The following is a 72,089-nucleotide window of genomic DNA, read 5'->3' as shown; positions in this document are numbered from 1 at the left end:
AGCTGTCTCTACACCATAGTATTACTATACTACAGCTGTCTCTACACCATAGTATTACTATACTACAGCTGTCTCCATACCATAGTATTACTATACTACAGCTGTCTCCATACCATAGTATTACTATACTACAGCTGTCTTCATACCATAGTATTACTATACTACAGCTGTCTCCATTCCATAGTATTACTATACTACAGCTGTCTCTACACCATAGTATTACTATACTACAGCTGTCTCCATACCATAGTATTACTATACTACAGCTGTCTTCATACCATAGTATTACTATACTACAGCTGTCTTCATACCATAGCATTACTATACTACAGCTGTCTCTACACCATAGTATTACTATACTACAGCTGTCTCTACACCATAGTATTACTATACTACAGCTGTCTCTACACCATAGTATTACTATACTACAGCTGTCTCCATACCATAGTATTACTATACTACAGCTGTCTCTACACCATAGTATTACTATACAACAGCTGTCTCCATACCATAGTATTACTATACTACAGCTTTCTCCATACCATAGTATTACTATACTACAGCTGTTAACAATGCTCTCTTTACTAGAGTGGCTTATTGCCTCTGCGTCAGTTTGTTGCTGTTGACAACTCATTGTGATTGGTTTGTTGTTTGATATGAGTTAGTATCTTCTCCTGAGTAAAGATAGCATGGATGTTATAACAACATTCACAGGATGAATAGTGACCCCCCTTGCCCAGACAAACAGACATTACACACACACATCTCCTGTCCGGGGAATAGGATTGTTTTTCCCTAGCAACGTGCCCTAGTTTCCAGCCGTGTCTCACGGGGTTAAGTCACTGAGCACTCCTAGTTTCCAGCCGTGTCTCACGGGGTTAAGTCACTGAGCACTCCTAGTCTCCAGCCGTGTCTCGCGGGGTTAAGTCACTGAGCACTCCTAGTCTCCAGCCGTGTCTCGCGGGGTTAAGTCACTGAGCACTCCTAGTTTCCAGCCGTGTCTCGCGGGGTTAAGTCACTGAGCACTCCTAGTTTCCAGCCGTGCCTCGCGGGGTTAAGTCACTGAGCACTCCTAGTCTCCAGCCGTGTCTCGCGGGGTTAAGTCACTGAGCACTCCTAGTTTCCAGCCGTGTCTCGCGGGGTTAAGTCACTGAGCACTCCTAGTTTCCAGCCGTGCCTCGCGGGGTTAAGTCACTGAGCACTCCTAGTCTCGTAGGTTTCCAGCCGTGTCTCGCGGGGTTAAGTCACTGAGCACTCCTAGTCTCCAGCCGTGTCTCGCGGGGTTAAGTCACTGAGCACTCCTAGTCTCCTAGACTACTCTGGTCACCCCCACTAGTACTCAGATATTTTGAGCTCACCTGTCCTATACACACACACCTCAGACAGGACAGGAGGAGACTCCACCTCTGGATCATTGAGCCTAAGGAGGTTTGAATTGGTCTTATCTGACCTGAAACAGCCCATCCAAGGGTGCATCTCAGTAGTCTATAGCGACACCCTCTTCTAGTCTCCTTACTCTTTGACTGGTGATTCTGGGGGTGCATCTCAGTAGTCTATTGCGACACCCTCTTCTAGTCTCCTTACTCTTTGACTGGTGATTCTGGGGGTGCATCTCAATAGTCTATAGTGACACCCTCTTCTAGTCTCCTTACTCTTTGACTGGTGATTCTGGGGGTGCATCTCAATAGTCTATAGTGACACCCTCTTCTAGTCTCCTTACTCTTTGACTGGTGATTCTGGGGGTGCATCTCAATAGTCTATAGTGGCAAAGTCTTCTAGTATCCTCATTATGCTGGTTCACCAATCAAAGGGTTACGAGTGGAGAAGAGGATATCACTATAGACTATTGAGATGCAGCCGCAGCTGGCCTGCTTCAGTGATCTGAGCAGCAGAAGAGATGAGAGAAGACAGAGCATGAGGAAGAGAGAGGAGAGAGGAGCAGCCTTCTGTTCTGTGTGTATCAGCAGCAGACTGGGAACAGCTGGGATCTCCTCTCCCCAGATAAGAGCTGGTCCGCTCTCTCTCACGGTCAGCCCACACTTGCTTTCTCTTTCCTTTTCACAATCCCTGCATTTATCTTGCTCACTCAGCTCACTCTCAGACATACACCACTCCCTATCTCAGATGAGTCACGAGACAAAGAGCGGGTGTGAGAGTGAGAGAGTGAGTGAGAGAGACAGAGAGAGAGAGAGAGTTTATTGTTCAGGAGCAGAGGAGGCAGCTTCTACCATGAACACTGTATTGTCCTCTGCCTGACTGAGTAAAGGGAGTCACCCTCAAGCAGAGAAACAACGGGTACAGACTGCAGCCATTGAGTCATCCACACAACTACAACCAAATGAACCTATTGACTTTATGGATGATAAACATATATTCTATTCTAGAAAACAACCCTCTTCCAAAACAGATTTTATCCCGGGCTTTAAAATATATCCTCTAAGAAATAGCACATCAAAGACACAAACTCATGTTCCTGTTAGAACGTGAGGCGGGGCAACGTTAATGAGGGTACAAGCCCACGCATAAATACTGCACATCCTCCCTGCCTGACGAGAACCAGTAAACACAGACGTAACATGACAGGATAGGTGAAAATAAGAGTTCCTCTACATTGTTTTCACCCATCCAGTAAGGTGTGGGATCTGTGATTAGACTACTAAGTGGGGGAGAAGGGAACAGTGCCTTAAGTATTGGTACAGGACCACTATCTCTTGTACATGGCGTATCATCATGGCATGTCTGCTGATAGTACACAGCCTGTTCTCACGGAGGAGAGGAGAGGATAGGAGGAGAGCACATATAGATAGACTGGTTACCTTGACAACACTCTCGTCTCGCCCACTCCTCTCCATCTACCTCCTGCGCTCTTCTCCCACACATCTCTCTCTACCTCCTGCCCTCTTCTCTATCTACCTCCTGACCTCTTCTCCCACACATCTCTCTCTCTCTACCTCCTGCCCTCTTCTCGCCCACTCCTCTCCATCTACCTCCTGACCTCTTCTCCCACACATCTCTCTCTCCATCTGCCTCCTGACCTCTTCTCCCACACATCTCTCTCTCACCCCATCTGCTTCCTCCCAGCTGACACTTTTGGTTGCTTGGAAGTTGCGGGAACAAAGCCATAAGTTTCCTGACGGTTAAAACAGATTACATTTTTTACCGTTCTAAGAACGGAAGTGAACATTTTGCCTCTTCTGGGAACATACATTTTTAGGTTACAGGGAGGTTCTGAGAACGTTTATCTACGGTTCCCTGAAAGCTTTCCTGGGAGGTTTTATTAACGATCTGAGAACGGAAATTCTAGGTTATTTTAAGACAATTAAATACCGTTCAAAGAACATGTTTCAATAAGACTTTTAATAACACTGCTAGCTTAGTTTAATGGTTTTGAACTCCCAGCATAGACAGGACACATGGAAATTCATGTGCTTAGGCATTAATCATGCAAACACATGCATTTTTTATTGTGGCATGGCGTTAGTGAGATTCAAACCTATGATCTTCTGCTTTCTATCCATGGAATTAGTTCACTGCGCCACCAGGATGCAGCTAGCATGCCATGTGTTTTTTACTCATATAAAGCTGTTCATTTTAGACTATTCAAACCTTATTTCAAAGGAAACACGCAATCATTAAAATCACTTTAGAGGACAGATTCAAATAGTTTTGTTGACGCTGAGATCGGAATGTAAATGTTTTTAAATAACATTCCTACAACGTGCTTTGAACGTTACTCATGTTTTCTTTATTTTTATGGAACTGTTTCTTAATATTCTGAGAACATGACTTTTAATACAACCATGAGGAAACCTGGAGAAAACATTATGTTGAAGTACTGAAATTACTTCTTAATATTCTCTGAACATTACTTTTAATAGAATCACGAGGAAACATTATGGGAATGTTTAATGCAAAATAACCATAGGCCAACCACGCTCTCACCAAGCTCTAAGAAACGTATGGTTCTCAGAACGTTATGTGCTAGCTGGGCTTCCTCTATTCTAAAGAAGACAACACTGTTGCTACAGTACAGAACCTCTCAGTCCAACTAAGGAGCATGGAATGAGCAACAAACTGGATTCATAAAACATATCTAGTAATGAGGGCAGTTGGGGGTCTACGACAGTTGGGGGTCTACAACAGATGGGGGTCTAGAATAGTTGGGGGTGTAGGATAGTTGGGGGTCTAAGACAGTTGGGGGTTTAAGAGAGTTGGGGGTCTTGTTTACTGAAACATCAAGTGGGAGAGGAATACAGATTCAGTAACCATTGATACTTGTAATTCCATACATGGTCATCCCCAACCAGAGGTCATTCTGGTTAGCAGAGTAATTCAAGTGGTATAATGCTATGCAAATAAAATGCTGAAAGAGGTCAGTCTGACTCCGCAGTCAGAGAGATCAAATCAATGACTGTTGAGGGCTTCCTCACCAACTATACTATAGTCCAATGTTTCCCATCTCCAGTACCTCCAACAGTACACATTTTTATTGGAGCCCCAGACCTTATTCAACTTATCAACTAATCATCAGGCCCTTAAAGAATTGAATCAGGTGTGCTTGTCTGGGGCTACAACAAAAATGTATGTTGTTGGGAGTAGAGGACTGGAGTTGGGAATCACTGGAGTAGAGGATCTCTGGTGAGTAAGTCCACAACAATCACTGATTAGATCTCTGACTGCAGCATCAGCCTGACCTCTCGGCATTCCATTTGGAACTTAAGCACTGCATGCCATTATACCACTGACCTAGTATAGTCTCTTCAGCGGGTTTTAATCAAGCCCTCTCCTCATGTTAACACACTCCTCTGTTCTCCACACTAGGCCCCGCTAGTGACCTCTTCTAATCCCTCCATTTGCCTGTTCATGGTCTGCTCAGTATACAGTATGTCCCTGTTCATCAGTGACCGATACTCTAAATCATGCTGCTAAATATTCAATACAATTTGGCACAGTCAAATTCATTTGTAATATCAAGATTTGAATGGAGTTAGATGGTGTCATTTGTCATTCGCCTGAGGCCTGAAACATTTAGGTATTTACTGTAGACTTGGATGAATGAAAAACATCTGGAAACCTTTATGCCTGGGTGAACTCTGACCCTGTAAGTGCCACTCATTGCTTTTGTATTTATTAAGGATCCCCGTTACTTCCTGCCAAGGCAGCAGCTACTCTTCCTGGGGACCAGTGAAATTAAGGCAGTTATATACAATTTTAAAAACATTACAATACATTTCATAACACATTACATGTGCGCCCTCAGGCCCCTACTCTACTACCACATATCTACAACACAAAATCCGTGTGTATTGTGCGTATGTTATCATGTGTGTGTGTGTGTGTGTGTGTGTGTGTGTGTCTCTTCACAGTCCAGCTGTTCTATAAGGTGTACAGCGTGGAATAGAGTTCCATGTAGTCATAGTTCTATGTAGTACTGTGAGCCTCCCATAGTCTGTTCTGGACTTGTTGACTGTGAAGAGACCTCTGGTGGCATGTCTTGTAGGGTATGCATGGTTGTCTGAGCTGTGTGCTAGTAGTTTAAACAGACCTCTGGTGGTATGTCTTGTGGGGGATGCATGGTTGTCTGAGCTGTGTGCTAGTAGTTTAAACAGACACCTCGGTGCATTCAACATGTCAATACTTCTCACAAATACAAGTAGTGATGAAAGTCCTTCCTGTCACCTGACCAAACAACTGGACAGTAGTCCAGGAATGACAAAACTAGGGCCTGTAGGACCTGCCTTGCTGATAGCGTTGTTAAGAAGGCAGAGTAATGCTTTATTATGCACTTTATCATACTGTAGATGACAGTTCAATCGTCCGCCCAGGAGCTCAGTGTTCTGTAATGTCCCCTCCCCAGGTAATGTACCTCTAACCTTATTTGAGTCTCTGTTCCAGCCCAGCCCCTCTCTCTCTCCCGCCACAGACAACCGTTTATATAGTGCTAAGCCGACAACATTCTTTTATTGATTACATTTAAGCTTTTAGAATTTTAAGACATTTTGCATTAAGACCTGTCTGCGTCTAATAAAATCAAAGTCCCACGATTAAGGCCGACTTCTGATCCAGTCGGATGTAATACTAGACTTCCTCTATTCTAGACATTTTAATAGTTAGTGCTGGGTCAGGTTTCAAGACGGGAGCGTATTTATAGTTAAAGGGAAAACATGGGAAGACAAAAATCAATGGAGAACCTTTTGCTATTAGACAAAGTGGCTGCCTCTTCTCTGTCGTCGTCACTTAGTGGACGCATCGACTTTCTCCCTGTTTCTCGCTGGCCACCCCTTCAAAAGATCAGTCACCGCTTCCTTTTGATAACCAAGGACTTCCTGTCACTGATCGGTAGCAGGAGGATACATTTAGCCTCATTCCCTAATGGTGAGTACGCTATTCCCAGAAGCCTTTTGTGAATTCATTGGCAGGGATTGTTTTGATATGGTTTATCTGAAGTAGTTCCCTGTGACCTTCCAAGTCAACCAGAATCATATTTCTAACCAGTTTCCAGTCCACAATCTCATTCCAAAAGTAATCAGTCAAACTCAATTAAGGTTACCCCAACCCACCAATTTGTGAACCACTGTTCTATGGGATATACAGTACCAGTCAAAAGTTTGGACACACATATTCATTCAGGGATTTTTCTTCATTTTTACAATTTATATAGAATAATAGTGAAGACGTCAAAACACATGAAATAACACATACGAACTCATGTTGTAAGCAAAAAAAGTGTTAAAAATATCCAAATATATTTGACATGTAGTAACCAAAAATCTGTCAAAAATAATAAATAAAAATATATTTTATATTTGAGATTCTTCAAATAGCCACCCTTTGCCTTGATGACAGCTTTGCACACTCTTGGCATTATCTCAACCAGCTTCATGAGGTAGTCACCTGGAATGCATTTCAATTAACAGGTGTGCCTCGTTAAGTCAATTTGTGGAATTTCTTTCCTTCTTAATTGTTTGAGCCAATCAGTTGTGTTGTGACAAGGTAGGGGTGGTATACAGAAGATAGCCCTATTTGGTAAAAGACCAAGTCCATATTATGGCAAGAACAGCTCAAATAAGCAAAGAGAAATGACAGTCCATCATTACTTTAAGACATGAAGGTCAGTCAATACGGAAAATTTCAAGAACTTTGAAAGTTTCTTCAAGTGCAGTCGCAAAAACCATCAAGCACTATGATGAAACTGGCTCTAATGAGGACCGCCACAGGAAAGGAAGACCCAGAGTTACCTCTGCTGCAGATGATAAGCTCATTAGAGTTACCAGCCTCAGAAATTGCAGCCCAAATAAATGCTTCACAGAGTTCAAGTAACAGACACATATCAACATCAACTGTTCAGAGGAGACTGTGTGAATCAGGCCTTCATGGTCGAATTGCTGAAAAGAAACCACTACTAAAAGGACACCAATAAGAAGAAGAGACTTGCTTTAGCCAAAAAACACGCGCAATGGACATTAGACCAGTGGAAATCTGTCCTTTGGTCTGATGAATCCAAATTTGAGGTTTTTGGTTCCAACTGCCGTGTCTTTGTGAGACGCAGAGTAGGTGAACGGATGATCTCCGCTTGTTTGGTTCCCACCATGAAGCAGGGAGAAGGAGGTGATGTAGTGCTGCATCAGATGACCTGGCCTCCACAATCACCTGACCTCAACCCAATTGAGATGGTTTGGGATGAGTTGGACCGTAGAGTGGAGGAAAAGCAGCCAACAAGTGCTCAGCATATGTGGGAACTCCTTCAAGACTGCTGGAAAAGCATTCCAGGTGAAGCTGGTTGAGAGAATGCCAAGTATGTGCAAAGCTGTCATCAAGGCAAAGGGTGGCTACTTTGAAGAATCTAAAATATATTTTGATTTGTTTAACACTTTTTTGGTTACTACTTTCATAGTTTTGATGTCTTCACTATTATTCTACAATATAGAAAATAGTACAAATAAAGAAAAACCCTTGAATGAGTAGGTGTGTCCAACCTTTTGACTGGTACTGTAAGTGTATGAATGTGTTTAGTGAATTACAGTTACTATATAGTAACAGTTACACTGGTGGAAACAGTGCTGTAATTGTCGTAAACAGGAAGTGCAGGATAACCCGTCCCCCACTGCTGGGACAATTCCTGGATTCTAATACACAGGCACTTAGATGTTGTAATGCCTCCTCAGTAGAGAGAGAGCGAGCGATATAAAGAAGGGAGATGCCGTGTTAATATTTGATGGGAAGCATCAATGAAGATACAGGCTGACTATCGACAGCAGCATTAAGGGGGAGAGGAGGGAGTGAGGGGGGAGTTGAACGGGGGAGTTGGGGTTGAACGGGGGAGATTACATTTCAGCCTCACTCACTCTTGGACATGACTGCCTGCTGGTCCATTTGCAGTCACACAGAGAGACCAGGGACCAGTCCAACAACCCTCACTGGGAGAGGAGCAGCACAGCAACACTCTGTTGTGGTTCGACGGGTTTCAGATAAAAACAGGCTGTTAAAGTGTGTTACTGTCCCCCACTACACAAGGTTGTGTGAAAGCGTGTGAAAGATAACGGTGTGTTTGTACAATACACCCACACTTCCGGCCATATAGCCACAGCAGAAACACTAGCTCGAGAACTGATAGAAACAGATACAACTGGTGATCTATTTATGTCACCATCACAGAGGGTGAAACACTAGGTAGCTAGGAACAATGGAACAGAGACTGTCATTTAATGTCAGTTCTGAGGTAGGGAGATAAGGAGAATCTCTACTGTCCAGTCCCCAGCTCTTCAATAGCTGACCGTCTAAAAGCTTGAAATATCAGGGAGGAAGACAGGCAGAGACAAGAGCTGGGTAAATAGCATTGTCACATGGGCAACAAGTCAAACGATATGTCGACACACAACACACAGCGTGTGTGTGTGCGTGCGTGTGCGTGACTGCATGAATGAGTGTGTGCATAAGTATGCGTATGTGTGTGTGCCCGTGTGCGTATGTGTGTGCGATTCTGGTCTCCCTGTTGCTCCAGAGATTAGGAGAGGAATGTGTTGGCAGGCAAGGGAAGCCAAGGAGAAAAGGATTTTCACCACAGCTTCCAAGGTACCTGTGTTCCTCTGTTGTCTCTGCTCTCTCTTTTCTCTCTGTCCGAGCCATTTAGAACTTACTGTAAATCACCAGATCTCCAGGGAGTCCTGCTCAAGATGACTAGAATCTTCACAACTCCTGAGAAAACCCGAACCTTTACGTTTTTCAGTCCAAGCTTTGGAAAAGTTCTGTGGTTCCAAAACAATCAAATTGTAGAGAGACCACTTAGAACGTTATTGTCATGGAACGTTCCGAGTCAAAATGGAGGATAGTTAGCTGAACTCTGTAGCTCTGCAGATGGGCCTTACTGTACTCTGTCTGTGGGTTGATTACACCCCACAGATTACAGCCCTGCTGTGCTCTCCATCTGTCAGTGTCTCGTACTGCCTGGAGATAAACAGCCCTACCAAACAAGCTCAGACTGATCCACAATACATCAACTGCCTTACTGCCACGGCCTCAGGGTCACTGTGTATAACAACATGATGCAAAACAACATGAAGGTAATATGCTGTCACTACTCTTTACCATGTGGCTCTTTCACATACTGTACCCATTGGAGTGATTTGCAAAGGGAAAAGGGATGCAAAACAGGCCTGATCTACCCTGGTGTTTCTGTCTACATCTTCCGCTCTCTAAGGGACCATAGGGGCCAGCCTCCTGGTCCTGGTAACACAGCTAATAGGCTTTACTGAGCCCAGCAGCATGGTAGGCCAGATGTGCAGGTTGTGTGTGTGTGTGTGTGTGTGTGTGTGTGTGTGTGTGTGTGTGTGTGAGGGAGAGAGAGAGGCCATGTAAAGTAGACGACATCAAACTATAATCACTTAAAACCCTGAGAGCAAAGCAGAGCAGTGGCAGGCAGGCAGCCAGGCAGGCCAGTCTATAAGACTCAATCTGGACGAGCGGCCAGGCTGACCGTGTGAGATCCCCCAGGGCTTTGTCGTCCCTCACTGACTGTTGCATTTTGAAAATGTGACCGTGCTGAGAGATCAGGCCTCCCCAGCCCCCCTGCACCTTCATATGGCTGTTCCTGCTATTATAGTCATCATCAGGCTCTGTCTGGAGGCCAGGCTGATTTTCAAAACTACCAACCAAGATGTTAGCGTGTCAGAATTGTGTTCCATGTACGGGGAGAACTGAGATGGTTGGTGTGACTCATTCTAGGCAACCGTGTGGTAATCTGAAATCAACACCCTCTCCACCGCTTAGAACAACAGTGCCCGCGCCAGTGTGTTTGGTTTGGCTCCACCAGTTGAGAGATCTCAGGCTGATTACGTGTTCAGCTCGTCCTGCACCTGTGTTGTGACCTCACCTGACCTCTGTAGAAACATAACATCAACTGGCTAGAGAGAGAGAGAGCTAGAGAGAGAGAGAGAACTAGAGAGAGAGAGAGAGAGAGCTAGAGAGAGCTAGAGAGAGAGCTAGAGAGAGAGCTAGAGAGAGAGCTAGAGAGAGAGCTAGAGAGAGAGCTAGAGAGAGAGCTAGAGAGAGAGCTAGAGAGAGAGCTAGAGAGAGAGCTAGAGAGAGAGCTAGAGAGAGAGAGAGAGAGCTAGAGAGAGAGAGAGAGAGCTAGAGAGAGAGAGCTAGAGAGAGAGAGAGAGCTAGAGAGAGAGCTAGAGAGAGAGCTAGAGAGAGAGCTAGAGAGAGAGCTAGAGAGAGCTAGAGAGAGAGAGAGAGAGAGAAGAAATGAATAACCACTCCCTTCTCCAGTGCCAGCCTGTACTGGAGAACTGTAGTAATTGATAAATGGAGAGGCAGGATGGTAATGATCAATGTGCAGACGTAATAGAAGGTAATATCATTTACTGTCATCCCCAGTACTCTCGAGCGGCTAGATGTTCTTTACCATTCGGCCATCAGATTTGCCACCAATGCTCCTTATAGGACACATCACTGCACTCTATACTCCTCTGTAAACTGGTCATCTCTGTATACCCGTCGCAACAACCACTGGTGGATGCTTATTTATAAAACCCTCTTAGGCCTCACTCCCCCCTATCTGAGATATCTACTGCAGCCCTCATCCTCCACATACAACACCCGTTCTGCCAGTCACATTCTGTTAAAGGTCCCCAAAGCGCACACATCCCTGGGTCGCTCCTCTTTTCAGTTCGCTGCAGCTAGCGACTGGAACGAGCTGCAACAAACACTCAAACTGGACAGTTTCATCTCAATCTCTTCATTCAAAGACTCAATCATGGACACTCTTACTGACAGTTGTGGCTGTTTAGCATGATGTATCGTTGTCTCTACCTTCTTGCCCTTTATGCTGATGTCTGTGCCCAATAATGTCTGTACCATGTTTTGTGCTGCTACCATGTTGTGCTGCTGCCATGCTGTGTTGCTAACTTGCCGTCTTAGGTCTCTCTTTATGTAGTGTTGTCTCTTGTCATGACGTGTGTTTTGTCTATATATATATATATATATATATATATATATATTTTTTTTTTTTAAATCGCAGCCCCCATCCTCGCAGGAGGCCTTTTGCCTCTAGGTAGGCCGCCATTGTAAATAAGAATTTGTTCTTAACTGACTTGCCTAGTTAAATAAAGGTTAAATAAAATGTTGACCTAGGAGCTACTACATGCAACAGCAGGTACACTCATCTCCTCTCCTCCCCTCCTCTACTCTACTCTCGTCCTCCCCTCCCCTCCCCTCCCTTCCCTTCATCCCCTCCCCGCTGTTACTGTGGGAGACAGAGCGCTGAGCCCAGAGAACTATAGTACTACCAGCTGAGTCACTCATTACACACAGACACACTTGAGTTTTCCAGTTGAATGGTATTGCATGACACTGCACTGTTTCCCAGCCATGAGCTAACAGTGAACTAAGGAGTTTAAACAGTCCATGAGAGATTGTCTTTGGAGAAAACATCTCGCTGTCCCAGTTGTTTCATATCACTGAAGAGGAAAGGAAAGGAGACAAGGAAAGGAAGCCAGGGTGTGGCTATTACGTGATACCTGCTCCAGGTTCCCATTAGTCTTTATGTCACACTGAACCAGCCCAACTCTGGAATGCCATAACTACACTGCTGACATATCATCAATACTCCTGCACAATGAAGGTGACTGTTGCATTAAAAAGCCAATAGAAAAAGGCTTATGACTCCGCGTTGCTATACAAACCACACATGTTCCCTACTCGTTTTTGTGGCTTAACGCTACACCATAAACTCTACATCAGCACCGTATTATTAACATGCTGATTATTCTCTGGGGACAGAGTTTCAGAGAAAGATACTCACCTACTTCTGTGTCTATCGGGGTCACCAGGGCAGAACACAGTAGCAGCTGCTCTTTATAAAAGCCCACCTGACAGAGGTAGAGGGATCTGTCTAAAGAGCCTTATGCTGAGGGAAGCTACAGTAACAGCCCACGTATCCACTCCTGTCCTATTCAATCAAAAGCAATGGTCACACTACATTTTTACATTATCATAGTTGCACATACAATAAGTATTTTAGTCAGCTACATATATGGAATTGTAATGTTGCAGTGAAATGACATTTGGGGCATGAGGAAACATAGGCCTGGGAACTACCTGCATTCACATGTGGTTCATAGAATGTGTAGCCTAGTGTTAATTAAACAATACATCACCCATGCATGGAGTCATACTCTGCTGTAAGGCTCAGTACAGGACAGCACCATGCATGGAGTCATTCAGTAGTCTGCTGTAAGGCTCAGTACAGGACAGCACCATGCATGGAGTCATACTCTGCTGTAAGGCTCAGTACAGGACAGCACCATGCATGGAGTCATTCAGTAGTCTGCTGTAAGGCTCAGTACAGGACAGCACCATGCATGGAGTCATTCAGTAGTCTGCTGTAAGGCTCAGTACAGGACAGCACCATGCATGGAGTCATTCAGTAGTCTGCTGTAAGGCTCAGTACAGGACAGCACCATGCATGGAGTCATTCAGTAGTCTGCTGCAAGGCTCAGTACAGGACAGCACCATGCATGGAGTCATACTCTGCTGTAAGGCTCAGTACAGGACAGCACCATGCATGGAGTCATACAGTAGTCTGCTGTAAGGCTCAGTACAGGACAGCAACATGCATGGAGTCATACAGTAGTCTGCTGTAAGGCTCGGTACAGGACAGCACCATGCATGGAGTCATATAGTCGTCTGCTGTAAGGCTCAGTACAGGACAGCACCATGCATGGAGTCATTCAGTAGTCTGCTGTAAGGCTCAGTACAGGACAGCACCATGCATGGAGTCATACTCTGCTGTAAGGCTCAGTACAGGACAGCACCATGCATGGAGTCATTCAGTAGTCTGCTGTAAGGCTCACTACAGGACAGCACCATGCATGGAGTCATACTCTGCTGTAAGGCTCAGTACAGGACAGCACCATGCATGGAGTCATTCAGTAGTCTGCTGTAAGGCTCAGTACAGGACAGCACCATGCATGGAGTCATACTCTGCTGTAAGGCTCAGTACAGGACAGCACCATGCATGGAGTCATTCAGTAGTCTGCTGTAAGGCTCAGTACAGGACAGCACCATGCATGGAGTCATACTCTGCTGTAAGGCTCAGTACAGGACAGCACCATGCATGGAGTCATTCAGTAGTCTGCTGTAAGGCTCAGTACAGGACAGCACCATGCATGGAGTCATTCAGTAGTCTGCTGTAAGGCTCAGTACAGGACAGCACCATGCATGGAGTCATACAGTAGTCTGCTGTAAGGCTCAGTACAGGACAGCACCATGCATGGAGTCATACTCTGCTGTAAGGCTCAGTACAGGACAGCACCATGCATGGAGTCATACTCTGCTGTAAGGCTCAGTACAGGACAGCAACATGCATGGAGTCATATAGTAGTCTGCTGTAAGGCTCAGTACAGGACAGCAACATGCATGGAGTCATACAGTAGTCTGCTGTAAGGCTCAGTACAGGACAGCACCATGCATGGAGTCATACTCTGCTGTAAGGCTCAGTACAGGACAGCACCATGCATGGAGTCATTCAGTAGTCTGCTGTAAGGCTCAGTACAGGACAGCACCATGCATGGAGTCATTCAGTAGTCTGCTGTAAGGCTCAGTACAGGACAGCACCATGCATGGAGTCATACTCTGCTGTAAGGCTCAGTACAGGACAGCAACATGCATGGAGTCATACAGTAGTCTGCTGTAAGGCTCAGTACAGGACAGCACCATGCATGGAGTCATACTCTGCTGTAAGGCTCAGTACAGGACAGCACCATGCATGGAGTCATTCAGTAGTCTGCTGTAAGGCTCAGTACAGGACAGCACCATGCATGGAGTCATTCAGTAGTCTGCTGTAAGGCTCAGTACAGGACAGCACCATGCATGGAGTCATTCAGTAGTCTGCTGTAAGGCTCAGTACAGGACAGCACCATGCATGGAGTCATACTCTGCTGTAAGGCTCAGTACAGGACAGCACCATGCATGGAGTCATACTCTGCTGTAAGGCTCAGTACAAGACAGCACCATGCATGGAGTCATTCAGTAGTCTGCTGTAAGGCTCAGTACAGGACAGCAACATGCATGGAGTCATACTCTGCTGTAAGGCTCAGTACAGGACAGCACCATGCATGGAGTCATACTCTGCTGTAAGGCTCAGTACAGGACAGCACCATGCATGGAGTCATTCAGTAGTCTGCTGTAAGGCTCAGTACAGGACAGCACCATGCATGGAGTCATACAGTAGTCTGCTGTAAGGCTCAGTACAGGACAGCACCATGCATGGAGTCATACTCTGCTGTAAGGCTCAGTACAGGACAGCACCATGCATGGAGTCATTCAGTAGTCTGCTGTAAGGCTCAGTACAGGACAGCACCATGCATGGAGTCATTCAGTAGTCTGCTGTAAGGCTCAGTACAGGACAGCACCATGCATGGAGTCATTCAGTAGTCTGCTGTAAGGCTCAGTACAGGACAGCACCATGCATGGAGTCATACTCTGCTGTAAGGCTCAGTACAGGACAGCACCATGCATGGAGTCATACTCTGCTGTAAGGCTCAGTACAAGACAGCACCATGCATGGAGTCATTCAGTAGTCTGCTGTAAGGCTCAGTACAGGACAGCAACATGCATGGAGTCATACTCTGCTGTAAGGCTCAGTACAGGACAGCACCATGCATGGAGTCATACTCTGCTGTAAGGCTCAGTACAGGACAGCACCATGCATGGAGTCATTCAGTAGTCTGCTGTAAGGCTCAGTACAGGACAGCACCATGCATGGAGTCATACAGTAGTCTGCTGTAAGGCTCAGTACAGGACAGCACCATGCATGGAGTCATTCAGTAGTCTGCTGTAAGGCTCAGTACAGGACAGCACCATGCATGGAGTCATTCAGTAGTCTGCTGTAAGGCTCAGTACAGGACAGCACCATGCATGGAGTCATACAGTAGTCTGCTGTAAGGCTCAGTACAGGACAGCACCATGCATGGAGTCATACAGTAGTCTGCTGTAAGGCTCAGTACAGGACAGCACCATGCACGGAGTCATATAGTAGTCTGCTGTAAGGCTCAGTACAGGACAGCAACATGCACGGAGTCATACAGTAGCCTGCTGTAAGGCTCAGTACAGGACAGCAACATGCATGGAGTCATACAGTAGTCTGCTGTAAGGCTCAGTACAGGACAGCACCATGCATGGAGTCATATAGTAGTCTGCTGTAAGGCTCAGTACAGGACAGCAACATGCATGGAGTCATACAGTAGTCTGCTGTAAGGCTCAGTACAGGACAGCACCATGCATGGAGTCATACAGTAGTCTGCTGTAAGGCTCAGTACAGGACTGCTGCTGAATCACTCTGTTAATAAACTCCTCCCTCCATGCTTCAGAGGGTAGGACAGAGGAAGAGGCTATGCTAAGCACTCTGTTAATAAACTCCTTCCTCCATGCTTCAGAGGGTAGAACAGAGAAAGAGGCTATGCTAAGCTATACTAGCCCAAACCTCCTGGGCCTTCGCTACACCATCTCCTCATAAATCATCTTCTCACTTCCTCCTTTTGTTCCAGGAGACACTACACACACAGACCATGGCACAAGATGATATCGTACCCATCTTGGAGGTATCACATGGGGAACCCACAGTGATAAGTGATAAACCATAGTGTTTGCAGGTCATAGTGTTTTCTGGGATCTGCTCAGCTCATTGGGGTTAGCAGTAAACAACTGATGTGTGGAAGGAACGTGTTCTACCTGTAACTCTCTAGCATAGTCAGAGATACTGTAGTCAGCAGGGAATGACAAGAGCACAGAGTGATAGGAAACAGCAACACCTAAGTCCCAGCGTCCCAGGCTCTTTGTTATTGTAGAGGCCGACTTGTCCCAGTCCCAGGGCTATAAGTCAGTCCACCCAGAGCTGAGTGTTCCCAAGGCTGTGTTTTGTCCCAGGCAGGACCAGACAGGCTCCAGGGGGTGTGAAGTGGTGGATATTAGGCTGTAGCAGGGTGGAACCAGACTAATTAGTCTATTTCCATGAATTGCCGACTGGTCGTCTGCTACATGGGGAGAAGACTGATCATATTATCCTACTGATTCATGGTACACTGTGACAGACGCTGTTTCACTGTCAATGCTTGGACGGGAAACAAAAATGCTGTTCCTCAAAGTAAATGAAGCAATCTGTATTATCACGGACGGAGAGGTTCACAAACTCAATACAAGCCTGATGAAACTTTAAAGGGGAGTTCCGAGTGGCGCAGTGGTCTAAGGCACTGCATCACAGTGCTAGCTGTGCCACTAGAGATCCTGGTTCGAGTCCAGGCTCTGTCGCAGCCGGGAGACCCATGGGGTGGCGCACAGTTGGCCCAGCGTCGCCCGGGGAGGGTTTGGCCGGCTGGAATGTACTTGTCCCATCGCACTCTAGCGACTCCTGTGGCGGGCCGGGCGCAATGCACGCTGACACAGTCGCCAGGTGTATGGTGTTTCCTCTGACAAATTGGTGCGGCTGGCTTCCGGATTAAGCGGGCATTGTGTCAAGAAGCAGTGCGGCTTGGTTGGCAGAAGAAGCAGTGCGGCTCTTGACCTTCACCTCTCCCGAGTCCGTACAGGGGTTGAAGCATTGGGACAAGACTGCAACTACCAATTGAATATCAAGAAATTGGGGATTTTTTAACATTTTTTTAAATATTGCTACACATGGTTGGTTCCCGCATGAGACTGACTGATACCAGACCAGGCTTCTTACCTTGAAACTGAGATACTCCTTTTGGAACCCAGAGCAATGTTCTGGCCATACTGCCAAATTGCTTAGTCAATCTGACACTCGCATGAATACAACCAAGACAGGTTATTACAAACATACGATTGGATACACACAGAACATTTCCATCACAATGCATTACTAACGTCAAGTGGAAAAGGTGCAGAGTAACAAAGGTGCAGGTTATCAGTGCGTTCATGTGGCTTCATAAGCACTATGACTCCCAGGAATGGCTGTGAGACGGCAGCTAGTCTGTTCGTCTATAGAGTGGTGCCAGGTTTGGTCCTCTCCTCCTGCTCGGTCTCCCCAGCTGTCGTCTCTGTCTCTGTGTGTGTGTGTGTGTGTGTGTGTGTGTGTGTGTGTGTGTGTGTGTGTTTCCCAGGCCTAAGAGGCAGTGTGTCTGAGAGAGCAACATTAATCCCAGGACGGCCACAGCAGCCAGTCATCCACTCACATGGTCTCTGTGTGACTTCCTCAAACAAACCCCCTTTGTCTAAAGCTACCACACACACACACACACACACACACACACACACGATGCACTGCATTCCAGAGATAGGAAAACATCCAACTCAACTCCATTCAAGTCAACCCGACAACACCAAGTGCACATAAAAAACTCTAGATGTTGTCGCCAAAAGATTTTAGCCTTTGGAATCCGTTGAACACAGATATGAATCCTAACAAAGCTCCCCATGACTGATCCTCTACATGGTCACACTAGTGTGCATGTTACACCATAGAGGCAGTTCTGTTCTGAGCTAAACAGTCACATGATCACACAGGCCTTAGTCATGTGATGGGGGACTGACTGTGTGGTGGGATCAGACCAGCTGACCCTTCAGCAGGGGTAAATCTGCTCAGCCCTACTGAACACAGGCACTGTGAGGAACACCTCAGAGCTCAGTGCTCAGCCAGGTTTGATTATACCTCCACTCCCATCAATTCAAACTTTATAAAACTACACAAGCTTCCAACATATAAATGAATGAGATACCAAACCCGTTCACAGGGTTGGTTAACTCTTCAGATTCCTCGGGTCTCCGTGGAATTAGGTAAATCCGCTTTTAGTTCTCACGCTCCACATTTTTGGAATCACTTACAAAACTCATTACATTTAGATTCCCTGGTGCCACTAGGGCCGTTTGAAACCCTGATGATAAATGAGTTCACAGAGGTGTGCAATACTTTTGACTGATTGATTTAGTAACTTGTTAATGAAGGCTGGGATGTTGGTGACGTTCTAATGTAATGTACTTGTTATTGGATGTTGTTATATTTCTTTAAATCTTTTGCTTTGTGGTCGCAGGCCACCATTGAAAATGAACCCTGGTCTCAACTGGACTCCACTGGTTAAATAAAAGTAGCTAAGAATGTATCAAATGACAATAGAACAGACGCCAAAACAGAAATGCCAAAAATAGACCTGCCAAGTCCAGGGCTGTGTTCAAAAACCTAGCGGAGGTGTAAGTGAGAGCGTCACAGTGAAAGTGTCTCTCTGGTCTCAGTGTAAAAGGTTACATCGCCGTGCACCGCCCACATGTTGTAACAATGTGGAGGGCGCCGTAAAGCTCCGCATTGACATGATTGGGACTTCCTGTATAAACACAAACACTTCTTTGGCAACTTCCTTCACAACAGCTCTGCTCCGCGAAGCGTAAGAAGTGTACACGCCCTGACTTCTGCAGAGGCCGTATCTCAGTAAATGCTGTACAGCCACTGCAGACGTCAGATTGACCATACAGAGCCTTTAAGGCTGTCTGTCTGTGGTGTTATCTAATCCTCCAGAGTAAAGCCAGGCATGTGTGTGTTGGCCCTGTGGCATCACTTCACTCTCACCTTAGCAGCACCTGTCAGCCAGCCAGCCAGCCAGCCAGCCAGCCAGCCAGCCAGCCAGTCAGTCAGTCAGTCAGTCAGTCAGTCAGTCAGTCAGTCAGTCAGTCAGTCAGTCAGTCAGTCAGTCAGTCAATCTCCTACTACCTATAAAACATTCAACAGCTAAAGCCAGGACCAAAAATAGCATAGACCTGTCAGGAACCTCTCTGTCATAGAGCTAGAAGCCAGCTAGGGGACAACACAGACCACAGTCACAGCTCTGACTCCTTTAACCCTTTATTTCATTAGTTTGAGTGAAAACATTGAAAATCGATACCAGTAAAAGTTTTGAACGGAGAGAGTTGAGGTTATTTTTTTCTGACGTGAAGCTGAATTGTTTTGACTAGCAGAAATCTCTCACACACTCAATGTGCAGCCAGGCATAACAACCCAATACCTCTCCGTCAGATCACTGACACCAGCCTGATAGCAGCCTCGCTCTTCTCTCCTAAACGCTTCAAATCGATCTGTGGGCACATTGTATCCACTCACCTCACCAGGCGTTTGATAGACAAAAGGCTGCCAGCAAGAGCCAGCTATCTTTAAATAGATCATTTAGCAGATTACAGGCCTAGACTGAGGAATTTCTAAGCACGCAGAGACAAAAGGACATGGTAGGGAAGTGATACTGAAACAAATGGAAATCTGTTCTGAAGTTCACTGAGCTCGCAAAGTAAGAGTTGAAAAAGAATGTCTTTGTGAGATCAGATTAGGCAATTAAGCGAATTGTAATACTTGTATCATTACCGTGCCTCAGCCCACTCACAATATGTGGACAACGAACACGATCATCTGTGATATTTCATCACAGGATATGACACAGATATACACACACATACATACACTGAGTGTACAAAACATTAAGGTCACCTGCTCTTTCCATGACAGACTGACCAGGTGAATCAAATCAAATTTTATTGGTCACATACACATGGTTAGCAGATGTTATTGCGAATGTGGCAAAATACTTTTAGTGCTTTTAGTTCCGACGGTGCAGCAATATCTAACAATTCCCCAACAACTACCTAATACACACAAATCTAAGTAAAGGAATGGAATAAGAATATAAATCCCTCAATCAGTGTAGATGAAGGTGAGGAGACAGGTTAAAGAAGGATTTTTAAGCACTGAGACATGGATTGTGTACACGTGCCATTCAGAGAGTGAATGGGCAAGACAAAAGATTTAAGCCTCTCTCTCATTCCCCAACCCTTCTCTCTCTCATTACCGGCTTCAGTTGACGAAACCTTTCCCCTTTTCCTGTGTGTGTGTGTGTGTGTGTGTGTGTGTGTAATGCTGCTGTCTCACCCTAGGCCTTCTGGCTGGTGGGTGGTCACATGATGATCCAATGACCCAGTACTCCAGGGAAACAAAATCCCTCTGTCTACGCTGAGGTCTTCCTCTATGAGACTGAGGTCTTCCTCTATGAGACTGAGGTCTTCCTCTATGAGACTGAGGTCTTCCTCTATGAGACTGAAGTCTTCCTCTATGAGACTGAAGTCTTCCTCTATGAGACTGAAGTCTTCCTCTATGAGACTGAAGTCTTCCTCTGATGATCAGAGACAACAGAGTTGTAGCAGGATCTTGTTAGAACATGGTACAATTCAGGAAAATAGAATTATCTTTGACGGAATTACACTTTTGACAGTTTTCTGCTGCAGAGAACACATCCTAAAGTGATGAAGACCAAAGTTAAAATTCAGACTGCCATGTCTTTGTTCTAGTTTTCAGACGACCTTTCTTGTACATTATGTATGACTGGCAAAAGATAGACAGTCAATCACGAGTGTTTAACATGTTTTCTATAACGACAACCAATGCTGAAAGGTCAGAGGTCACAGCCTAAACACATCAGCAGCGTGACGTCTATAGAACCAACCATTGACTTCTAATCGAACTAGTCTTTGTGCTCCATTATAACCCTGAAAAGGGGTTTTTAAGGGGATCACACCCTGATTTGTCTATAGAACCAACCATTGACTTCTAATCGAACTAGTCTTTGTGCTCCATTATAACCCTGAAAAGGGGTTTTTAAGGGGATCACACCCTGATTTTCCGCTCCGCTCGTCCGGACACGGGCCAGAGAGCTGGGTGCATGAATCCTGATGTCCTTGGTCGTCACTGTGGGAACAGGATCTATATTATGGTACGCTGCACCAGGGCTCTCACCTATGGTGTTGACACAGTGGATAAAATAGTACTATGTCTCAGTGTGTTTCATTAGCTCCCTATCAGCCGTGAAATAAAGCTGCCCCGTGCCCTCAGCCACTCCCCCCTCTCTTTCACTTCCTCTCTCCATCTCTTCCTCTTTTACTCAGTGACAGTCTGATCTAAGGAGGCTCAAGACACCCCCCCAACCTCTATCCGTCTTACACTCATTCACACCATTTATTCCAAGGACAGACAGTGTGTCTCCAAGTTGCCATGGCACGTTCTTCAAGAATTCTGACAATTATTTAACCATTAGCTCCTCATTTCCATCTCAGCAGGGGACCGTGAGGAGGGACTTCCTGTTGTAACTAGTCACTCGTCAATAATCTTGTCATGACTTCCGCCGAAGTCGGTCCCTCTCCTTGTTCGGGCGGCTTTCGGCGGTCGACGTCACCGGTCTTCTAGCCATCACCGATCCACCTTTCATTTTCCATTTGTTTTGTCTTTGTTTTCTACACACCTGGTTTCATTCCCCAATTACATGTATTTAACCCTCTGTTTCCCCCATGTTTTTGTGCGTGATTGTTTCTATGTTCATTCGGTACATTATGGCTGGTATTTCGACAGGTGCTGTTTTCACCCGTGCGTAATTGAATACCGTTTATTGTTGGTCAATTGTATTGTTACCTTGTGCCTTTATTTTGAGTAAAGTACGTTGCTCACTCATTCTGCTCTCCTGCGCCTGACTTCATGCACCAGCTACACCCACCTTCTGACAGGTCTGATTAATATCAGTCATAATAGATCAAAGGGAATGTCAAGCTCTCTCTCTCTCTCATAATGTATTTCCAGGCTGAGCGTGCAGTTCATCAAGTCTAGAAGTTGAGAATCTCTCCTATTCGAACAGCGAGGACTTTCACGCGTCACTTCACTAAGGTCCTATCAAACTGACAACCGCTCATCCACCATCCATTGCTATTACATCACCACTGTCTGCTGTGCTAGGCTGGCTCATTCTCCTCGGACACTGCTGTGGATAGGTAGAGGGGCTCTGTTCTCTAGGACAGAATGTCCTGAACGATCCATCCACATAGAAATGTATTGTGTAGAATGGACAACGTTCTATCACACCGTGTTCTATCACATTTCTATAAACATTCAGTTTTCTGAATGTGTCGTGCTGGGCTGCTTTCATCCTGACATCACTGTAGATTAGAACGGTTTCAGTTGGATCACATGGAACAGGTTTTGAGCAGCTCCCTCAGGGCTCTGGGACCAGTGACCTAATCACAATACACTGTTAAAAGGAAAGGAGTACTGTCATTGAGATTTGATTGAATTGAGCCCAAAGCCATCTCAGACTATTGAGATACACATGAGCAATGTTCCTGTCTCTGTATGATCTCTAAAGAATGAGTGTGTGCTGGGTAGTGAGATATGATTCTCTGAGGGGGGACGGCATTAAGGGTTATGCCCCCCTTTATGAGCACTCTTTAGTGTTCCTATCCAAGGGCCCAGAACCAACACGTGGAACATTACCAAGTCCAAACACTCACCGGCTCAATCTCTCCTGATGTGGCCTTTTCTGCTCCATTAAATCACTGTAATCCATCATCAGCCTCTTGGTCCACAGGGCCCCCCTGGTCCACAGGGCCCCCCTGGTTCACAGGGCCCCCCAGTAGGTTAATACTCAGCAGTACGGTTGGTAATACTGGAGCTGGAGCAGCTCCATAGTTATAGGCAGGGCCAAAGATATACAGAGTTTGGTGGTCAACTTGCTTTGAGATTCTAGAATTATGATGGGCACCATGTTGGAACCAAATGAATGGAAAGTAGAATGTTATTGTTATTGGATGGACAGGAATTAACCGGATACTTACAGGAGAGCAACAAGACAACATGGATTAAGGAGGAGCTCTGTGAATCCCTGTTCAAGAAGTAGTCCAGTCTGTCCGCACAGAGAGGCAGACAGACACACGTACAGTATGAGGTTGTTAAGTCACAGGTTATTTCCACCTGGCTGAAAGACCCTGGACCGAGAGACACAGAGGATGGGTGCAGGGAGGTGTGATAACACTGTGATTACACAGCTCACAGAGTCATAATACTGCTATTTAACCTGGCTACAGCCAGATCAATACGGGAAGCTTGAGTCGAAGCTCTATGAGTGAGGTCATCAGGAGAAATACGTACTCATGTCCATTGAGAGTTGCATAGTATTTTCATGCAGCAAGCCTACATCAAGGAAATATTTTCCCTTTATCTCAGAAAAATGGTTTTAAAGAGACCAAGCATATTACATCATATTGTAATGTACAGTACAGCTTTGAATTGATGTAATTTACACAACAACAAAAAATATTTTTGGGTCAGATGAAATGTTTGTGTGAACTTTAGAAACCCCTGATCCTAAGTCTAACTACTAACAACAAGTGGTGTCATGGCCCATTATCCGTTTAGCTCAGATCCAACTAATCCCAAACCGTCCCTCCAAACCGTCCCTCCTGTCCCATTCTGTCCCTAGAAACACAGCCAAACAGTCACAACACCACACACAGGCAGTAGACCCTGTGTATATATCCCACTGGTGGACACAGATGCTGTAGTACTGTATTACTGACTATCAGGAACAATTAAACACGCTACACAGTACATCTAATGTAACAGAGTGCAGGCTAAGTTACATAATGGTAACATTACATGCTCATGGGTTTCTCTTTCAAAGCAAATTAATTCAATATCTTCTTGTCCCAGTTGGAGAGATCCATTGTGCAGTCAGATATGATCATTTACATGTCTGTATATTCACCTCATAATCACCTCTCAACAGCATGACCCTATTATATCATGACATGGTTCTGGTGCTTCATTAAGGTCCCTCCCCCTGGTGAGTATAAATGAGATTATCTATCTATGTGGACAGCGTGAGAGAGAGAGAGAGAGCTCCCCCACTCCTAACCTAATCCCCAGGAGACAGGAAGTCAGCAGGAGAGAGACTTCCTGTCCAGCTGAGCAGATCAGTAGCCAAACAGCCACGGCCCGAGAGTTTCAGGCTCTGTCCCACCTTACTAGTATTGACCAGTGTGTTACTGTTCCTATGTGCTTGTGTCTGTCTGTCGGTCGCCCGATCTGCTTCATACATGTTTCATCGCTCACCTTTGTGTTAATGAATAATGCATTACTGTCTCTATGCTGTTGTTGTTTCTATGTATGTGCATGATTGTGTACTTGTGTTTTGAGTGAACCCTCAGGAATAGGGAAGAGTAGCTGCTGCGAGAACCAAATAATTGAATAGAGAACAGATGTCATTGGCTGCGAGTGATGACAGAATCATTGATAATGTCCTGATTCCTGTGTCCTGGCTGATTTCCCCTGAGGCAGAACACGTTCCCGAGGGAATGGGAATTACCCCGAAGGAATAATGCATTTATCAATAACAAGCCATTGTCAGGGGATGAGCCCAAAACATAGTGCTACACACAGAAGAAAAGTCTGTACAAGGAGCCTCATCACTGTAAGAAACAGCAATTTCACTCACGGCTTCAGCTCTATGGATGAATTAGTATTTGGGTTTCATAACCCACCAATACATCATAGACAGAGTGGGGGTGAAGAGGACATGTTGACAAGGAGGAGATGAAGGAAAAATGCATAAAAGACAACCAGGAGAGGAACAGTGGGCACCTTGTGCAAACTGACAGCTAAAGATTACAGTGCTGCCTTTGAACACTTTTGCGGGAAAGACAATTTGAAATTGTCAACCTAAAAAAGGTACACTTGCATAACTGTGTGTGTGTGTAGAAATCTTCTCCTCTTTTTCTCCTCCTCTCCTAATGCCAGACAGCATTACTACGCAGTAGATCAAAGTTCAGGGGGGCCCGAGCTTTTCGTTACACATTACCCTCTCGCTCTCTCCACAGTCCCCTCGTGACTACTAACCCAGCGCGTACTGCATCCAATGGCTTGCCTCCCTCTCTCCCTCTCCTCACTGTCACGGGACCGCTCTCTAATAGACACCATTGATGCCCATCAAAAGTTACAGTATGTTATTCAATAGTCATGTACGTAGTGAAGTCCTATGGGTGTAGGTTTGTAGCCAATCACCAAGACGACGTCACTATTTGCTATTCTTTAATTCACGCCCATCATCCCTCAACAGAGCAAGGCTGTGTGAATCAGAGTCTGTCTGTCTGTCAGCCCGTCTGTTTGCTGATAAACACACGTCTCAACACGCGGCTACAGTCAAGGCCTTCAGAGGTGACGCGCTGGACGATTCGCATGTGTACCCCGACTAGTCCACTGATGTTCTGTGTCGTTTTGTTGTTGAGCCAAAGATGCCATGTGATTGAGGCGTTCCAACGTGATGTGAAACATCACAAATAATCACTGAGGCACAAAATTGAATAAACTGAAGTTTCTCTCCGCCACAATTCAGATCTATAAGCAGTAAGCATATTAAACCCAGAGAGTCAGGTGGGAGCACTGGGCAGCTACCTTTTAATACCTGAGAGCACCACACTGTCTCCTTCATTCAGCTAATGGCTACAGTCAGTAATATGTCCATAAGCTTCTCCAAATGCCTCGGACCCCGTGGGCTCATGGGAGCAGCCCTCTGGATTAGCGCCAAACACGCATTACTGTACTGAACTGGATAACCCACAGCCCATAGGCTCCGCTGTAACCTATTGATTCCCCCAGCAGCACACATCAGCCCTAAAACCACTGGATTACGTAATTCTCCACACAACTACGCTAGACATATGGTCTAATGTGTGGTCAGAGGATGTGTTCCTGCCTGGTCATAAAGACAGAAGGAGTGTTTGTTTGCTTTAGGTAAACCAGAGGAGGCTGGTGGAAGCAGCTATAGGAGGATGGGTTCATTGTAATAGCTGGAATAGAACAAATGGAACGGTATCAAAACACAACCAACATATGGAAACCATTTTTGAATCCGTTCCATTTATTCCATTCATTACAATGAGCCCGTCCTCCTATAGCTCCTCCCACCAGCCTCCTCTGATGTAAATGTATGAACAGGTGGTTTATGGACATCTGAAATATTTTTTGCTTCATCTTTTAACATGCAACACGGAACAGAAATAAATTGGTAGAAGTGTATATTTGCACTCTTGGGGTGTTGTTGTTTTACAGAACTTCACCAGGGGTCTCTACCTCATGTGTTCAATTCCATTATTGTTATGATTACATTTCAGTCAATGATTCAGTGTTCAATCATTATTCTTCCTAGATTAAAAGATACTGAATTGATGGTTTGGCGTGTGCTGTCAATTACGTCTGTCATGGCGTGCATCAGTTTGACTTTGGCCTATCTGCCGACTAACGTGCGCTTATATCATAATCTATTTCATGAAAAAGACATGAGGTGACATTGATGCTGATCAGCAGTCAGTACAGGTTCCTGGTGATGACAGAAGAAAAATATATATCAACGAATGATTTTGTCAGCAACTAGGCTATAAATTAAATACACAATTCTAATAGGCTACAAGTGAATACTCTGCCAAGCTCGAGGAAACAATTGTTGAACCCTATAGAGTTATATTGTGGTTTAAATGCAACTGTGATGATTTGCTCTTTCCGTGTTCTAAGAGTGAGTCCATACTCCACCTTACAGAGTCAAGACGATAGTGACATTGTGCAATTCAAAATGTTTAAACCAACCAATTACAATCTCTTTGCTTAATTTATTTTAATGATGTAGCCCATTTAACCTTATACACATTGGCATATATGGATAGGGCTAAATTGAAATGTTTCTTACAGAAGAAATATTAAAAATGCATAACCATTGTAGCAATTGAAAGGGAACAGTTTGGAGAAGACTATGAGACGGGAGTACACAACAGCTCACCTGACAACAAAAAAATCCAACATTGCACTTGATTTTATGTGCATTTTACATTTACGCCACATTTGTTGATAACGAAATCTGAAAATACTCTGGACACATTCAGTAACCTGATAAGACTATTCCTGGAAAATGTGGGGTAGGTGCAACATAAAACAAAAACATGACAAGGGTTTGAGTGAGAGGACTAACTGGTGTCTCCAAGTCACCACACCTCTCCAAAGTGTGCACAGTTCCTAAGCAATCTCAATGCACTTTTAATGACACAAAGAAGTCTTCAACTAGAAGTAGTTTTTTTTGCTCTCCTAGCTGTGACGTTGAGGAACTAGAGCAAGCACACTTGTAATTATTTCATGTGGAACACAACGCTGAATCGCCGCCATCACACAATTACTGTTGTTGTTTACACAACCCAAAAACGGTCCGTTATAAATCACAATCTGGGTCAGGTGGGCATCATTTGAAAGCTTGTTCTATTGCCAACATGACTAACTAAGTTATAAAATACGATCTAACAACTTTCACAAGGCAATTCAGAGAAATAGATCGTAATTTGAGTACATAGAAAGGAGTTATTTGTGCATTCAGGTGCGTGTGCCAAGACAAATTTTCAAATTTTTCAAGTCTCATTCTGTTCAGAACAACAAAGAGTATGACGACATGTCATCTTGTAACTGTACATAAAACATAATGATCATAAACGTTGACACTGTATACGACATGAGTTTTATAATTTCGAAATGTGATGTTCACATTTGGACTCACTGTTTGGCTTGCTTGTATGACATCAAAGCGGTATTTACTATAATCAATGTCTCATCTTTCAAAATACATTAAATCATATTAATTTATTCAGACAACAAAACATTTGCAAATGTTTCCCAATTAGCGGGTGGGATAGGGGCAACTTTTTGTCGTGCGTGGTACTCACATTCAGAAAGGCTGTCAGTCAAAACCCACACACCTCTGTGAAGCGCAGAGCCAGAGCTCTGACGTCATGTATAGAGTTCCTGTACAGCCACTACGTTCCAATTTAGGAGCTTATTAGTGCGGAAATCTGCCATTTCAACCGCTATATGGGTACGAGTGTAAAGGGCTACATGGGAAATGGAAACCCACAATTGTTCATAGAAACGCAACAATGTTTCATTGAGAATAGACTTGTAAAGCCGCAACCACCTGACCAACAAGTTGGTAGCCTACTATGCAATAGTAGGCTAAACCCCATAGACTTTTGTTTTGGCACAACCAAATGGATTCCAAGAAAGTAATTCAGTGCAATAGGCTACTTACCCATCTGGTGATGAATTTGCGAATAGAGCTAAAATCCATTCTTTAACAGGTTCCAGCTGCTCCAAGCAATTTCTTTTTTGCCGTCTTCTTTAATCTTTTGACGCTAGCTAATTTTTATTTCTACTCTATACTCCATGACTTTCGGACGGTCCCCTTTTTCTGCCTAAGAACTATAATAGTCTGGGTGCGACTATTGTAATCCTATACGATCAGTCACCTATTGGTCTCTCTATGAAAGGTAAAGCTCAAATGCCCACGCGCTTTCATAGTTCTGCTTTCATTCATATGCTGACATGTTAGTCTATGATTCAGCAGCCAGAGCGGTATTCTTTTCCCCTAATGTTTCAGACGCAAAGTCCCCTACTTCTACTAGTCAGAAGTAGCGTCTTCTTTTCCCTCTCCTGCCTTTTCGCTCTCACCTTCCTCGCGCCGGTAATCTTCTTGGCTCTCCGCTGTGGGAAATAACCGTTTTTCTTCCATCATAGGCTACGTCACTGGGAGCCGTAAGCGCTTGCGCACTCTAGTGTCACACACTTGCCGACTGGAATGTATCAGTTTCGGTCAGGCATGCATGCTCATGTCTTTTCTCAGCAGAATCACTTAAAACTTCTTCAGGATTGGTGGGTCCCTGCGGATGGTTGAGCTAATGTAGACTTATGCGATCAGCATGAGGTTGTAAGTAACAAGAACATTTCCCAGGACATAGACATATCTGATATTGGCAGAAAGCTTATATTCGTGTTAATCTAACTGCACTGTCCAATTTACAGTAGCTATGACAGTGAAAGAATACCATGCTATTGTTTGAGGAGAGTGCACAGTTTTGAACATGAAAAGTTATTAATAAACAAATTAGGCCCATTTGGGCAGTCTTGATACTACATTTTGAACAGAAATACAATGGTTCCTTGGATCAGTCTAAAACTTTGCACATACACTGCTGCAATCTAGTGGGAAAAATCTAAATTGCACCTGGGCTGGAATAATACATTATGGCCTTTCTCTTGCATTTCAAATATGATGGTACAAAACCAAAAAAATACTAAACAGTTTTTTTTTCTTTGTATTATCTTTTACCAGATTTAATGTGTTATATTCTCTTACATTTCTTTCACATTTCCACAAACTTCAAGGTGTTTCCTTTCAAATGGTACCAAGCATATGCATATCCTTGCTTCAAGGCCTGAGCTATAGACAGTTAGATTTGGGCATGTCATTTTAAGCGAAAATTTGAAAAAAAGGGTCCAATCCTATAGAGGTTCTTAACCTCTACGGGCCACGGTGGCAGTATTGAGAATTTTGAAAAAAATACGTGCCCATTTTTAACTGCCTCCTACACCAACTCAGAAGCTAGGATATGCATATTATTAACACATTCGGATAGAAAACACTCTGAATTTTCTAAAACAGTTTGAATGGTGTCTGTAAGTATAACAAAACTCATATTGCAGGCAAAAACCTGATAAAAATAGATTTAAAAAAATGAGAATTTTGTGGCTGTACTATTTAGTGTCATTGTTTATTAGATACCATAGTGAGAAAGGATTCAGTTCGCAACTCCTACGGATTCCACTAGATGTCAGCGATCTTTATGAAGTTGTTTGAAGCTTCCATGATTAACAGGGAGCAAATAAGAATGCATTGAAGTTGACGTCCGTGGGATGTCGTCACTTCCATTATGGCCTGCACCTGCGCAATCATGAGACACGGGACATTTTTCAAAAACGTTTTTCTAGACACAGGTGAGGTCGGGTTGAAACATTACTGATGTTTCACGTTAAAAATGGCTCTAAAGATTGATGCTAAACAACGTTTGACATGTTTGAACAAACATAAATAGATTATTTTTGTAACTTTTTTAACTTTTTGCCGTGACTTCACACACCCCCCCGCGCTACTTTTTAGTAGCCACCGAAGCGCTAACAACATGGAACAACTTGGAGTTCTTTGGACATCAATTATGAACTTTGTCAAAAGAAACCACATTTGTTGTGGACCTGGAATTCCTGGAACTGCCAATGGATGAAGATAATCAAAGGTAATGGATTATTGACAATAGTATTATTGATATTACATGGTTACAAGATGATGCTAAGCTAATTAGGCTAGCTTATTCTTCTTAGCACAGCACCTGGTTTATTGCAACTTGTGATTTCCCAGTAAAGTTATTTTGAAATCTGGCAAGACAGTATCATTTACGAAATGTTAAACTATAATTATTTGAATGACAATATTATAATTTACCAATGTTTTCGAATAGTAATTTTGAAAATTGTAACGTTGTTCACCGGAAGCATTTCAGAGAAGAAAAAAATCAGAATTTCACAGCTACTGTAAAATGCGGTTTTTGGATATAAATATGAACTTGATGGAACAAAAAATGCATGTATTGTTTAACATAATGTCCTAGGAGTGTCATCTGATGGAGATTGTCAAAGGTTGGTGCATAATTTTAGCTGGTTTCTGCTTTTGGTGACGCCTGACCTTGAATTGAAAATGGATGTTTGTACTTTTGTGGCTATGTACTGTCCTAACATAATCTAACTTTATGCTTTTGCCGTAAAGCCTCTTTGAAAATCGGACAATGTGGTTAGATTAAGGAGATGTTTATCTTTTAAATGGTGTAAAATAGTTGATTGTTTGAGAAATTGAAATTATTAGATTTTTGATGTTTTGAATTTCCAGCCTTGCTAGCAATCCCGTCTCAGGGTTCATTGCTAACCCGTGATTAGCAAATTCACAAAACTGTTGCACTAAGAGTTAGAAACAAAATGGAATGGCAAATTCCCCATCAATGCATGGCAGCGCACCATGGTAAAGTTTTGGACCATAAAGCCTAATTCATTTTGGCACGTGCAGGCTACAATAAACTTAAATCAAAAAGTGTGTGTGTGTGTGTGTGTGTGTGTGTGTGTGTGTGTGTGAGAGAGGGAGAAAGAGAGAGTTCACAAACCTGCTCTACTAACACACTGAAGCCTCAGGACCAGAACATCCAATCAATCAGATCAATCCAAATTACAACAGTCAAAACAAAACATGGCACCCTGTAGAGGAAAAGCTGTGCAACCACAGCAGAACCCAAAACAGAGCTGTATTTCCTGACAAAATGTCACAAATATAAAACAATTAGAGTGTCATTTTCCCAAATTTGAAACCCTTATTCAAGGTTTCAAAGACCTCTGACGAGGATAGGCTGACCGCCCTGTTGCGGGAGGACGCAGAGAGGTGTGGGTTGGCAGCGCACTACATTGCTGCCTGCCATATAATGAGGGACAGTGTCATGCCAATAAAGCTAATTGAATTGAGAGAGAGCGACTTGAATCAGTTATAGAACCTATTGCCCTTTATGGTTGTGAGGTCTGGGGTCCGCTTTCCAAACAATAATTCACTAAATGGGACAAACACCAAATTGAGACTCTGCATGCAGAATTCTGTGCCATCTGTGCCATCAGAATTCTGTGCCTTCCCTGTAGCTCAGTTGGTAGAGCATGGTGTTTGCAACACCAGGGTTGTGGGTTCGATTCCCACGGGGGGCCAGCACAGAAAAAAAATGTATGAAATTGTATGAAATGTATGCATTCACTACTGTAAGTTGCTCTGGATAAGAGCGTCTGCTAAATGACTAAAATGTAAATGTAAATGTAATCTTCCAGCACCCCTGCTCCGGTGCCCATGTAGTTGGGAGGGGCTGAGCGTAGGGAGACTGGAGGAGGAGCCATCACGTGCACCATCTGTGGCCGCAGAGGGCACACTGCTGCTCGGTGCTGTGTCGATTCCTCTGGGAGTAGAGGTAACAGGCAGGGCACTCTGGCATCACCCCAGGTGAGTCTGCACCACACTCATCCAGAGTCCTCTGTTGACCACCTGTTTGTACCTGTTTGTTTCCCTGATTTTTTTCCCCCCCGCATTCCCAGCATAAGGCGCTCGTCGATTCAGGCGCAGCTGGGAATTTTATTGACAGAGCGTTAGCCCTTAGTTTAGGGATCCCCATTATTCCTGTAGTTACACCTTTCCCGATTCACGCTCTAGATAGTCAACCATTAGGGTCCGGGCTAATCAGGGAAGTCACCATCTCCTTGGGCATGGTGATGCAGGGGGGTCACAAGGAGAGAATCAGTCTCTTCCTCATTGACTCTCCTGCGTTTCCCGTGGTACTAGGCCTTCCCTGGTTAGCTCAGCATAACCCCACCAACTCCTGGCAACAGAGGGCTCTCACGGGGTGGTCGCGAGAGTGCTCGGGGAGGTGTGTAGGGGTTTCCGTTGGTGCTACCACGGTGGAAAGTCCAGAACAGGTCTCCACTGTGCGCATCCCCCCAGAATATGACGATTTGGCTCTCGCCTTCTGTAAAAAGAAGGCGACTCAATTACCACCCCATCGATGGGGGGATTGTGCGATAGATCTCCTGGTAGACGCTGCACTTCCCAGGAGTCACATGTATCCCCTCTCACAGGCGGAGACGGAGGCTATGAAGACATATGTCTCTGAATCCCTGCGTCAGGGGTACATTCGGTCATCCACTTCACCCGCATCCTCAAGTTTCTTTTTTGTGAAGAAGAAGGATGGAGGTCTATGCCCGTGCATTGATTATAGAGGTCTAAATCAAATCACAGTGAGGTACAGTTACCCGCTACCTCTTATCGCCACGGTGATCGAATCAATGCATGGGGCGCACTTCTTCACGAAACTGGGTCTCAGGAGTGCGTATAACCTGGTGCATATCCGGGAAGGGGACGAGTGGAAGACAGCGCAGCGTTTAGTACCACCTCAGGGCATTATGAGTACTTAGTCATGACGTACGGGTTGAAGAATGCTCCATCAGTTTTCCAATCATTTGTAGACAAGATTTTCAGGGACCTGCAGAGGCAGGGTGTAGTGGTGTATATCGATGACATTCTGATATACTCCGCTACACGCGCCGAGCTTGTGTCCTTGGTACGCAAGGTACTTGGACAACTGTTGGAGCATGACCTGTACGTCAAGGCCGAGAAATGCCTGTTCTTTCAGCAGGTCATCTCCTTCCTAGGGTATTGCATTTCCACATCAGGGATGGAGATGGAGAGTGACCGCATTGCAGCCGTGCGTAATTGGCCAACTCCCACCACGGTAAAGGAGGTGCAGTGATTTTTAGGGTTTACCAATTACTACCGGGTTTTGGCCAGGTGGCCGCTCCCATTACCTCACTGCAGAAAGGGGGCCCCGTACGGTTGCAGTGATCGGCTGAGGCGGACAGGGCTTTTGGGCAGCTAAGAGCTCTGTTTACTTCGGCTCCCGTGCTGGCCCATCCAGATCCCTGTTTGGCGTTCATAGTGGAGGTCGACGCGTCCGAGGCTGGGATAGAAGCCGTGCTCTCACAGCGCTCGGGTACGCCACCAAAACTCCGCCCCTGTGCTTTCTTCCCGAAGAAGCTCAGCCCAGCGGAGCGTCACTATGATGTGGGGGACCGGGAGCTGTTGGCTGTGGTTAAAGCATTGAAGGCGTGGAGACATTGGTTTGAGAGGGCTAAACACCCTTTTCTCATCTGGACTGACCACCGCAACCTGGAGTACATCCGGGCAGCGAGGAGACTGAATCCTCGTCAAGCAAGCTGGGCCATGTTCTTTACCCGTTTTGTGTTTACCCTGTCCTACAGACCAGGTTCCCAGAATACGAAGGCAGACGCACTGCCCCGGCTGTATGACACAGAGGAGCGGCCCATGGATCCCACTCCCATACTCCCCGCCTCCTGCCTGGTGGCGCCGGTAGTGTGGGAACTGGACGCGGACATTGAGCAGGCGTTACGTGCAGAGCCTGCTCCCCTCCAGTGTCCTGTCGGGCGTCGGTACGTTCTGTCTGCTGTCCATGACCAGTTGATCTGTTGGGCCCACACGTCACCCTCCTCTGGTCATCCGGGGATCGGCCAGACGGTGCGCTGTCTGACTGGGAAGTACTGGTGGCCCACCTTGGCTGAGGACATGAGGGTTTATGTTTCCTCCTGCTCGGTGTGTGCCCAGTGTAAGGCTCCGAGACACCTGCCCAGAGGTAAGCTACACCCCTTACCCGTTCCACAACGACCTTGGTCACACCTGTCTGTGGAATTTTTAACCGATCTACCTCTTTCACAGGGAAACACTACTATCTTGGTCGTTGTGGATCGTTTCTCAAAGTCCTGTCGTCTCCTCCCTCTGCTCGGTCTTCCTACAGCCCTACAGACTGCGGAAGCCCTGTTAACTCACGTCTTCCGGCACTACGGGGTGCCTGAGAATATAGTGTCTGATCAAGGTCCCCAATTCACATCGAGAGTCTGGAAGGCGTTCATGGAACGTCTGGGGGTCTCGGACAGCCTTACCTCAGGTTTTCACCCCGAGTGTAACGGGCAGGTAGAGTCAACCAAGATGTGAGCAGGTTTCTGTGGTCCTATTGCCAGGACCGGCCGGGTGGTGGGCGGCGTTCGTGCCCTGGGCCGAGATGGCACAGAACTCGCTTCGCCACTCCTCCACTAACCTCTCCCCCTTTCAGTGCGTACTGGGGTACCAGCCGGTTCTGGCGCCATGGCATCAGGGTCAGACCGAGGCTCCTGCGGTTGACGACTGGTTCAGGCGTGCGGAGGAGACATGGGAGGCCGCCCATGTTCACCTCCAGCGAGCCACGCTCCGCCAGAAGAACAGCGCGGACCGTCAACGCAGTGAGACCGGGTCCGTCACCGGACCGGGTCTGGCTCTCGACCCGAAACCTGCCCCTCCGCCTGCCCTGCCGGAAGCTGGGTCCGCGGTTTGTGGGGCCATTCAAAGTCCTGAGGAGGGTGAAGGAGGTATGTTACAGATTACAGCTTCCCTCTGATTACCGCATTAACCCCTCGTTCCATGTGTCTCTCCTCAGGCCGGTGGTGGCTAGTCCGCTCCAGGAATCTGAGGTGCGGGAGGTCCATCCGCCCCCTCTGGACATCGAGGGGGCCCCGGCGTACTCCGTTCGTTCCATCCTGGATTCGAGGCGTCGGGCAGGGGGCCTTCAGTACTTCGTGGAGTGGGAGGGGTACGGTCCGGAGGAGAGGTGTTGGGTTCCGGTTGCAGACGTTTTGGACCCCGAACTGCTGCGGGAGTTTCACCATCGCCGGCCGGATCGCCCTGCGCCTCGCCCTCCGGGTCGTCCCCGAGGCCGGTGTCAGCACGCCGCTGGAGCCGCGGGGGGGGGGGGGGGGGGGGGGGGGGGGGGGGGGGGGCACTGTCACGACTTCCACCGAAGTCGGCTCCTCTCCTTCTTCGGGCGGCGTTCGGCGATCAACGTCACCGGCTTTCTAGCCATCACCGCTCTATTTCTCATATTCCATTGGTTTTGTCTTGTTCCATTACACATCTGGTTTTCATTCCATAATTACTGCATGTATTTAGTCCACTGTTCCCCTCCATGTCTTTGTGTGTAATTGTTATGTGGATATTGTCAGGCGCTTTACTTTTGCTATGTTCCGTGTTTTTGGCACGTTATTGTTTTTATGTGCTGTTATTATTGGAACGGAATTAAAGTGCGCCTGTTCACTACACTCTGCTCTCCAGCACCTGACTTCGCCTCCCGTACACACCCTTGACATCTGTGTACAACATAAAACACCAAATAATGCATGCAGAGCAGAATTAGGCCAATACCCACTAATTATCCAAATCCAGAAAAGAGACGTTATTTCTACAACCACCTAAAAGGAAGCGATTCCCAAACCTTTTTCCCTTTTGTACTTTAACTATTTGCACATTGTTACAACACTGTATATTGACATAATATAACATTTGAAATGTCTTTATTCTTTTGGAACTTTTGTGAGTGTAATGTTTACTGTTAATTTGTATTGTTCATTTCACTTTTATTTAATATCTATTTCACTTGTTTTGGCAATGTTAACATATGTTTCCCATGCCAATAAAGCCCTTGAATTGAAATTGAATTGAGAGAGAGAGAGCTGTCCACTACTTGGGTCATGAAATTCTCCCCAAATCTGGGAACTGTCCACTCTCCTGGTTCTGAAATGCAAATATGCAAAATAACTGTCTTTCGATACGGCTGTACTTCATTGCAATTAATTCCAATAAAATAATTTTTAATTAACATTGAAAATGTATTTCAAAATTAACAGTCAACTAGCTATCTACTTAGCTTACAATTTGACCACCATAAGCATGGGGCGAAAGCTAGGATCAACTGAGATGGGAACCTTTAGCGCCATTGCCTTGTTTTGGAGGGTAATATTTTCATGTATTTTCCCCATCTCTTCTCGCTAGCAACGCCTGCAGTCAGGACGCTTTCGGCGGGTTCCGTTAAAATGGCTGTTACTGAGAGTGGAAACCCAAAGCAAGAACAATCGTAGTGGGTACAACTGCATCCAGTAGTATCGCTTAAAAGACTGCAACGCAATGGCTGGCCTAGATCAAAAGTCCCCCAACGTCCTCCTTCAAAGTCTCTGCTGCAGGATCACTGGGAAGAGCGAAGGTAGCTATGGTGCTAGCTAGTTAGAGTGCCCAGGCGCGGTTATGTGCAGCTAGGCTGGTCTGTTGCTAGCTAGCTAACATCAACAGTGATGCTGATATAACAGTTGTATGCCAGCGTTCAGCTCGCCATCTAGCTACAGTAGCTAACTAAGTTGGTAGTTAAGTCAAGTTTGTATGACAGCCAATGCTAGTTAGCTTAGGCTAGCTAGTAACTGTACACCTAGCTAGCCAAGTCAAAGATGGTAGGCTATGAATGGTCCCCAACTAGCTAGCCATCTAGCTAACGTTAGCTCGACCGTTATTTGTATTTAGGTGATGGCTACATCCAAGGCTTTAGCTAGCTAGCTAACTACCAAAAGTGTGTTATAACTAGATATAGGTAGCTGCAGATACGGTTGACAACAGTCCAACCACGCCTTGTTCAAGTAAGTTAACTAGTTAGGGATGGCTTGCCAGGCTGCCAGAAAGTTTTCCTAATAAATCTGACTTTGATACCAATTCTTGGTATACAGTCTGAAACAAAGCACTGCACAATCGTGAACATTTTCCTTACAGGCCAGAATGTTGAATACAATTACGTTTGAACTTACTTTACCGGTTGTCTGTGCAGTTAGTCTTTCAGCTGCTCGAAATATGAGACAAAATATTCACCGGAAAGTATTGTTTACCCGACTTTTTAGAGCGCAGGTACTGAAGTAGAATTTTCTATCACCTGGCACATGCTCAAAACCATGTAAACACCTGTTAGTATGCAGGTACTTACCGTCTTGTGCACGCCTTTTGATCATGAGCAAACACATCTTGATTGCAACACACACAGACCCGCGTTTTGAAGTCATTTAATAATACTTTCCTGTAGATATTTTGTCTCAAGTACCAACACCATAGACAATCGGCAGAGTAAGTTCAAATATATATATTTGAAACATTGGTGACAGACAAGGGACATTTCGTTTTTCTTTCTATGTAAATGTAGGTGGTATTGCCTGCACAATTGAAGGCATGTTTCGCCACGTTTCTTGACTACCAGAAAGTGTAAGATTGGGTGCTAGCTACTGATTGAGGGGAAACGTTCTGCATCTGTAAGATTTGAACCAGCCTGAAAGATTCATTCACAAAGTAGTGACATATGGTTTAGGAAAAGCCGATATTCCGTGCTCAATACTTCAACTCAACCCTATTTCACGTTTCAGCTGAAGTAGCCCACCAGTTCCAGTATGCTGTGAGAGTCGTCGGGAGTAACTATGCTCCCACCATTGAGAGGGATGAGTTCCTAGTGTCAGAGAAGATCAAAAAAGAACGTGAGTGACCTATGACCTATTATTAGAGACAATAATGTGAGTGACCTAAACTGGACAGGTTTGAGGGTCCATCTCGACAGTCGAAAGTGGCATCTGCACATCACTGGTTTGCGCTTTCTCTGTTACCTTTGCAGACATGCATCCTTTGTTAATGTGGTCTTTCTGTTGTTGTTTTCCCAGTAGAGCTTTTCTGTCTCGTGTTAAAGGCGACAGCATTGTACATTTGACAATAAATATGTTTAAGAGTCTCCATAATAGTAAATCTCAATAGATTTTGTTTGTAGTCACTAATGACCATCTTATCGATCACTAAGCATAGTAAAGTTTAAAAAACAGCACTTACCTTTGTTCGGAGTGGAGTTGAGTCCCTTTTAATCAACTTGTGTTTTTGGAATTGGTCTATGTCTGTTTATTTAGTGGTCTGATTCGGTTTGTCTTGTCGTTTGGTTCTCCAGTGCTGAAGCAGAGGAGAGAGGGTGACGCTGCCCTGTTCTCTGAGCTCCACAGAAAGCTGCAGACTCAGGTCAGTCTTCTGTTCCAAATACCCTGGTGCATATGCATACTTGTATTGGCTTTGAAAGGAGAACCAATTGAGAATCTGTGTGTTTTGCTTTCCATTAACAGGGGGTGCTGAAACACAGGTGGTCCGTCTTATACCTGCTGCTCAGTCTCTGTGAGGACCCCAGGAAACCGTCCAGGGTGGGTATACTTGTCATTACACCATAGTGCTCTCAACACACACACACTAACCATAGCTATATATACAGTTCCAGTCAAAAGTTTGGACACAGCTACTTATTCCAGGATTTTGTTTATTTTTACTATTTTCTACATTGTAGAATAATAGTGAAGACACCAGAACTATGAAATAACACATATGGCATCATGTAGTATCCAAAAAAGTGTTAAACAAATCAAAATATATTTTCGATTTTAGATTCTACAAAGTAGCCACCATTTGCTTTGATGACCGCTTGGTACTCTTGGCATTCTCTCAACCAGCTTCTCCTGGAATGCTTTTCCAACAGTCTTGAAGGAGTTCCCACATATGCTGAGTACTTGTTGGCTGCTTTTCCTTCACTCTGCGGTCCAACTCATCCAAAACCATCTCAATTGGGTAGAGATCGAGTGATCGTGGAGGCCAGCTCATCTAATGCAGCAGTCCATCACTCTCCTTCTTGTTCAAATAGCCCTTACACAGCATGGAGGTGTGTTGGGTCATTGTCCTGTTGAAAAACAAATGATAGTCCCACTAAGCGCAAACCAGATACGATCGCGTATCACTGCAGAATGCTGTGGTAGCCATGCTGGTTAAGTGTGCCTTGAATTGTAAATAAATCACCAACAGTGTCACCAGCAAAGCACCCCCACACCATCACACCACCTCCTCCATGCTTCACGGTGGGAACCACACATTCGGAGATCATCCGTTCACCTACTCTCACATAGAAACGGCGGTTGTAACCCAAAATTTCCAACTTGGACTCATCAGACCAAAGGACAGATTTCCACCAGTCTAATGTCCGTTGCTCGTGTTTCTTGGCCCAAGCAAGTGTCTTCTTCTTATTGGTGTCCTTTAGTAGTGGCTTCTTTGCAGCAATTCGACCATGAAGGCCTGATTCACGCAGTCTCCTCTGAACAGTTGATGTTGATATTTGTCTGTTACTTGAACTCTGTGAAGCATTTATTTGGGCTGCAATTTCTGAGGCTGGTAACTCTAATGAGCTTATCATCTGCAGCAGAGGTAACTCAGGGTCTTCCTTTCCTGTGGCGGTCCTCATGAGAGCCAGTTTCATCATAGCGCTTGATGGTTTTTGTGACTGCACTTGAAGGAACTTTCAAAGTTCTTGACATTTTTCGTTTTGACTGACCTTCATGTCTTCAAGTAATGATGGACTGTCGTTTCTCTTTGCTTATTTGAGCTGTTCTTGCCATAATATGGACTTGGTCTTTTACCAAGTAGGGCTATTTTCTACATACCACCCCTACCTTGTCACAACACAACTGATTGGCTCAAATGCATTAAGAAGGAAAGAAATTCCACAAATGAACTTTTAACAAGTCACACCTGTTGATTGAAATGCATTCCAGGTGACTACCTCATGAAGCTGGTTGGGAGATGCCAGGAGCGTGCAAAGCTGTCATCAAGGCAAAGGGTGGCTACTTTGAAGAATCTCAAATATAAAATATATTTTGATTTGTTTAACACATTTTTTGGTTACTACATGATTCCATATGTGTTTTTTCATAGTTTCGATGTCTTCACTATTATTCTACAATGTTGGAAATAGTAGAAATAAAGATAAACCTTTGTGTGTCCAAACTTTTGACTGGTACTGTAGATACAGAAAATGAAAGCATTTATTATCCTCCAGACTGCATTATCACAAACAGTAATTCCATCGCGGCCATGTTAGCTCTATAGAACTCCATTTATAGCAGAAATAGCTATTCTATTAAATGTTCCATATTATTCCACATTTGATTATTTAATTGATACATTATTAATTTATTGATAGCATGTGTCATTCCCAGGTTGGCAGCTATGGGGCGCTGTTTGCCCAGGCCCTCCCCCGGGACGCCCACTCCACCCCGTTCTACTGCACCCGGCCCGGGAGCCTGCCCCTCAGCTACACCGAGCGCTCGGGGCCCGGGGGTGCCCAGATCTCCACCAGCATGGGCACCAGTGGCATCAGCAGCCTGGGGGTGTACTCCCTCAACGGGCCCACACCCACCCCTCAGCCCCTGCTGGCCGGGTAAGACCAATTGATGGAACCCTGTTTGTCCGGTCAGGACCCAGGACGCCGTAGTCAGTCGTACATGACTCTAGACTTTCTTCAGTCTTGTTCCTGTGGACTCGCAGGGAGTGCATGCGTTTGTTGTAGCTCAGCACCGCACCTGCCTAACCAATGAACTTTCAGAATATGAAGGGGTCTTAAATTAGTAGGACATGTTTAAAAATATATTTTTCTTTGTAGCCATTTGTCGTAGAAGGGTATTTCCATTCTGTTGTGAGCATCAATTATGCATGTCCTTCTCCACAACCCCACCAGCACTTATGTATAATTACTCTGGCTATACTCGTCTAGTGCCAGGGTAAGTATCTGATTAGTGAGTGGTTGAGTGGATCATCATCAATGCTATAAAAATCATTTGGAGCTGAGGCATCGCTACAGTGGCGTGACTCTAAAGCCATTCTCTGCTGTTGAAAGGCAAGAGTCCCTCATTAACAGGCTATTAATGGTAATGGTCCTACAAGACAGTTTGCATTAGGAGAAGCAAAATGTATAGGGGAAGAGTGATGCATGTCGAGGGGGAGGAAAAATGTTTACGGATGTAAACATACAAAATGGCCCATTAAACATTTCTATGTGTGCTCTCTCCAGACACCCACCCCAGACAGCAGGGCAGCAGCTGGGCTCTCGGCTGGCGTGGGCCCTCCCCAACACCTCCGCCCTGGCACCTACCTCACGGGCCCCGCTCGGCCCCCCACCCCTGTCCACCCGGACCCCCAGGCCACGCCATGACGGTGACCTCACTGGTGAGTTGTGGGTGGGGACTGACATTGTTGGGATGTATAGGCCTACTTTTTGTGTATGAAACTACATGGCGTTGCTGGGACATGCTTCACGGTTGGGGGAGATTTTGTAACGTAGGCAGAAGGTGGGCAGGGGGCCTGTAATGGTAAAAGACACTTTGCTCTCTGCACAGTGAACTGAATACTCAATATTAAACAGAAAGAGATTAGTTCGGAGGGAAATTGACCAGGTCTGCAATGAAATGTTCCCGTTCTGCACTAAGCACCACCTCACATAATCGCCTCTTTTCATAAAGGTTTAGTTGCTCTCCCGGTATTTAATTTGTCTTGGTGCTCCACTGACAGGGTTGGGGGCTGACGTAAATAGATATATAGAGAGATACAACACCTACTCATTCCAGGGTTTTTCTTTATTTGTACTGTTTTCTACATTGTAGAATAATAGTGAAGACATCAAAAATATGAATAACACATATGGAATCATGTAGTAAGCAAAAAACTGTTAAACAAGTATAAAATATATTTTGATTTGTTTAACACTTTTGATTCCATATGATTCCATATGGGTTAATTCATAGTTTTGACATCTTCACTGTTATTCTACAATGTAGAAAATAGTAAAAATAAAGAAAAGCAATTGAATGAGTAGGTGTCCAAACTTTTGACTGGTTCTGTAACTTTTATGGCTTTCGTTAATGTTGTCCTACTTTTTGTTGTTTTTCTGAATCCTCGTTCTTCTTCTCCTCTCCAGCGGAGGTTGGTGAGGCTGCGCTGGTCCGAGACATCCTGTATGTCTTCCAGGGGATCGACGGCAAGTTCATTAAGATGAGCAACGCAGACAACTGCTACAAGATCGACTCAAAGGTGACTTGAACATTCGTTCATACGTGAACAATGTCCATGCCAAGGTGTCTTTGGTATTTCAGTTCGTGCCCCTTGTTCCTGAAATATTTCCCTGACGAATGCAAAAACTGATGACCAACTTCCTAAGCTATTTGACCTTTCACCGAGTGTACAAAACATTAGGAACACCTTCCTTTTGTTGAGTTGCACCCCCTTTTTGCCCTCATAATAGTCTCAATTCGTCAGGGCATGGACTACAAAGTGGCAAACGTGTTCCACAGGGATGCTGGGCCATGTTGACTCCAATACTTCCCACAGCTGTCAAGTTGGCTGGATGTCTTTTGAGTGGTGGACCATTCTTGATACAAATGGGAAACTATGTGAAAAACCCAGCAGCATTGCACTTCTTGACACACTCAAACCAGTGTGCCTGGCACCTACTACCGTACACCCCCCCCCATTCAAAGGAACTCAAGACTTTAGTCTCGCCCATTAAAAATCCTTCTTTAACCTGTCTCCTGCCCTTCATCTACACTGATTGAGGGGGATTTAACAAGGGATGGAAAGAGCAGGTATTCCTAATGTTTTGTACACTGCGTATATGTTAGAGTTAGTCAACATGCTGTGTTTACACGCACCATGGCAGGTAGGCTAGCGGATTAAGAGCATTGGGCCAGAAACCGAAAGTCTCTGGTTTGAATCCCCAAGTTGACTAGGTGAAAAATCTGTCTGTGCCCTTGAGCAAGGCACTTAACCCTAACTGCTCCTGTAAGTCTCTCTGGATAAGAGCGTCTTGCTAAATGACTCAAATGTTTAATGTAGACAGCGCCGTACTTCCATCCATACTAGCTAGACCAGTTTTTGACAGATTACCCTGTTGCATCGCTAGCTGACTCCCTGACATGGCTGTTGTAGAACCGGCTGACCGACAGCGTTTTTCAGATTCAGCTGTAGTGCTGCTGACATCAAGGCTGATGATCTGTTTCTAAAAGGGGTAAAAAGCTCGACTGATCAATAGTTGGCTCTTTGGTTAGGAGCCACGTCGATGGCGTCCCTCTATCATCCATCAAGGATTCATTACAACTTTCCTCCCTTCTAATATTCCTACAAATTACAGTCGACCTGTTTCAGCTATACATCTTCTCAGCGTTCTATATAGCCTGCTGTCAATGCGCTGGCCTAGGAGCACTGTATCGGACGAGAACACTGGAGCCAAATCTAGCCGTCAAGGGTGTTTCCTGAGGTCTTTTTGAAGTCATCATTTACGCTATAAGCCCTATTCAATCTAACACGGTTTCCGGAATAATTAGAACAGAATACAGAAATGGAACATTATTAGAGACAATCATGTTTTATTATTCCTTCTAAAGTAGAGAAGGTGAGTATCAACACCTCATCCTCAGAAGACGACTCCGTCAGCAGAGAGAGACTGCAGACAGTTTTGGCTCCAGGCTTCTTGGCGAATGTCTTCAATCTGTGAAACAAGGGCCACGCTGACTACCATTTAAAAAAAGTGAAATTCAGTCTGAACAAACTGGTGTGAAAGGGATGAACCTTGAATTGGAGTAGTCCTCCAACTGGCAAATGGCTCTGTAATAATACGGCTGATGTGTTGCTATTCATGTTTCTGGGCTGAAGAGCGGAGCTGCTGTTCCTTTGGTGTTGCTGTAGTCATGGGGGGTTGTGGCGTACATGTGTGTGAGTGACTGAATGGTACCTGGCAGCAGTAGAGGCCCGTTTTCCGATTGTGAGTGTCTCGTGTCTGTGGGGAGCCATACGGGACAAATGGTACACCCGGGGATAATTAACTACCAACCTGGCAACCCCTTCACAGATTAAATGGGTTAATTTGACAGTATTCCCTGTATTTTGTGCCTGCGTGTGCATTCTCCTGTTGTAACTTCTCCAGTGTGTCCCTAGGTGGTGCTCTGTAAGTCTCTGAGGGACACCAGTAGCCGATTGGCTGACCTGGGCTGGCTCCACAACAAGATTCGGAAGTACACTGACTCGCGCAGTCTGGACCGAGCCTTCGGCCTGGTGGGACAGAGCTTCTGTGCCTCCCTGCACCAGGAACTGAAGGAATACTACAGACTTCTGGCAGTGCTGCACTCACAGGTAAGACACACACCTTTCTCTACCTCTCAAAACACTGTACCGCCTTATTCAAGTGAATGAACTTTGTTCTTAGCCCTTCAAGAGGAAAAACCCATGTAGGCTACAGGACATGTGAAGGTGTGTTTGACAGTTGCAGGTGGAGGACGACCAGGGAGTGAACCTGGGAGTGGAGAGCAGTCTGACCCTCAGACGTCTCCTAGTCTGGACCTACGACCCTAAAGTCCGCCTCAAAACCCTGGCTGCCCTCGTTGACTTCTGCCAAGGTAGAGTTGTGTGGGTCTGTGGCGCCTGCTGATTGGTACCATCAAAGTATCCATTTAAATAGTGTGTGGTTGAAATGTTGTGTGTGTAGGGAGGAAGGGAGGTGAACTGGCGTCAGCGGTCCATGCCTATGGGAAGACGGGGGACCCTCAGATGAGAGCTCTGGTGCAGCACATCCTCAGCCTGGTGTCACATCCCATCCTCAACTTCCTCTACCGCTGGATCTATGACGGAGAGCTGGAGGACACTTACCATGAGGTGCCGCATACACACCATATATTTAATATACACACCATATATTTAATATACGTTTTTTGACCATTCCACAAATGTCTTGTCAACAAACTATAGTTTTGGCAAGTCGGTTAGGACATCTACTTTGTGCATGACACAAGTAATTTTTCCAACAATTGTTTACAGACAGATTATTTCACTTATAATTCACTGCATCACAATTCCAGTGGGTCAGAAGTTTACATACACTAAGTTGACTGTGCCTTTAAACAGCTTGGAAAATTCCAGAAAATGACGTAATGGCTTTAGAAGCGTCTGATAGACTAATTGACATCATTTGAGTCAATTGGAGGTGTACCTGTGGATGTATTTCAAGGCCTACCTTCAAACTCAGTGCCTCTTTGCTTGACATCATGGGAAAATCAAAAGAAATCAGCCAAGACCTCAGAATTTTTTTTTTCGACCTCCACAAGTCTGGTTCATCCTTGGGAGCAATTTCCAAACGCCTGAAGGTACCACGTTCATCTGTACAAACAATAGTACGCAATTTATAACACCATGGGACCACACAGCCGTCATACCGCTCAGGAAGGAGATGCGTTCTGTCTCCTAGAGATGAACGTACTTTGGTGTGAAAATCAATCCCAGAACAACAGCAAAGGACCGTGTGAAGATGCTGGAGGAAAAAGGTACAAAAGTATCTATATCCACAGTAAAACGAGTCCTATATTGACATAACCTGAGAAGCCGCTCAGCAAGGAAGAAGCTATTGCTCCAAAACCGCCATAAAAAAGCCAGACTACGGTTTGCAACTGCACATGGGGACAAAGATCGTATTTTTTTGAGAAATGTCCTCTGGTCTGATGAAACAAAAATAGAACTGTTTGGCCATAATGACCATCGTTATGTTTGGAGGAAAAAGGGGGAGGCTTGCAAGCCGAAGAACACCATCTCAACCGTGAAGCATGGGGGTGGCAGCATCATGTTGTGGGTGTGCTTTGTGGCAGGAGGGACTGGTGCACTTCACAAAATAGATGGCATCATGAGGTAGGAAAATTATGTGGATATATTGAAGCAACATCTCAAGACATCAGTCAGGAAGTTAAAGCTTGGTCGCAAATGGGTCTTCCAAATGGACAGTGACCCCAAGCATACTTCCAAAGTTGTGGCAAAATGGCTTAAGGACCACAAAGTCAAGGTATTGGATCAATCCTATAGAACATTTGGGCAGAACTGAAAAAGTGTGTGTGTGAGCAAGGAGGCCTACAAACCTGACTCAGTTACACCAGCTCTGTCAGGAGGAATGGGCCAAAATTCACCCAACTTATTGTGGGAAGCTTGTGAAAGGCTACCCGAAAATGTTTGACCCAAGTTAAACAATTTAAAGGCAATGCTCCAAATACTAATTAAGTGTATGTAAACTTCTGACCCGCTGGGATGTGATGAATCTCAGTTTGTTACCTGTATAAAAGACACCTGTCCACAGAAGCAATCAATCAATCAGATTCCAAACTCTCCACCATGTCAGGGACAAGATTGTAGACCTACACAAGGCTGGAATGGGCTACAAAACCATCGCCAAGCAGCTTGGTGAGAAGGTGACAACAGTTGGTGCGATTATTCACAAATGGAAGAAACACAAAAGAACTGTCAATCTCCCTCGGCCTGGGGCTCCATGCAAGATCTCACCTCGTGGAGTTGCAATGATCATGAGAACGGTGAGGAATCTGCCCAGAACTACACGGGAGGATCTTGTCAATGATCTCAAGGCAGCTGGGACCATAGTCACCAAGAAAACAATTGGTAACACACTACGCCGTGAAGGACTGAAATCCTGCAGCGCCCGCAAGATCCCCCTGCTCAAGAAAGCACATATACATGCCCGTCTGAAGTTTGCCAATGAACATCTGAATGATTCAGAGGACAACTGGGTGAAAGTGTTGTGGTCAGATGAGACCAAAATGGAGCTCTTTGGCATCAACTCAACTCGCCGTGTTTGGAGGAGGAGGAATGCTGCTTACAACCCCAAAGAACACCATCCCCACCATCAAACATGGAGGTGGAAACATTATGCTTTGGGGGTGTTTTTCTGCTAAGGGGACAGGACAACTTCACCGCATCAAAGGGCCGATGGACGGGGCCATGTACTGTCAAATCTTGGGTGAGAACCTCCTTCCCTAAGCCAGGGCATTGAAAATGGGTCGTGGATGGGTATTCCAGCATGACAATGACCCAAAACACACGGCCAAGGCAACAAAGGAGTGGCTCAAGAAGAAGCACTTTAAGGTCCTGGAGTGGCCTAGCCAGTCTCCAGACCTTAATCCCATAGAAAATCTGTGGAGGGAGCTGAAGGTTCGAGTTGCCAAACGTCAGCCTCGAAACCTTAATGACTTTGAGAAGATCTGTAAAGAGGAGTGGGACAAAATCCCTCCTGAGATGTGTGCAAACCTGGTGGCCAACTACAAGAAACGTCTGACCTCTGTGATTGCCAACAAGGGTTTTGCCACCAAGTACTAAGTCATGTTTTGCAGAGGGGTCAAATACTTATTTCCCTCATTAAAATGCAAATCATTTTATAACATTTTTGACATGTGTTTTTCTGGATTTTTTGTTGTTGTTATTCTGTGTCTCACTGTTCAAATAAACCTACCATTTTAAAATTATAGACTGATCATTTCTTTGTCAGTGGGCAAACGTACAAAATCAGTAGGGGATCAAAAACTTTTTTCCCTCACTGTATCTACATAGGCGTACAGAGGCCCGTTATCAGCAACCATCACTCCTGTGTTCCAATGGCACGTTGTGTTAGCTAATCCAAGTTTATAATTTTAAATGTAATAATTTTAAAAGGCTAATTGATCATTAGAAAACCCATTTGCAATTATGTTAGCACAGCTGAAAACTGTTGTCCTGATTTAAAGAAGCAATAAAACTGGCCTTCTTTAGACTAGTTGAGTATCTGGAGCATCAGCATTTGTGGATTTGATTACAGGCCACAAAACACCAGTCTCAATGTAAACAGAGGTGACTCCGGGATGCTGGCCTTCTAGGCAGAGTTGCAAAGAAAAAGCCATATCTCAGACTGGCCAATATATAAGATTGGCAAAAGAACACAGACACTGGACAGAGGAACTCTGCCTAGAAGGCCAGCATCCCGGAGTCGCCTCCTCACTGTTGACGTTGAGACTGGTGTTTTGTGGGTACTGTTTAATGAAGCTGCCAGTTGAGGACTTGTTTCTGTTTCTCAAACTAGGGTGGCCTTGATGACAGCTTTTACATTTACCTTTAGTGCTCTAATTACATTGGTAACCAGTTTATAATAGCAATAAAGCACAGCTAAGGGCTGTGTCCAGGCACGCCGCGATGCGTTGTGCGTAAGAATATCCCGTAGCCATGGTATATTGGTCATATACCACACCCCATTGTGCCTTATTGCTTAGATATAATACACACACACACACACTTCCATTAGTTTGTCAAGGTCAGAGTCCGGATGGTAGTAGCTGAGCTCAGGCTGAAGTGGACTCAGACGTCAGACAGGTTCATCTCCGAGCTGAGATGGAGGACGGGAGTGGGGGAGAGAGGGAGGGGTACAGCGGCCTTCCTAATGAAGATGGATGAGAGGAGGGTAATGTGGAACTGAGTGATGGCCCTCTCTTCTCTCTCTGTCCTTGCTCTCCATCCATTTCCCTGTCTCCACAACTACAGGACAGTAGAAGACCGTGAATCTAGTCCTAATGCACCTGCTGCTGAATCGCCCTCTCAGACTCCGTGTACCTGAAACTAAGTGCTGATTGGGCGAGAATAGGAGAGTTGTAGCGGCTTTCAAGACCAACTCACGAGCTATTCCTAAAAGGGAACGCTTCATAGGGCACAATGTATTTACACCCCCTGTATTGACCCTCCCCGTAGCAGGGCTAAGTGATAGTTATGGAGCTGTTCCTTCCCAGCAGAGGGGAATGAGGGGATGGCTCTGAAGCTTACAGGCACCTCAGTCAGCCCCGGGGGCTGCTGGGAGGTGGTGTTAGACTGTAAACACTCATTATGACAAAAAGAGTGGAAATTAAAATAAAACTTGATATACTTTTTGTTACCTAAAAGGCTTTTCAATCCCTCTTGTTATACTCCCTAGGAGAGAAGTATTCACCTTGTAACACTGTCTATTTATCGGCATCCATTTTGGTTTTCAAGTTGAACCACCATTGACGATCAAGTTCATGATTGAGAGATGGAACCACCATTCACTTTCTTTCCATTACTGTAATAAGTATCCATTGTTGTAGTAATCTCCTGTGTTGTTTGGCTAAACAATTATTAGGCAAATTGTATTCCTTGGGATTAATTTTATTGTTGAACAAACACAATGCTCTCAGTCAATCCAAAATGTTATTGAACCTCAAACCTGAATGTTTAACAAAGGAAAAGTGAGTTTTTTTGTCTTTCTCAGGGAAATATATAAGTATGCACAACTATTAGGCAACTAAATTACAAAAATAATTTCTCTCAACTCACTTGTTTATTCTCAATTTTTAGAGTAAGTGTAACAGATAAGTAACACAAAATGACAATTATATAACATTTTTGGCCTTTCAAAAATATTCAGTGACCAATATAGCCACCCTTATTTTCAATAACTGCCATGAGCCTTCCATCCATGGAGCCTGTCAGTTTCTTGATCTGTTCACGATCAATTTTCGCTGAAGCTGCAACCACAGCCTCCCAAATGCTGTTCAAAAAGGTGTATTGTCTTCAATCACTGTAAATCTCACATTTGAGAAGGGCCCACAAGTTCTCAATAGGATTTAAGTCAGGTGAGGAAGGGGGCCAGGTCATTATTCAGGCATCTTTGAGGCCCTTGCTGGCTAGCCAAGCAGTGGAGTACTTGGATGCATGTGATGGAGCATTGTCCTGCATAAAGATCAAAGCCTTCTAGAATGCTGAGGACTTCTTCCTGTACCACTGTTTGACAAAAGAATCTTCCAGAAACTGGCAGTAGGTTTGGGAGTTGAGTTTCAGTCCATCTTCAACCCGAAAAGGTCCAACTACCTCATCCTCAATGATAGCAGCCCATACCAGTACCCCTCCTTCACCTTGCTGGCACCTGACTCAAAGTGGTGCCCTGTGTCCGTTACTGATCCAGTCACGGGCCCATCCATTTGGTCCATCAAGAGTCACTTTCATTTCATCTGTCCATAAAACCTTTGAAAAATCTGTCTTCAGGTATTTCTTTGCCCAATCTTGACACTTCAACTTGTGAATCTTATTCAGTGATGGTCTTGTTTCAGTCTTCTTGACCTTGGCCATGTCTCTGAGCACTTGACACCTTGTACTTCTGAACACTCCAGGTAGGTTACAGTTCTGGAATACGGTGGCACTGGAGGATAATGGGTTCCTGGAAGTTTGACGTTTAATTCTTCTCAAGTCTTTTGCAGTTCATTTGCGCCTTTTCTTCCCCATGCGTTTTTTGCGCCCCAGTTGACTATTCGCAACAAAACGTTTGATTGTCCGGTGGTCACGCCTCAATAGTTTAGCTATTTAAAGAGTGTCGCATCCGTCTGAAAGGCATTTTACATTTTGGGTTTTTCAGTGTCAGTTAAATTTATTTTTTTGGCCCATTTTACCTGAGGTAATGAGGCTGCCTAATAATTATGCAGACCTTGATATAAGGTGTTATTCACTTTCGCCACACCCTCCCTCATTACACAAATACATATCACCTGAAAATGATTAAATCCAATAAGCATTCAAGTTTATATGGTTTGGAGTTCGAAAATGTGAATAGAAACAATGATAAGATCAGAATACTCACTTGCCTAATAATTGTGTACGCAGTGTAGTTGAGTCATGTCTTTTAAGGTGTGATTATGATGGGTATGGGGATTCCTCTCCCTGCAGTTCTTTGTGGCGTCTGACCCCACGGTGAAGACAGACAGACTGTGGCACGACAAGTACTCACTGAGGAAGTCCATGATACCCACCTTCATCACCATGGACCAGGCCCGCAAGGTACACACGAACACCAATTATCTCATCCTCAACGTAAAAAATACAAGCTTTGCATTCACATGTCACTTTTGCTCGCTCTCTCTTTCTCTTCTGTCTCTGTAGGTTCTGCTCATTGGAAAGTCCATTAACTTCCTGCATCAGGTGTGCCATGACAGAACCTCACCAGGGAAGATCACCCCGGCCTCCAAGTCTACAGACTCCCCCAAAGATGGTACGCTCTCTGACCTCTCTCCCCCACCCCAACACACTGTGAAAGGGGCTAGCTCAATACAACACTGGCATTTGGTGTTTGGTACACATTTCTACATAATATACCTTCAGAGTGTGTATTGAGCAGGCAGTGTCTTTCGAAGGAGTAGAGAAGCCTTGGTCTTGCCATAGTAGTGTTTGTAGCTAGTGAGAGCAGAGCTGCATTGATCTGTTTGGCATCAGAACTGGTTGTACTGTTATGGTACTTACTGTCGTATCGACTGGATTTAGTCTCACTCCTCTCTCCGTCGCTGATCAATGGTTTTCCAGTTCCTTCCTTAGCCTCGTCCTTGAGGGGAATGACTGCACACTGACTGGCTTTGGAAGGGGAGGGGTTGTATTTTTACCCTGTCTGTCCCAATGCCACCCTATTCCCTTTATAGTGCACTACTTTTGACCATAACCTTATGGGTTAAAGGTAGTGCATTATGAAGCCCCCGGTCAAAGGTAGTGCATTATGAAGCGAGTAGGGTGCTATTTGGGATGCAGACTCTATCTTGAATTATAGATACAGAGTTCAGCAAACTGTCTGAGAGATGAGTTTAATATGCATCATGTAGTGCCAACTCCAGTACCCACATAATGACCACAGATAATAACTCTCTCTCTTCCCCTTCCCTCTCTCGCACCCCGTCCTCTCTCTCCCCCGCTCTCTCTCTGTAGCTGCAGAGCTGTTATCAGACCTGGAGGGGGCGTTCCAGGGGAAGATAGATGCAGCCTACTTTGAAACCAGCAAGTACCTGCTGAATGTCCTCAACCAGAACTATCTGCTGCTGGAGCACCTGCAGGCCATGAGACGATACCTGCTGCTGGGCCAGGGAGACTTCATACGCCACCTCATGGACCTGCTAAAGTTAATACACACACACACACACACACACACACAGGTGTACAGAGGGGTACGCACAAATATACACACCCACCCACCCCATCCTATACGTCATATATATTGACCTTAGTGTTTGTCCCTTCAGACCAGAGCTGGCCCGCCCAGCCACCACTCTGTACCAGCACAACCTGACCGGCATCCTGGAGACAGCCGTGAGGGCCACCAACGCCCAGTATGACAACGCTGAGATCCTCAAGAGACTGGACGTACGCCTGCTGGAGGTAGGCTACAGCTCATACCATTACTACTGTCATAGGCTACAGCTCATACCATTACTACTGTCATAGGCTACAGCTCATACCATTACTACTGTCATAGGCTACAGCTCATACCATTACTACTGTCATAGGCTACAGCTCATACCATTACTACTATCATAGGCTACAGCTCATACCATTACTACTATCATAGGCTACAGCTCATACCATTACTACTATCATAGGCTACAGCTCATACCATTACTACTATCATAGGCTACAGCTCATACCATTACTACTATCATAGGCTACAGCTCATACCATTACTACTATCATAGGCTACAGCTCATACCATTACTACTGTCATAGGCTACAGCTCATACCATTACTACTGTCATAGGCTACAGCTCATACCATTACTACTGTCATAGGCTACAGCTCATACCATTACTACTGTCATAGGCTACAGCTCATACCATTACTACTGTCATAGGCTACAGCTCATACCATTACTACTGTCATAGGCTACAGCTCATACCATTACTACTGTCATAGGCTACAGCTCATACCATTACTACTGTCATAGGCTACAGCTCATACCATTACTACTGTCATAGGCTACAGCTCATACCATTACTACTGTCATAGGCTACAGCTCATACCATTACTACTGTCATAGGCTACAGCTCATACCATTACTACTGTCATAGGCTACAGCTCATACCATTACTACTGTCATAGGCTACAGCTCATACCATTACTACTATCATGGGCTACAGCTCATACCATTACTACTGTCATAGGCTACAGCTCATACCATTACTACTGTCATAGGCTACAGCTCATACCATTACTACTGTCATGGGCTACAGCTCATACCATTACTACTATCATGGGCTACAGTTCATACCATTACTACTATCATGGGCTACAGCTCATACCATTACTACTATCATGGGCTACAGCTCATACCATTACTACTATCATGGGCTACAGCTCATACCATTACTACTGTCATGGGCTACAGCTCATACCATTACTACTGTCATGGGCTACAGCTCATACCATTACCACTGTCATGGGCTACAGCTCATACCGTTACCACTATCATGGGCTACAGCTCATACCGTTACTACTATCATGGGCTACAGCTCATACCATTACTACTATCATGGGCTACAGCTCATACCATTACTACTATCATGGGCTACAGCTCATACCATTACTACTATCATGGGCTACAGCTCATACCATTACTACTGTCATAGGCTACAGCTCATACCGTTACTACTATCATGGGCTACAGCTCATACCATTACTACTGTCATGGGCTACAGCTCATACCATTACTAATGTCATGGGCTACAGCTCATACCATTACTACTGTCATGGGCTACAGCTCATACCATTACTACTGTCATGGGCTACAGCTCATACCATTACTACTGTCATGGGCTACAGCTCATACCATTACTACTGTCATAGGCTTTATCTCAGTGGGCTAACACGGTATTGAGTCACGGGTTTGAAACACAACCTGGTAACCCGTGGCTCAAGACTGTGTTAGCCCTCTGAGCTGTAGCCTAGATGGTTGATGTCTGGATGCTGGATGTACACGTGTCAGAGTTACCTATTGGATTTCAAACTGTCAACTTGGCACCATGTTATCCCTCTGAACTAAAGCCTGGTCACCCATCTGTGCTCCTTCTGTAGGTGTCTCCCGGGGATACGGGCTGGGACGTCTTCAGTTTAGACTACCACGTAGAGGGTCCTATCGCCACGGTAACCACAGCACTTTATGTACATACACATACCATCCTATCTGGTGTTGCCTTGTCTCTCTCCACACACACACACACACACACACACACACACCCTCACAAACAATCCAATAAGCTTCTCCTCTTCATTCATCCATAAAAGCCCACCTGGAGCTTCAGATCGTTGTTTCTTTCTGCTCTGTTATACATGTTCACTCACAGGCCACCAGTCAACCATGTTAGATGAAGTCAAGTGCTGACTGGTTTTGTGTTGTTCTCTGAGGTGGTGAGAGAACATGTGTAAATGCTGTGCTTCCCTGTGACGGGTGTTCACTCAGTCTCTCTCTCTTCACTCTGTCTCCTTTATCTTTCTCTGTCTAATTTGTGTGTGTCTCTCTCTCTCTCTCTCTCTCTCTCTCTCTCTCTCTCTCTCTCTCTCTCTCTCTCATTTCTCTGTCTCCTTTGTCTTTCTCTGTCTAATTTGTGTCTCTCTCTCTCTCTCTCTCATTTCTCTGTCTCCTTTGTCTCTCTCTTCTTGCTTTCTGTTTCTCTCGCTGGTTCTGGCTGTGGCAGGTGTTTACGCGGGAGTGCATGAGCCACTACCTGCGGGTGTTCAACTTCCTGTGGCGAGCCAAGCGTATGGAGTACATCCTCACCGACATCTGGAAGGGACAGATGTGCAACGCCAAGCTGCTTAAGAGCATGCCAGGTGAGGACACACACACACACACACACAACCATGTAGTTCCCTCTCACCTCCAGCAGAGGGAGTCATGTACCAAAGAGCTGTAGATGAGGCAGCCAGGGTAACATGTTAGATGTTGTGTTACAGAGCTGTCTGGCGTGCTGCACCAGTGCCACATCCTGGCCAATGAGATGGTCCACTTCATCCACCAGATGCAGTACTACATCACCTTTGAGGTCGGGGGCCGTACTTTTCATTAATTTATCTGAGACCACTGGGCTCACCTAGCCTCTCCCTCTCTAGTCCTCTTTCACCCCTCTCACACTCTCCCTCCTCCCTTGGCTGTCTGGGTCTCTGGCTGTCTGGGTCTCTGGCTGTGTGTGTACAGGTGCTAGAGTGTTGTTGGGATGAGCTGTGGAACAAGGTAGAGAAGGCCCAGGATCTAGACCACATCATCGCTGCCCACGAAGAATTCTTAGACTCTGTCATCTCCCGCTGCCTACTGGACACCAACAGCAGGGTGAGACACACACACACACACACACACACACGTATGCTCATACACTCTAACAGACACTTACTGACATCCACTTCTCTTTGACCTGCACGCGCTTAAAGGGATACTTCGGGATGTTGGCAATTAGGCCCTTTATCTATTTTCCCCAGAGTCAGATGAACTTGTGGTTAAACTTTCATGTCTCTGTGTCCAGTATGAAGGAAGTTGGAGGTAGTTTCGTGACCCAATGCTAACTAGTGTTACCCGTAGACTTCCAGTCATTGCAGTATTTACTAGCATGCTAGCAGAATACCCATAGACTTAGTCATTGTGCTAACGCTAGTTAGCAATTGCGCTAGCGGTAGTTAGCAACTTCCTTCAAAGTGCGTGCAGAGACTTAACAAATGGTATCAGCGAGTTCATCTGACTATGGGGAAGTAGATAGAGGGCCTCATTGCCAAAATCTCTTAGTATCCCTTTAAGAATTTTCCTGTACCCAGCTATTACATCTGCGACCCTGTACATGTGACTAATAAACTCTAATCTAAAATGTTTTTCTCTCCCGCTATCCTCTCTCCAGTCCTTGTTGAACCAGCTGAGGGCTATCTTTGACCAGATCATAGAGTTCCAGAGTGCCCAGGACTCTCTGTACCGCTCTGCCCTGGAGGAACTCACCCTGCGGCTGCAGTACGAGGAGCGGAAGAAGCAGAGGGATTCTGAGGTAGAAGGATCAGGGCTTGAAGTGGACTGAAATGGGTGCCAGCACTTAGGGCTGTTACGGTGACCATATTACTGCCACACCGGCGGTCACGAGTCATGAAGGCAGTCAAATTCCACGTGACCGTTTAGTCAGGGTAACTAGGCTTCTCCAAGCTCTGATGCTGCTGATGGTCATTAGTAGCCTACCAAACTTACTAACTGCCTGGTGCTCAGCACTCTATTGTCCCTCTAATCACTAACACCAATGCAAATGTATTCGAAAATCTAATCAAACCCTTCATGAGAGCTCATGTTGCGTAACATTTCTATAGGCTATGCAATTGCGTGAGAAAACAGAGTGATGGCTTCTATTAAAAAGAGGAGGTTCCCATCAGCTTTCTATTGGCTAGGCCTACTATATTTTATTTTTAAACTTTCCTAATATTAAGCACATAGCTTATATTCACAATCACCGGCTGATGAAGTTTCGTGACCGCCACAGCCCTAACTCTTTATATTTAGGTTCCGGTACTCTGCAATATTTTTAAGACAATATTCTATAAGAGGTGCCGGTACTCAAGCAGTAGAACATTTGAGGTGTTGGTATTCAGTACCGGTGTGTACTGGCCCAATTCACCTACTTATAATGATGATAACTTTTAGTTATAGAGCGCAACTGGAGGGCCATGTAGTCTTCAGAGAGTCCCATGTCCTGTTTGTTCTAAGTCGTCTGGAACCCAGCCAGGGGCCAACTCAAGTTCCCTGCTTAATGGCCATTGGCCATGCTGGTGGTGTTGTCATTCTATTGATTTAACAGGCCCTGAGCATCAGACTATTAAACTCTAAGTGTTTAGAAAAACAAACACCGCCTCCGGGTTTGCCAAGTTTCTCTTTTAATAGCTTGTAAATAAGACTGAGGTCCAAGGTAAAAGGGTTTGGGGTGACAGAAGCTGTTGGTCAGTGATTGGGGGGGATATTGGATTTTATATTAACTTTAAATATTGGGCATTGAGTGTTACATGAATGAGAAGTATGTGAGTAGAGAAGACATTAAAGGTCATGTCTCTATGGGGAGAATGCTGGGGTCATAGAGCGGGAATCTGAAACAGTTTAGAATGGGTGTTAGTTACCCATTTACTGAAGTGAAGAGATGGCACTGGTTACTCTTTCAAATCAAATTGTATTAGTCACATGCACCGACTAGAACAGACTAGAACCTTACATTGAAATGCTTACTTACGGGCCCCTAACCAACAATGCAGTTAAAAAAATACAGATAAGAAATAAAAGTAACAATTAATTTAAAGAGCAGCAGTAAAATAACAATAACGAGACTATATACAGGGGGGTACCGGTACAGAGTCAATGTGTGGGGCCACCGGTTAGTTGAGGTAATATGTACATGAAGGTAGAGTTATTAAAGTGAGTATGCATAGATGATAACAACAGAGAGTAGCAGCGGTGTAAAAGAGGGGGTCAATGCAAATAGTCTGGGTGTGCCATTTGATTAGATGTTCAGGAGTCTTATGGCTTGGGGGTAGAAGCTGTTTAGAAGCCTCTTGGACGTAGACTTTGCGCTCCGGTACCGCTTGCCGTGTGGTAGCAGAGAGAACAGTCTATGACTAGGGTGGCTGGAGAATTTTTAGGGCCTTCCTCTGACACCGCCTGGTATAGAGGTCCTGGATGGCAGGTAGCTTGGCCCCAGTGATGTACTGGGCCGTACGCACTACCCTCTGTAGTGCCTTGCGGTCGGAGGCCAAGCAGTTGCCGTACCGGGCAGTGATGCAACCAGTCAGGATGCTATCGATGGTGCAGCTGTAGAACCTTTTGAGGTTCTGAGGACCCATGCCAAATCTTTTCAGTCTCCTGAGGGGGAATAGGTTTTGTCGTGCGCTCTTCACGACTGTCTTGGTGTGCTTGGACCATGTTAGTTTGTTGGTGATGTGGACACCAAGGAACTTGAAGCTCTCAACCTGCTCCACTACAGCCCCGTCAATGAAAATGGGGGCGTGCTCGGTCCTCCTTTTCCTGTGGTCCACAATCATCTCCTTTGTCTTGATCACATTGAGGGAGAGGTTGTTGTCCTGGAACTACAGGGCCAGGTCTCTGACCTCCTACCTATAGGCTGTCTCGTTCTTGTCGGTGATCAGGCCTACCCCTGTTGTGTCATCGGCAAACTTAATGATGGTGTTGGGAGTCGTACCTGGCCGTGCAGTCATGAGTGAACAGGGAGTACAGGAGAGGACTGAGCACGCACCCCTGAGGGGCCCCTGTGTTGAGGATCAGCGTGGCGGATGTGTTGTTACCTACCCTTATCACCTGGGGGCGGCCCGTCAGGAAGTCCAGGATCCAGTTGCAGAAGGTGGTGTTTAGTCCCAGGGTCCTTAGCTTATTGATGAGCTTTGAGGGCACTATGGTGTTGAACGCTGAGCTGTAGTCAATGAATAGCATTCTCACATAGGTGTTCCTTTTGTCCAGGTGGGAAAGGGCTGTGTGGAGTGCAATAGAGATCGCATCGTCTGTGGATCTGTTGGGGCGGTATGCAAATTGGAGTGGGTGTAGGGTTTCTGGTACCACACTTTCATACCACACTGATGCTGCAGCAACAAAGTTCCGTCTGGAACTTGACACCTCTAATGTTGCCTGTGTGTTTTCAGGGTGAGTGGGGCGTGACGGCTGAACAGGAGGCAGAGGAGAACAGGAGGATCCAAGAGTTCCAGGAGACCATACCAAAAATGCGCTCTCAGCTACGGATACTAACACACTTCTACCAGGTATGGGTCTTACTCTCTTCTTACTGCTACAGTGGCTTTCACTAGGACCGTCTGGTTGTCTGTGGTAGTGTTCAGTAGATAGGATTGTCTGGTTGTCTGTGGTAGTGTTCAGTGGATAGGACCGTCTGGTTGTCAATGGTAGTGTTCAGTGGATAGGACTGTCTGGTTGTCTGTGGTGGTGTTCAGTGGATAGGACCGTCTGGTTGTCTGTGGTAGTGTTCAGTGGATAGGACCGTCTGGTTGTCTGTGGTGGTGTTCAGTGGATAGGACCGTCTGGTTGTCAATGGTAGTGTTCAGTGGATAGGACTGTCTGGTTGTCTGTGGTGGTGTTCAGTGGATAGGACCGTCTGGTTGTCTGTGGTAGTGTTCAGTGGATAGGACCGTCTGGTTGTCTGTGGTAGTGTTCAGTGGATAGGACCGTCTGGTTGTCTGTGGTAGTGTTCAGTGGATAGGACCGTCTGGTTGTCTGTGGTAGTGTTCAGTGGATAGGACCGTCTGGTTGTCTGTGGTGGTGTTCAGTGGATAGGACAGTCTGGTTGTCTGTGGTGGTGTTCAGTGGATAGGACTGTCTGGTTGTCTGTGGTAGTGTTCAGTGGATAGGACCGTCTGGTTGTCTGTGGTAGTGTTCAGTGGATAGGACCGTCTGGTTGTCTGTGGTAGTGTTCAGTGGATAGGACCGTCTGGTTGTCTGTGGTAGTGTTCAGTGTATAATCTGTGGTTGGTTGTGCTCCTTCTCAGGGCATAGTGCAGCAGTTCCTGGTGCTGATAATGACTAGTCCAGACGAGAGCCTGCGCTTCCTCAGCTTCAGACTGGACTTCAACGAGCACTACCGGGCCAGAGACCCCCGTCTGAGGGCCTCGCTGGGGGCCACCAGGGGCCGACGGCCCTCCAACATCTGACCTGACGCACACCACCATGTCACAACATAGGGACAGAGAGCCACACGGAATCTGCCTTGATAGTATTTATATATGACATGAAGATGACATCAAAGTAGGGCTAGATGGAATCTGTTGTGATGACATAATAGAGCCAGGTGGAGATAATGCCACTTTCAAAACAACTAGGAACTCTGATATCTCTGACTTCAGTGCGTTCAAAACAACTGGGAACTCGGTATAAAACAAGCTCCAAATGGGAAAAATCGTTTTGAACGGTCATCCAACTCGGAATTCCAAGTCGGGAACTCGGGGCTTCTTTCCAGAGCTCCGACTTTCCGACCTGAAGATCACCAACGCCATGATTTGACCTAGTTTTTTTTCTTCAGAATTCCCAGTTGTCTTGAATGCACCATAAGAGGATGATGTAGTGGTGACTTCACAGATTCCATTTGGCCCTGCATTTTAACACCTCAAGACAAATAGGGCTAACTGGGATTCATTTCACTATGACATAAACAAACAGAACATTTTGAAACCCTGCCGCCTCCCCCAATGTCATTGGCAAATTACTCACACAAACAAACACACACGTTCAATTCACCACACACACACACACCCACGTTTCCCACTCTTTCACAGTCCCCTCTTGGGAGATGTGGTTTTAGAAGCCTGTCATTTTAGTACTCTGCCTCCAGCATCCAGCTGTGTTCACCCTCACCTCTTCGAGGTGTCTGATAGGCTACCATCACCGTGTGAATTCCATATTGTACATTTGATAATGAACAGAATGTCTTGATTTGATTGGTTTGTTTACATGTTCTGTGAATATTTGAATTTTGTTTCGTTTTTCTTACTGACGTTTGTTTCTTTTTCATACCAGTGTCTTAAAGTCTGCGGTGTGTTTTATAACTGTTAATAAACACTGTTATAGCTGTTTAACAACTGTATTATGGAACCAACACAGCAGGCTCCCACCCACCTCTCTAAAGAGATTCATAAACAATGCCCACAGCCCCTAAGGCTAAAAGACTGACAGACGTTAGGATTGTATTAGTGTTTTGTATTATTTAACTGGGTTTCTCTTGATTCTCCTTGCAGACTGTGGCCTCTGTTCTGCATGTCAAACTGTCATGTTGAACCAGCTCAATTCCTTACAAGACAGATTTGTCAAACGTGTTGCACCCAACTTATGCCACTTTTCTCTCCTGACCACTCAGACAAACCTGGGAAAATACTTTTGTCATACTGCATTAAACCTTGAAGAAGATACAAGTGGAATGGTAACTGAATGGTGACATAACTAGCCTTTCTAAACCCTCCCATGATGGAGTGTACTGTAGTATTCGGGTGCATCTCAATAGTCAGAGGTGGCTTCCTCGCCTCCTTCCCTTCTCACTGATCTGAAAGTGAAATGGAAGACGCTTACCAGGACTTGCTTTCATTCAGCTGTCAGCAGATCAGATGAAGGAAAGGAGGAAATGCAGCTATTGGATGCGTCCTAAATGACACCATATATAATAGGGCGCAATTTGAGATGCAGAGTTAGAGATGCACCCTTTTAGTGTTTTAACCCCTCCAAGCAGGCTCCCCTGTCTTTCTTTCCATTCACAAGTTGTCATCAGGGCGTGCCAAGAGAAGATGCTACCGGAAGACCTCTGTCTGTAAATCCTGTCCATTGTATAGCACAGATGTATAGAAATGACATGCCATGGACACAAACATCCTGTCATCTCTTTAATAATAAAGTCAAGTTTTTTAACAGTTTGTACTTCGTTTTTTTTGTCAGCATCAGGGGTGTATTCTAAGTAGACTATAAGCGGGCCTTTGTCAAAAAAAAAAAGTATTTTCTAATAATTTAATTTAATACACCACACTCCCAGTGAGTTTTTTTTCTTGCAGGACGCATTCATGCCTAATTAGTTTGAAGGATGCATGTGACTTGGACATTGTGCTGGAGGTCGAGAACGCAGCAGAACGCATGTGAAGTTATACAGTGGAAGTCCACGATATAGCAGGTAAGTTTACTTAAATAGTTAACATCGAAGTGATTTCAGAAACTTGGAAAGTAGTCGACATAAACGGGGCTGACTTCAGATAATGTTTTCTAGGTAGGTAGAACATGACGCACAGACGTGTCAATGTCAATTCCCGCTCGTTTGAATCTAGTAAGTAAATTTTGTTTAGACAACTGTCATGGTTAGAAAACAAACAAGATTACAGATAACTGTAGTATACAGTAGTAGTAACTACACTTGTGCTAGCTAGACACTTCCAACGAGCTGCCTTGAGATATTTGAGGCAGAATGAGTTTGAGTATTTAACCACGTGGTGGCGGTGTAACTCAATAAATGCGAGATAATGACGTTTAGTACTGATTCATTGATTGATCGCTCATGTTGATCTGTGAAACCATGGATTCACTTTTCTATCCACAATATGATACGTAGTCAGCTCTCATGCATTTTGCTGTGTGTTGGAGTAGAATAGACAGTCACAGAGCAGCTTTATTAACTAGTGATATATTTGGTAGGAGAGGTGTCACAAAGGTAATGGACGTCTCACTGCAGACTGGCTTTATTTGGACACGTCACAAGACCCATGACACTATTTCCCCCCCATTGAGATGAATGGTGTTCTTGTTCTTGACACTAACTCACTTTGTTTCATTATTATCCCTGTTTGTTAGCTGTGTTCTGGTGCCTGTGTGTCTGTTGCTGGTGGCAAACTTAATTAGCTGATCTCGGGATCAGTATATTTAATAAATTGCTTTATAGCTCTGATCCACTACAGTCACTGGCAGGCAGAGTGGAGGAGGGGTTGAAAGACATTTAAGATGACATGGATCAAACTCTCCTGCTGGTGTAGCCAGCAGCCACATCACACGGTCCGAGAGAACGCAAGTGTGTGTGTGATCCCTGAAGCAGCCTTGCATGTCACAAGGGCACTACTTCCCAGCTCAGTAGCCTGTAGGTGCAGGCTATAAATGAAGTGCACAATTACTGTACGCTGCAGTGCTTCACATTTGATGTGTGAAGTGTAACTGCTTGTGGTTAAGACTGTTGGGCCACAAACCGAAAGGTTGCTGGTTCGAATTTTTAGCGGACTAGGTGAAAATATCTGCCGATGTGCCATTGAACAAGGCACTTAACCCTAATTGCTCCTGTAAGTCGCTCTGGATAAGAGCGCCTGCTAAATAAAACAGAAATAACTAGGTCAGTGTTGCTGTTCTTTAAATGTGATGTTCTGGCCTGCAGCAGCCATCTTGAAGCAGAGAGGATACCAAGCTTTGTTTACACACAGATCAACCTCAGCTTTTACTACACTGGTTTTTATCCTCAGTTGATGATATACACTAGCTATACAGGACACTTTTAGTGGTGTTCTTGTACCGTTTACACACGACCTGTGAATTCTGGCTGAATATGAGATGTTAGGCTTATCAAAGTCACTGAGGGAATGGATCTGTGTCTCTATTACTTTCTGGAAGCTCCCTACTGACCCTGTGATGAACCTGCGGGCGTGAACATCTGGCAGACGATAAAGTGTAGGACAATGATGCATAGTGAACGAGGTGAGAGTGACCACATCAAACTCATGGTCAATACATGAGGGGTGCAGCCTCATGCCTTCAGCATCACACACAGCTGCTTAGCGAAACAATGAGGGATTATAAATGAAGTAATTTTCCCTTTTTCATGTACAGTATTAGAGATGAATCTCCATATTATCTTCTAAAGTTCCCATTGGCACCTCATAATGACTTGATTCTTAACTTTAAGAACTGTGTTCAGAAGAATTCTAATCTCCTTGATTTGTGACTGGTTGCAAATGAATGTTTTCCCACTTTGTCGCAGGGCTGCAGAGAGGAATTCTGTGCATCACAATCAATGACCCATGGCTTCTAATTAGCATAGAGAGTGAAAATGGCCTAAAGTCATTGTATTATTTGTCCTTACTGCACGATGTTGACCTAGTTTACAGTAGCAGTGTAATCAGAGGGGCTCCATCTTCTAAAAGAGACATTTAGGAATTCAGGTTGTAACGCTTTCTGACTAAGTGTTTGGGCAGAGCAAGGATGAAAGTGTTTTCTTAATCCAGCGCGCGAGACATTTAAAAAAAATATATATATATTTTTACTCCTTTTTTCTCTCCACAATTTCATGGTATCCAGTTGTCCCATCGCTGCAACTCCCGTACGGACTCGGGAGAGGCGAAGGTTAAGAGCCGTGTGTCCTCTGAAACACGACCCAGCCAAGCCGCACTGCTTCTTGACACAATGTCCGCTTAACCCGGAAGCCAGCCGCACCAATGTGTCGGAGGAAACACCGTACACCTGGCTACCGTATCAGCGTGCACTGCACCCGGCCCGCCACAGGAGTCGCTAGAGCGCGATGGGACAAGGACATCTCTGCCTGCCAAACCCTCTCCTAACCTGGACGATGCTGGGCCAATTGTGCACCGCCTCATGGGTCTCCCAGTCACAGCCAGCTGTGACAGCCTGGGATCGAACCTGGGTCTGTAATGATGCCTCAAGCACTGCGATGCAGTGCCTTAAACCGCTGCGCCACTCGGGAGGCCCCCGCAAATAGATTTTAACAAACAATTGGTCCCCCAAAAAATGCGTCCCTCCGTTGAATTTCAAAATCCCGATGTGGCCCTCGAGCCAAAAAGTTTGCCCACCCTTGGCCTTTAGTGTCCCATTCAATCGAGGCCAGTATACAGGTTTGTGAGATACTTCAAATGTTTGGGAAACTCCAGTTAGATTACCGGAGTAAGCTGTGGAGAGTTGTTGGACGGGGGTATCGGGTGGGGGGTTGGAGGGGTTGTATCAGCTGTTGTCACACCACTCCTCAGCTGTCTGGCCTGGGGTCAAGTTTGGCCCAGACTGGAGACAGACAGACCTAATGTATAGGAAGCTGCTGCTGTTGGGGGGGGGGGGAACAGATCCACTTAAAGGGATAGTTCACCCACATTTCCAAACAACAAATCATCTCAAAGTACATTTTTTGAGCTAAGCAAAAATGCTAATATCTGGGGTATTGACTTACACTGGCGTTTGCTAAAAAATCGAAACAGTTTGGAGACAGTGGCCAGGTACACAATCAAAACATGGATTGATGTCTTACCTTGTCCATGGAATAGCTTTCACACCAAAAATCAAAACTTGTCAGAAGTTTCCATACCTCAAAAGGGCTCTAAAAATTCAGCTGAATTTATATTCCAGGCAGATGGAGATACATTGTGCAGACAAGGCACTTTCTAACTTCCTATCATAGGGAAATAACCTCAGTCCATCATAGACCATGTATTTCTATTACAACTCTGAACCTTTTCCATAATGAAATAAGTGCCTGGTGTACAGTAGCTGCCATTCCCTCTGCCTGAGTCGGTCTGTCTCTAGAGTGTTGGCTCTGTTGTGTGATAAGGAAGTGTTTCCCCAGACAGATCGAGAGAGTCGCACAGAGAGCCTGCTTGTGAAAGATGGGCATCAGGGATCCATTGACTACCCAGGGATGTTGTACTGGGTGATTGGCTCTGTAAATCCCAGTTTGTTTCTATGTGATCAGAGGGGGGTGGAGAATACCCAGTGTATGTCTGGCTGCAGATCATGCTATCAGATGTGGTAGGCAGAGGCAATAGAGTTGACTGAGGAAAGAGAGAGTCCTGATGTTGACAAGTCTCTGAATCTGGAACTAATGCGTCCTTTATTGTCACCGCCTTGGTTTGGTGCTGCTGTGGAGGAAGTGGACAATGGCATTGTTCACAGTGTGCTCACATCGTAAACTGTCTGTGTGTGTGTGTGTGTGCGCGCATGCGTGCGTGGTCCCTGAGCATGCCAGATTACACTTGGCTGGCTGTTGGTATAATTAGCGCAGCGGAAGGAGATTGGTGGTCTTACATAGCAGCCAGCGCTGTGCTTCCTCCATCCCCCGTCCCGGGTCCCACCCCTCTCTTCCTCTCTGCTGCCAACCGGACATACCACCACCACACCACCACTAAGATGTGTTCCCCAGTCACACACACAGTCACAGACAGACTGGCTGAGGAGTGGAGGAATGAGAGGCACTGGTTGGACCAATGCGGCTTGGTTTAACTCATTTAGACTTGATTTGGAGAGACTGGAATACACACACACACACACACACACACACTGAGCGTAGCTTAGTGCGACCTGGCTCAACTTGGGGACTCCGGAACACTCACCCACGAAGCTGCATACACACACACACACTCTCCGTCACACACTCTGTCATGTCTCTGGCGGAGTTTGTGCGTCAGGGACAGCTGCAGGAGGCTTCATCACATCTGTTGTCCAGACTGGGTCAGGTCCTACACAGCCTGTCTGTCATTGTCCTGGCCCACGGAGCTACAGACAACCTCAGCTATAGCTACAGACGATAGATCACCTACTGGGACCGCCGGGACACAGGTTAGGAGTCTGTGTGTGTGCGTGTGCATCGGACCCTGGGTGTGTTCTTTTGCGGTCTGTGTGTGTGTGTGTGTGTGTGTGTGTGTGTGTGTGTGTGTGTGTGAGTGAAACACTGTTGTCGGCCTGTGTTTACAGAAAGCTACCGTCAGTTTGAAATGGCTGCTACAGGAATCTTCCTGCAGCTACTTGGGTGGTTTAATGAAGTGCAGTACTTGCCCTCGAGAGTTCATTGCCTCACTTGACCCTGATATCTAGCTAATGAAGATGAAGATGGCGCCAACGGAGATGGCAGCATCGCGACTTCCTGTTAAAAAACTTTGCAGTATTTTGTTTAATTTAATTTTTTTTACATTATTAGCTCAGGAAATGTTTGGTGTCATTACATACAGCGGGAAGAACTATTTGGTATTAGAGCGATGGTAACTCACCAGAACTACCAGCATTGCGACCAGGAATATGGCTTCCCTGGAGCAGATCCTTTGTTCACTCTCCCCAGAGCAATTGAACTTATTCCGGAGGCCGACCCAAAACATCGCCGGCGGAGGAGAGGCATTCGAGGCGGCCTGCTGGTTCGACTTAAGAGGCGGACACACCACCCACCGCTTCCGAGTATATTACTCGCTAATGTTCAGTCTTTGGATAACAAAGTTGACGAGCTTAGAGCAAGGATTTTTTTTTCAGAGAGACATCGGGGCCTGTAACATACTTTGTTTCACAGAAACAAATACTGATACTCTGTCGGAGTCAGTAAAGCCAGCAGAATTCTCAGTACATCACGCAGACAGGAATAAATATCTGTCCGGCAAGCAGAAGGGCGGGGGGGAGTGCTTCATGACTCATGGTGTAATTCTAGAAACATACAGAAACTCAAGTAATTTTGTTCACCCGACCTAGAATATCCTCACAATTAAATGCAGACCATTTTATCTCCCAAGAGAATTCTCCTCCGTCATCGCCACGGCCGTTTAAATCGCACCTCAAGCCTAAACCTCGACAGCCCTCAAAGAACTTCACTGGACTTTATGCAAACTGGAAACCACATAGCCTGAGGCTGCATTTATTGTAGCTGAGGATTTTAACAAAGCAAATCTGAGGAATAGGCTACCAAAATTCTACCAACATATTGACTGTCTTACTCGCGTTACTAAGACTCTCGACCATTGCTATTCAAATTTCTGGGATGCTTACACAGCCCTACCCGGCCCTCCTTTCGGCAAATCTGACCACGATTCCATCTTGCTCTTCCCATCCTATAGGCAGAAACTCAAACAGGAAGTGCCTGTGCTTCGTACTATTCAACGCTGGTCTGACCAATCGGAATCCACGCTTCAAGATTGTTTTGATCACGTGGACTGGGATATGTTCCAGAAAGCGTGCGAAAAATAATCTAGACGCATACACGGATACAGTGACTGAGTTCATAAGGAAGTGTATAGGAGATGTAGTACCCACTGTGACTATTAAAACCTACCCTAACCAGAAACCGTGGATAGATGGTAGCATTCGAGCAAAACTGAAAGCGCGAACCACCACATTTAACAATAGCAAGGCGACTGGTAATATGGCAGAATATAAACAGTGTAGTTATTCACTCCGCAGGGCAATCAAGGAAGCTAAACATCAGAATAGAGAAAGTAGAGTCGCAATTCAATGGCTCAGACACAAGACGTATGTGGCAGGGACTACAGACAATCACGGACAACAAAAGAAAAACCAGCCACGTTGCCGAGACCGACGTCTTGCTTCCGGACAGGCTAAACACTTTCTTTGCACGCTTTGAGGATAACACAGTGCCACCGACACAGCCCGCTACCAAGTACTGTGGGCTCTCCTTCTCCGTGGACGACGTGAGTAAAACATTTAAATGTATTAACCCTCGCAGGGCTGCCGGTCCAGACGGCATCCCTAGCCGCGTCCTCAGAGCATGCTCAGACCAGCTGGCTGGTGTGTTTACAGGCATATTCATATTGAACCATATTCCCCACATGGTTCAAGATGGCCACCATTGTTCCTGTACCCAAGAAGGCAGAGGTAACTGAACGTAATGACTATCACCCCGTAGCACTCACCTCTGTCATCATGAAGTGCTTTGAGAGACTAGTTAAGGATCATATCACCTCTACCTTACCTGCCGCCCTAGACCCACTTCAATTTTCTTACCGCCACAATAGATCCACAGACGATGCAATTGCCATCACTCTGCACACTACCCTATCCCATCTGGACAAGAGGAATATCTATGTAAGAATGCTGTTCATTAACTGTAACTCAGCATTCAACACCATAGTACCCTCCAAGCTCATCAATAAGCTTGAGGCCCTGGGTCTGAACCCTGCCCTGTGCAACTGTGTCCTGGACTTCCTGACGGGCCGCCCCCAGGTGGTGATGGTAGGAAATATCACCTCCCCTCCGCTGATCCTCAACACTGGGGCCCCACAAGGGTGCTTGCTCAGCCCCCTCCTGTACTCCCTGTTCACCCATGAATGCATGGCCAAGCACACCGCCAACTCAATCATGAAGTTTGCAGAAGACACAACAGCAGTAGGCTTGATTACAAACAACGACGAGACAGCCTATAGGGAGGAGGTGAGGGCACTCGGAGTGTGGTGTCAGGAAAACAACCTCTCACTCAACGTCAACAAAACAAAGGAGATGATCGTGGACTTCAGGAAACAGCAAAGGGAGCACCCCCCTATCCACATCGACGGGACCTTTTTCTATTCTGGTTAGAGCCAGTTTGCGCTGTTCTGTGAAGGGAGTAGTACACAGCGTTGTACGAGATCTCCAGTTTCTTGGCAATTTCTCACATGGAATAGCCTTCATTTTTCAGAACAAGAATAGACTGACGAATTTCAGAAGAAAGTGCTTTGTTTCTGGCTAGTTTGAGCCTGTAATCGAACCCATAAAATGCTGATGCTCCAGATACTCAACTAGTCTAAAGAAGGCCAGTTTATTGCTTCTTTAATCAGAACAACATTTTTTAGCTGTGCTAACATAATTGCTAAATTGTTTTCTAATGACCAATTAGCCTTTTAAAATTATGAACTTGGATTAGCTAACACAACGTGCCATTGGAACACAGTAGTGATGGTTGCTGATAATGGGCCTATGTAGATATTCCATAAAACATTAGCCATTTCCAGCTACAATTGTAATTTACAACATTAACAATGTCTACACTGTATTTCTGATCAATTTGATGTTATTTTAATGGACAAAAAAGTAGCTTTTCTTTCAAAAACAAGGACATTTCTAAGTGACCCCAAACGTTTGAACGGTAGTGTACATATGGGGCGGCAGGTAGCCTAGAGGTTAGAGCGTTGGACTAGTAACCGAAAGGTTGCAAGATCAAATCCCCGAGCGATAAGGTAAAAATCTGTCGTTCTGACCCTGAACACTGTTCCTAGGCCGTCATTGTAAATAAGAATTTGTTCTTAACTGACTTACCTAGTTAAATAAAGGTCAAATAAATAAAACATATGAGATGAGTAATGCCAGATATGTAAGCATTATTAAGTGAATGAGAGAGTATAGAAAACAGTATATACATATGAGATGAGTAATGCCAGATATGTAAACATTATTAAGTGAATGAGAGAGTATAGAAAACAGTATATACATATGAGATGAGTAATGCCAGATATGTAAGCATTATTAAGTGAATGAGAGAGTATAGAACACAGTATATACATATGAGATGAGTAATGCCAGATATGTAAACATTATTAAGTGAATGAGAGAGTATAGAAAACAGTATATACATATGAGATGAGTAATGCCAGATATGTAAACATTTATTAAAGTGACTAGTGTTCCATTATTAAAGTGGCCAGTGGTTACAAGTCTATGTATATAGGGCAGCAGCCTCTAAGGTGCTAGTGGTGGCTGTTTAACAGTCTGATGGCCTTGAGATAGAAGCTGTTTTTCAGTCTCTCGGTTCCAGCTTTGATGCACCTGTACTGACCTCGCCTTCTGGATGATAGCGGGGTGAACAGGCAGTGGCTCGGGTGGTTGATGTCCTTGATGATCTTTTTGGCCTTCCTGTGACATCGGGTACTGTAGGTGTCCTGGAGGGCGGGTAGTTTAGCCCCTGGTAATGTGTTGTGCAGACCTCACTACCCTCTGGAGAGCCTTGTGGTTGTGGGTGGTGCAGTTGCCGTACCAGGCGGTGACACAGCCCGACAGGATGCTTTCAATGCAACAGTTTTCACGTGCGCTAACATAATTGCAAAAGGGTTTTCTAATGATCAATTAGCCTTTTAAAATGAGAAACTTGGATTAGCTAACACAACGTGCCATTGGAACACAGGAGTGATGGTTGCTGATAATGGGCCTCTGTACAACTATGTAGATATTCCATAAAAAATCAGCCGTTTTCAGCTACAATAGTCATTTATAATATTAACAATGTCTGAATGGTAGTTTATATACAGGTTTTTTTCTATGCTATTCTACTGTATCCCCTCTGTATCCGTTCCACTCTGACATCGCTCGTCCATATGTATATAGTCTTAATTGATTCCTACTTAGATTTGTGTGTATTGGGTATATGTTGTGTAATTTGCTAGATATTACTGCACTGTCGGAGCTAGAAGCACAAGCATTTTGCTACACCCGCAATAACATCTGCTAATCACGTGCATGTGGCCAATAAAATATTATTTGATTTAATGGATAACCTCTCTGGAACCACCCTGTGAAGAGCTGAAACCGTTGTAGAGGTCAACATGCTGAGAGTATTTCCTATAGTGTTGTAGTTACAACTACTGGCCTCCATTCACAAGCTTTGTACACTAGATAGTCTCTGTTGTGTGTGTGTGATTGGCTCAGGATGGCAGTTAGCAATTTCTGCTGCTGGTCTAAGAAGAGAAGAGACAGAGCTGTAGGAGCACTCAGGTCAGTGATTCTGCTGCTGGTCTGAGACAGAGCTGTAGGAGCATTCAGGTCAGTGATTCTGCTGCTGGTCTGAGACAGAGCTGTAGGAGCACTCAGGTCAGTGATTCTGCTGCTGGTCTGAGACAGAGCTGTAGGAGCACTCAGGTCAGTGATTCTGCTGCTGGTCTGAGACAGAGCTGCAGGAGCGTTCAGGTCAGTGACCCGAGGTCAGTGGTTCTGTGAGTGGCAGTGGAATATTCCTTTTTGGTTTGTTTCAGGTTAGTAATGTTCAAGTGTTAACGTCACGTTGGAAGACTGATTCGTTGTGTTTGTGTTCTATGATTCAGGTGGCTCTGTTGGTTGGGACAGGGGTTCTTGTAAAAGCACTAGTGTGGGTTGGTTTCCTGTAGGTGCTGGTACTGTGTTTTGTTTCAGCCTCCCTGTCAGAATACTCTTTATTGTGAGTAACTGAGTAAGAGATGGATACAATGTGACTGGAACCTTACAGGAGTCTTGTTGTGTGGTTAGGGTGGAGAGGTCTGTTTCTGTTGCACTGTAGCTGAGTAAGGCAGTCAGGTAAGTCCAGCTCAATGGCAGAAGTGAAACCGTGTGTGTGTGTGTGTGGTGTTTGTGTGTGTGTTGAGGCGTAGCTCTCAAAGGTAAAAAAAACTCAGAGAGAGGACACACAAGGCGAAGTGGAGAGAAAGACCGACAAAGCGTTCAGTGCGACTCATTTTTACTGCAGCTGTTTGGAAGGTGGGAGATGGAGGGAGGGAGAGAATGAGGGAGGGAGGGACATCATAATAGAGAGGTGTGAAGAGAGGGATGACAGAGCTGCACTGGTTCATATCGTTGTGACAGGTGGTGATGAGGACGGGAGAGAGTGATGAGAATATGAAGGAAAAAGAGGAGAAGCTGGGAGAGAGGGATGAGATGGAGGTGCGTTTGCAGTCCAGCGGACACAGAGGAGGAGGATGTGT

General features: G+C 45.3%; 3 protein-coding genes across 7 annotated transcripts in view; 2 read left to right on the top strand and 1 right to left on the bottom strand.

Annotated features, from left to right (window-relative positions):
• Window positions 1-28,979, bottom strand: part of LOC115179591 (probable phospholipid-transporting ATPase IH) — a 70,503-nt gene extending 41,524 nt beyond the window's left edge. For 2 of the 5 annotated variants that reach the window (XM_029741194.1, XM_029741195.1), the window contains exon 1: window positions 28,425-28,978. In XM_029741194.1, the coding sequence (XP_029597054.1) occupies window positions 28,425-28,463 (39 nt within the window). In that variant the 5' untranslated portion in view covers window positions 28,464-28,978. Of the gene's footprint in view, window positions 1-28,424 lie in introns of all 5 variants that reach the window. The other 3 variants (XM_029741192.1, XM_029741193.1, XM_029741196.1) reach the window with 3 other exon arrangements.
• A 7,313-nt stretch (window positions 28,980-36,292) lies between these two features.
• LOC115179592 (gamma-tubulin complex component 3 homolog) lies at window positions 36,293-61,567 on the top strand. Its single transcript, XM_029741197.1, has 21 exons — window positions 36,293-36,876; window positions 38,069-38,176; window positions 38,632-38,699; window positions 38,801-38,875; window positions 40,712-40,932; window positions 41,563-41,717; window positions 42,466-42,578; window positions 44,478-44,672; window positions 44,803-44,935; window positions 45,025-45,191; window positions 51,063-51,173; window positions 51,276-51,384; window positions 52,086-52,275; window positions 52,397-52,532; window positions 54,222-54,290; window positions 54,842-54,977; window positions 55,101-55,189; window positions 55,342-55,473; window positions 56,030-56,170; window positions 58,806-58,922; window positions 59,661-61,567. The coding sequence occupies exons 1-21, from the start codon at window positions 36,801-36,803 to the stop codon at window positions 59,820-59,822; spliced, it is 2,703 nt and encodes a 900-aa protein (XP_029597057.1). The 5' UTR covers window positions 36,293-36,800; the 3' UTR covers window positions 59,823-61,567.
• A 10,338-nt stretch (window positions 61,568-71,905) lies between these two features.
• The window catches only part of LOC115179231 (guanine nucleotide exchange factor DBS-like), a 65,572-nt gene continuing 65,388 nt past the window's right edge, over window positions 71,906-72,089 (top strand). Inside the window, exon 1 of the mRNA XM_029740623.1 lies at window positions 71,906-72,089. This exon is cut by the window's right edge and continues 65 nt beyond it. Within this exon, the coding sequence (XP_029596483.1) occupies window positions 71,977-72,089 (113 nt within the window). The 5' untranslated portion in view covers window positions 71,906-71,976.

This window comes from Salmo trutta, chromosome 39, assembly GCF_901001165.1.
Source record: "Salmo trutta chromosome 39, fSalTru1.1, whole genome shotgun sequence".
Taxonomy (NCBI): Eukaryota; Metazoa; Chordata; class Actinopteri; order Salmoniformes; family Salmonidae; genus Salmo; species Salmo trutta.
The sequence above is the reverse complement of the archived record's forward strand: the minus strand, read 5'-3'. Positions and strand labels throughout refer to the sequence as shown.

Bases quoted from the DNA above. Each gene is read 5' to 3' on its own strand.
- LOC115179592 (XM_029741197.1), top strand. From the start codon at position 36,801: ATGGCTGGCCTAGATCAAAAGTCCCCCAACGTCCTCCTTCAAAGTCTC. The intron at 38,700-38,800 runs GTCAGTCTTCTG...TTCCATTAACAG, and splicing joins ACAGAAAGCTGCAGACTCAG to GGGGTGCTGAAACACAGGTG. The intron at 44,673-44,802 runs GTAAGACACACA...TGTGTTTGACAG, and splicing joins TGGCAGTGCTGCACTCACAG to TTGCAGGTGGAGGACGACCA.